We start from the raw sequence: 72089 nt of genomic DNA, 5'->3' as shown, positions 1-72089 counted from the left end.
TGATTCCTTGTAATAGGAATAATGTTTGATATCTTCTAACTATCCCTATGATAGTTAACTGAAAGGTAATTGGTTGTTCAAGTAGGTTTATACACCCTTGTTACACAAGAGTGTGGGAAACTAAATGAAGGATGAAAACTATAATCTCAAACATATATATGAAGATAAGTGTATAAGTATAGTTTTGTTCAAGAAGGTAAAAGTAATGGTTTTGTAAGATATCTAAGAGTTTTGAAAAATAATTAAGAGTGACTTGATGTCAGTTTAATAAACATTTCAGAACTAATACTTTTGTTATCAGGGTATTTTAAGATAGAAAACCCTTTCATGTATCACCTTTTGAAGTATGTGAAATCTACTGAGTGAAAACACAGTTATAAAATACATAAGATTGATTTAATAACATATTGTTTTCTACTTGTATTCCCCCCCCCCATTAAAGCATTTAAAATCATCTAAAACATTGATTAAGGGGTATGAACTCACCTGTAGATGGTGGTTTGGATGTACTGAACGGTATCGGGTTGTTAGGTGTCAAGTGAGGACTTGTACACACACTATGATCCTAACGAACATATAATCACACATATATGTAACCAATTAGTCTTAAATTACTAATTGATAATGTTAAGACATCCTAGAACACAATAAATACTTTATATAAGTGTTATAAGCCCTAAGGATTGCATCTAAGTTGTTGTGGGACAAGGCACTTAGGTTTAGGGTTCCTAAGGACCCCATACTTGAGTTTACTCTCCATATAACCCCACACAAGGATTTTATGGTCGTAAACTCCTGAGTTTACGGCCGTGAACTCCAAGGCTTAATGTCCTTTGTTGTTTTGAGGTGCTAATTGATTCCTAGAAGCATTCCAACTTGGTGGGTTAATTCATGGAAGGGTTTAGGGCATAATTACACTCCTTTGAGGATTTTACGGCCCCAAGGCCAATTCCTTTGGAGTTTACTACCGTAAACTCTCATGGAAGGGTGTTTTTGATGCTTTCAAGTCTCATACACATGTAGGATAGGTTCTAGACTTTTACCTAAAGCAAATGAAGGCCTTAGGCACACTTTCGTGCCCTTGATTGATGTTCATGGCCCAAGAACCTTATTAGGGCCGTAAAATCACTTTGGGAAGTGTTTTTGATGTTTTAAAGTCCTTCATTTATGTAGGAGTAATTCTATGTGATAGTCCAAGGCTTTAGGAGCCTTAAAAACACACTTTGGTCCATGGTTTTGGAGTTCACGGTCCAAGATCTTCTTGGGCCGTGAACACCAAAGCTTTGGTGTTTCATTGATGTTTTCTTGTCCCAATTACACCTATATACAAGCCAAAGGTAGTAACATATCACGGGGAAAGACTAGGCATTGTTTCGGGAGTTTACCGCCCAAGAACACCTTGGGGAGTAAACTCCTAAATCTAGTTGTTTAGCTATCTAATCTATGTTATAAACACATTAAGAGCTATATAACACTACTAGAGAGAGGTACTCACGATTTGGGATAAAAACCCGAAGATCCGTGAGAGAGAAAATGGCTTTTCTCAAGTTGTAAATGTAAATAATGAATGAAATTGTTTTAGAATTCTATTTATAGTCCTGAGATTTTTGGCAACAATTATTTTATTCCCGGAATGAACTCTAATGTCATAAAGTATTGGAATAATAGTTTTGCACAAAAACTTAGTGCATCCACTCTCCTGATATCTCCTTAAGTGTTAAACCTGACATACTCAAACTTATACCCAAAGTCTGGAATTTCTCTGTAAATGTTCTAACGTTTATTGGCTTGATATGGTTTGTTCAGGATGGAAATTTCGGGTTGTCACAGATATGGAGTTTACTCTTCAAGAGTAAACTCCCAAGAGAGTTTACGGCCCTAATGACCTACTCCCCATGAGTTTACGGCCGTAAACTCATGGTGGGGTGTTCTAGGGTGCTAAATGGCCTTATAACATTTAAGCGGTAATGCTAGTTCTGTTTCTAAGGCATTGGAAGTTCTTAACCCATCATATGGACCATTATAAGGAGTTTACGGCCGTAAGCTCCCTCACACAACTTCCTTTGATGTTTTGGTGGTCCTAGGTCATTTACAAGTGTTTCTAACTAAATCTACAAGCCATGGAATGAATTTAAGGTACCAATTGACTCATTTATAGGAGTTTACGACCCAGGAACCCATCCTTGGGGGATTTATGGCCGTAAGCTCCTATAGGAGTGGTTTTCATCATGTTTAAGGCTCCTAATTCGTTTGTGGTTGCTTCTAGATATTAGTTCAAGGCTTAGGAGGTGTGTAAGTGGCATTTTAACACCTTAAAAGGAGTTTACTGCCCATGATATGGAGTTTACAGACCAAGCATGTTCTTGGGCAGTAAACTGATGTTTAGTCCCTGAATGATGAGTTCAAGGTGTTTCAAGTCCATTCCAATAAGTCGTTAAGCCATATCTAAGCTCTAAAGGTGGTTTGGAAGGGTTTTAAGGCTCAAAAACCCCATTTGCATGTGTTCACGTCCTAAGGTTGTTCCAGGGCCGTAAACACATGTTTATGGTCCTATTCCATGATTTGAACACGAAATTGAAGGCTAACGATGCTAATCTATGAGTTACGGTAGGTACCTTGATGATTTGAAGCTTGATTTGGATGATTTATGGACCTAGATCTTAGATTGAGGCGAGAGAGTAAAGACAGAGTGAAAAAGGCTTCAAATGAGGCTCATTCCACTTTATATATGGTTTGGGTTTGGGACACAGTGGAATTCTACCCGATACTGACGTTAGACGGGGCTTTTGGTCTTACCCGATTAAGTTGTCGTAACCCGATATGGTTGAAACTAAAATTTTTCTAATTACTAGTTTGGGGCGTTTTCATGTGTTTCTAACATGTTTGGATACTTACGAGGTCAAAATAAAAGTCTTAAATTAACATGACACGATCTCCAACCTGGGATTCCACAGGTTTCCGACTAGGTTTCTCAGGTCTGAGCGAGTAAACGAGGTTAGATGGTCATTGTCAATGTCTTAGTCTTGCTGTTTAAGCTTTCTTTTCGGCTAAGGGCACCTCATGTTTATGTCTTTCTGATCGAAGATCTGCTGTATTTTCTTATGGCCAGTGAAATTCGTGTACTTGGTTCGATAGAGATCATGTCTCTAATTCTTTAGTGCAGGAACTGCTGCTCTTAATTCCAAGTCGTGAGTTGTGTAGTTAACTTCACGTGCCTTTTGTTTGTCTCGAAGCGTGAATGATAACTTTTCCTTCCTGCCTAAGTACATAGTCTAAACTCTGTTTGAACGCACCGTACTGCACATCGAAATCCTCTGTTTCCCTCTAGCAGGGACATGATAGGTATGATGCATAAGTCTTACTTCAATGCTTGGAATGTTGTATCTCACTTTTTACTCTAACAAAAGGGTACACCTTTCTGTGTCAGAGTGTGTTAGGTCATAATTTTGTGGTTTGAACTAGGCATTCATCTTGTATAGGTCTTGGTAGGGTCTTGGGGTTTGTTATGTTGGTTGTAGTATGTTAGTGAGTGTGTGCGGCCATACACACGTGTGCGGCTACACACTCTGTGTGCGGCCATACACGTGTGTGCGGCTACACACTCTGTGTGCGGCCATACACGCGTGTGCGGCTGTACACACGTGTGCGGCTGGTGGTCCTATAAATAGAGTGTGTCTGTGTCAGTTGGAAAGAGATGTCAGCGACGTATGTGTGTGTTTTCCCAAGGTGTACCTGACATTTATTTGATATAGATGTGTGCATGCTTGGATTAATTCTTCTTTTACTCCTTCTACACTCTGTTTGATGTTTGCCTTAATTGATCACTGATTTGCATCCATTTAGATTTGGGACTTACAATTGGTATCAGAGCCAATTCAGTGTCAATTTCGAAGAGACTTTGAAGGTGTGCCGCTGAGACTTTGAAGGTGAGCAGTTGGAAATTTGAAGGTGTGCGGTTGGAGTTTGAAGGTGTGCGGTTGGTGTGCGCAGTTGAGTGTGCGGATAGAGTGTGCGGTTGGTGTGTGCGGTTGAGTGTGCAGTTAGAGTGTGCGGTTGAGTGTGCGGTTGAGTGTGCAGTTGAGTGTGTGCGGTTGAGACCCAGGCTTGTAATGAACTGGGTCCCAAATCTAAATAATCCCGCTCATTGTGCGGGAACAACTGTGGAGGAATGTCGTCAAACTTGGTATGTCGACAGCTGTTGTTCCTGGCACATTGACAGGAGACATCTCCCAACTGCACGTAATTCAGAATTTTAATGGGGGCTATGGTTCCTTCACGGGAGGAGATGGAGGGAAGATCACTAAAAAAGGAACAATTGTAAATCGAGTACTGAGTTTTGAGAACGTCATCTACGCTCCTGAGTTAAAGTATAGCTTGTTGAGTGTCTCACAGATTAGCTTATAGACTACGGATAATGACATAAGGTTAGGATGTGAAGACCTCGATGCAATAGTGATTACAGAGTGTTCTATCGAGCTGTACCTGACGTTTTTCTAATACAAACATGTGCAAGCTCGATTTCTTTTCATCTTCTTATTCTATTGCTGCTTGATCATTGACAAAAGGAGTTAGTGGTGTTCTCAAAGTGACGTCTCCAACTTTTGATCAGATGGCCGACACCTTTCAACTGATATGGATACAATTTTAAGGATTCCTCCCCTTGCATTTGCTATTCCAACTACATTTCCATTTCACGAGTGATCAGATACTGACACAAACCTCCCAGCCTCCTGTGAAAACAAGATGACTTGATCAGAGGCAGGGAGATCTTATCCAAGAACAAGTACCACCAGTCAAACAACCCTCCAAAGCTGCTACACTAACTCAACCGACCCTAAAAGGACCAACTAATGTTAGATCTTCATTTGAAGTCGGGAGTTTTTCTGCTCCTGGGGGTTCTTCTCCTCCACAACCTGCGCATGATGTTGCCTCTTTGAGGCTTGCCAGGTTCTTGCTCAACAAGATTCAGATCCTTTACCTCGTGGCAAATGAATATCAATAGGTGAAGGAAGTTCAGGGGGAGCAGGCCCATCTATCTCAGAGCTCAAGGAGGAGATCACTGATGAAGAAGACCTAAGCCCATGCTAGCTCAAACCAAGGGGGAGATTGTTAGGTCATAATTTCGTGGTTTGAGCTAGGCATTCATCTTGTATAGGTCTTGGTAGGGTCTTGGGGTTTGTTATGTTGGTTGTAGTATGTTAGTGAGTGTGTGCGGCCATACACGCGTGTACGGCAGCACACTCTGTGTGCGGCCATACATGTGTGTGCGGCTGCACACTCTGTGTGCGGCCATACACGCATGTGCGGCTGTACACACGTGTGCGGCTGGTGGTCCTATAAATAGAGTGTGTCTGTGTCAGTTGGAAAGAGACGTCAGTGATGTATGTGTGTGTTTTCCCAAGGTGTACCTGACATTTATATGATATAGATGTGTGCATGCTTGGATTAATTCTTCTTCTACTCCTTCTACACTCTGTTTGATGTTTGCCTTAATTGATCAGTGATTTGGATCCATTAGATTTGGGACTTACAATTGGTATCAGAGCCAGTTCAGTGTCAATTTTGAAGAGACTTTGAAGGTGTGCAGCTGAGACTATGAAGGTGTGCGTCTGAGACTTCGAAGGTGAGCGATTGGTGTGTGCGGTTGAGTGTGAGGTTAGAGTGTGCGGTTGAGTGTGCGGTTGAGTGTGCAGTTGAGTGTGTGCGGATGGGACCCAGGCTTGTAATGAACTAGGTCCCTAAATCTAAATAATCCCGCTCATTGTGCAGGAACAACTGTGGAGGAATGTCGTCAAACTTGGTATGTCGACAGCGGTTGTTCCTGGCACATTGACAGGAGACATCTCCCAACTACACGTCATTCAGAATTTTAATGGGGGCTATGTTTCCTTCACGGGAGGAGATGGTGGGAAGATCACTAAAACAGGAACAGTTGTAAATGGAGTACTGAGTTTTGAGAACGTCATCTATGCTCCTGAGTTAAAGTATAGCTTGTTGAGTGTCTCACAGATTAGCTTATAGACTACAGATAATGACATAAGGTTAAGCTGTGAAGACCTCGATGCAATAGAGATTACAGAGTGTTCTATCGAGTTGTACCTGACGTTTTTCTAATATAAACTTGTGCAAGCTCGATTTCTTTTCATCTTCTTATTCTATTGCTGCTTGATCATTGACAACAGGAGTTAGTGGTGTTCTTAAAGTGACGTCTCCAACTTTTGATCAGATGGCCGGCACCTTTCAACCGATATGGATATAATTTCAAGGATTCCTCTTCTTCCATTTGCTATTCCAACTTCATTTCCATTTGATGAGTGATTAGATACTGACACAAACCTCCCAGCCTACTGTGAAAAGAAGATGACATGATCAGAGGCAGGGAGATCTTATCCAAGAACAAGTACAACCAGTCCAACAACCCTCCAAAGCTGCTACACCAACTCAACCGACCCTAAAACGACCAAGTAATGTTAGATCTTCGTTTAAAGTCGGGAGTTCTTCTGCTCCTGGGGGTTCTTCTCCTCCACAACCTGCGCATGATGTTGCCTCTTTGAGGCTTGCCAGGTTTCTTGCTCAACAAGATTCAGATCCTTTACCTCGTGGCAAATAAATATCAATAGGTGAAGCAAGTTCAGGGGGAGCAGGCCCATCTATCTCAGAGCTCAAGGAGGAGATCACTGATGAAGAAGACTTGAGTCCATGCTAGCTCAAACCAAGGGGGAGATTGTTAGGTCATAATTTTGTGGTTTGAGCTAGGCATTCATCTTGTATAGGTCTTGCTAGGGTCTTGGGGTTTGTTATGTTGGTTGTAGTATGTTAGTGAGTGTGTGCGGCCATACATGCATGTGCGGCTGCACACTCTGTGTGTGGCCCTACACGTGTGTGGGGCTCACACTCTGTGTGCGGCCATACACGTGTGTGCGGCGGTACACACGTGTGCGGCTGTACACACGTGTGCGGCTGGTGGTCCTATAAATAGATTATGTATGTGTCAGTTGGAAAGAAACGTCAGTGATGTATGTGTGTGTTTTCCCAAGGTGTACCTGACATTTATATGATATAGATGTGTGCATGCTTGGATTAATTCTTCTTCTACTCCTTCTACACTCTGTTTGATGTTTGCCTTAATTGATCACTGATTTGGATCCGTTAGATTTGGGACTTACAATTGGTATCAGAGCCAATTCAGTGTCAATTTTGAAGAGACTTTGAAGGTGTGATGCTGAGACTTTGAAGGTGTGCAGCTGAGACTTTGAAGGTGAGCGGTTGGTGTGTGCAGTTGAGTGTGTGGTTAGAGTTTGTGCTTAAAGTGTGCGGTTGGTGTGTGCGGTTGAGTGTGCGGTTAGAGTGTGTGGTTGAGTGTGCAGTTGAGTGTGTGTGGTTGGGACCCAGGCTTGTATTGAACCGGGTACCCAAATGTAAATAATCCCACTCATTGTGCAGGAACAACTGTGGAGGAATGTCGTCAAACTTGGTATGTCGACAGCGGTTGTTCCTGGCACACTGACAGGAGACATCTCCCAACTGCACGTCATTCAGAATTTTAATGGGGGCTATGTTTCCTTCACGGGAGGAGATGGAGGGAAGATCACTCAAAAAGGAACAGTTGTAAATGGAGTACTTAGTTTTGAGAACGTCATCTACGCTCCTAAGTTAAAGTATAGCTTGTTGAGTGTCTCACAGATTAGCTTATAGACTACGGATAATGACATAAGGTTAAGCTGTGAAGACCTCGATGCAATAGTGATTACAGAGTGTTCTATCGAGTTGTACCTGACGTTTTTCTGATATAAACATGTGCAAGCTCGATTTCTTTTCATCTTCTTATTCTATTGCTGCTTGATCAATGACAAAAGGAGTTAGTGGTGTTCTCAAAGTGACGTCTCCAACTTTTGATCAGATGGCCGACACCTTTCAACCGATATGGATACAATTTCAAGGATTCCTCCCCTTCCATTTGCTATTCCAACTTCATTTCCCTTTCACGAGTGATCAAATACTGACACAAACCTCCCAGCCTCCTGTGAAAACAAGATGACTTGATCAGAGGCAGGGAGATCTTATCCAAGAACAAGTACCACCAGTCAAACAACCCTCCAAAGCTGCTACACCAACTCAATTGACCCTAAAAGGACCAACTAATGCTAGATCTTCGTTTGAAGTCGGGAGTTCTTCTGCTCCTGGGGTTCTTCTCCTCCACAACCTGCGCATGATGTTGCCTCTTTGAGGCTTGCCAGGTTTCTTGCTCAACAAGATTCAGATCCTTTACCTCGTGGCAAATGAATATCAATAGGTGAAGGAAGTTCAGGGGGAGCAGGCCCATCTATCTCAGAGCTCAAGGAGGAGATCACTGATGAAGAAGACCTAAGCCCATGCTAGCTCAAACCAAGGGGGAGATTGTTAGGTCATAATTTTGTGGTTTGAGCTAGGCATTCATCTTGTATATGTCTTGGTAGGGTCTTGGGGTTTGTTATGTTGGTTGTAGTATGTTAATGAGTGTGTGCGGCCATACACGCGTGTACGGCAGCAGACTCTGTGTGCGGCCATACACGTGTGTGCGGCTGCACACTCTGTGTGCGGCCATACACGCATGTGCGGCTGTACACACGTGTGCGGCTGGTGGTCCTATAAATAGAGTGTGTCTGTGTCAGTTGGAAAGAGACGTCAGTGATGTATGTGTGTGTTTTCCCAAGGTGTACCTGACATTTATATGATATAGATGTGTGCATGCTTGGATTAATTCTTCTTCTACTCCTTCTACACTCTGTTTGATGTTTGCCTTAATTGATCAGTGATTTGGATCCATTAGATTTGGGACTTACAATTGGTATCAGAGCCAGTTCAGTGTCAATTTTGAAGAGACTTTGAAGGTGTGCGGCTGAGACTATGAAGGTGTGCGGCTGAGACTTCGAAGGTGAGCGGTTGGTGTGTGCGGTTGAGTGTGAGGTTAGAGTGTGCGGTTGAGTGTGCGGTTGAGTGTGCAGTTGAGTGTGTGCGGATGGGACCCAGGCTTGTAATGAACTGGGTCCCTAAATCTAAATAATCCCACTCATTGTGCAGGAACAACTGTGGAGGAATGTCGTCAAACTAGGTATGTCGACAACGGTTGTTCCTGGCACATTGACAGGAGACATCTCCCAACTACACGTCATTCAGAATTTTAATGGGGGCTATGTTTCCTTCACGGGAGGAGATGGAGGGAAGATCACTAAAAAAGGAACAGTTGTAAATGGAGTACTGAGTTTTGAGAACGTCATCTATGCTCCTGAGTTAAAGTATAGCTTGTTGAGTGTCTCACAGATTAGCTTATAGACTACGGATAATGACATAAGGTTAAGCTGTGACGACCTCGATGCAATAGAGATTACAGAGTGTTCTATCGAGTTGTACCTGACGTTTTTCTAATATAAACATGTGCAAGCTCGATTTCTTTTCATCTTCTTATTCTATTGCTGCTTGATCATTGACAAAAGGAGTTAGTGGTGTTCTCAAAGTGACGTCTCCAACTTTTGATCAGATGGCCGGCACCTTTCAACCGATATGGATATAATTTCAAGGATTCCTCTTCTTCCATTTGCTATTCCAACTTCATTTCCATTTGATGAGTGATTAGATACTGACACAAACCTCCCAGCCTACTGTGAAAAGAAGATGACTTGATCAGAGGCAGGGAGATCTTATCCAAGAACAAGTACAACCAGTCCAACAACCCTCCAAAGCTGCTACACCAACTCAACCGACCCTAAAACGACCAAGTAATGTTAGATCTTCGTTTAAAGTCGGGAGTTCTTCTGCTCCTGGGGGTTCTTCTCCTCCACAACCTGTGCATGATGTTGCCTCTTTGAGGCTTGCCAGGTTTCTTGCTCAACAAGATTCAGATCCTTTACCTCGTGGCAAATGAATATCAATAGGTGAAGGAAGTTCAGGGGGAGCAGGCCCATCTATCTCAGAGCTCAAGGAGGAGATCACTGATGAAGAAGACTTGAGTCCATGCTAGCTCAAACCAAGGGGGAGATTGTTAGGTCATAATTTTGTGGTTTGAGCTAGGCATTCATCTTGTATAGGTCTTGGTAGGGTCTTGGGGTTTGTTATGTTGGTTGTAGTATGTTAGTGAGTGTGTGCGGCCATACACGTGTGTGCGGCTGCACACTCTGTGTGCGGCCATACATGCATGTGCGGCTGTACACACGTGTGCGGCTGGTGGTCCTATAAATAGATTATGTATGTGTCAGTTGGAAAGAAACGTCAGTGATGTATGTGTGTGTTTTCCCAAGGTGTACCAGACATTTATATGATATAGATGTGTGCATGCTTGGATTAATTCTTCTTCTACTCCTTCTAAACTCTGTTTGATGTTTGCCTTAATTGATCAGTGATTTGGATCCATTAGATTTGGGACTTACAATTGGTATCAGAGCCAGTTCAGTGTCAATTTTGAAGAGACTTTGAAGGTGTGCGACTGAGACTATGAAGGTGTCGGCTGAGACTTCGAAGGTGAGCGGTTGGTGTGTGCGTTTGAGTGTGAGGTTAGAGTGTGCGGTTGAGTGTGCGGTTGAGTGTGCAGTTGAGTGTGTGCGGATGGGACCCAGGCTTGTAATGAACTGGGTCCCTAAATCTAAATAATCCCTCTCATTGTGCAGGAACAACTGTGGAGGAATGTCGTCAAACTTGGTATGTCGACAGCGGTTGTTCCTGGCACATTGACAGGAGACATCTCCCAACTACACGTCATTCAGAATTTTAATGGGGGCTATGTTTCCTTCATGGGAGGAGATGGAGGGAAGATCACTAAAAAAGGAAAAGTTGTAAATGGAGTACTGAGTTTTGAGAACGTCATCTATGCTCCTGAGTTAAAGTATAGCTTGTTGAGTGTCTCACAGATTAGCTTATAGACTACGGATAATGACATAAGGTTAAGTTGTGAAGACCTCGATGCAATAGTGATTACAGAGTGTTCTATCGAGTTGTACCTGACGTTTTTCTAATATAAACATGTGCAAGCTCGATTTCTTTTCATCTTCTTATTCTATTGCTGCTTGATCATTGACAAAAGGAGTTAGTGGTGTTCTCAAAGTGATGTCTCCAACTTTTGATCAGATGGCCGGCACCTTTCAACCGATATGGATATAATTTCAAGGATTCCTCTTCTTCCATTTGCTATTCCAACTTCATTTCCATTTGATGAGTGATTAGATACTGACACAAACCTCCCAGCCTACTGTTTAAACAAGATGACTTGATCAGAGGCAGGGAGATCTTATCCAAGAACAAGTACAACCAGTCCAACAACCATCCAAAGCTGCTACACCAACTCAACCGACCCTAAAAGGACCAAGTAATGTTAGATCTTCGTTTAAAGTCGGGAGTTCTTCTGCTCCTGGGGGTTCTTCTCCTCCACAACATGCGCATGATGTTGCCTCTTTGAGGCTTGCCAGGTTTCTTGCTCAACAAGATTCAGATCCTTTACCTCGTGGCAAATGAATATCAATAGGTGAAGCAAGTTCAGGGGGAGCAGGCCCATCTATCTCAGAGCTCAAGGAGGAGATCACTGATGAAGAAGACTTGAGTCCATGCTAGCTCAAACCAAGGGAGAGATTGTTATGTCATAATTTTGTGGTTTGAGCTAGGCATTCATCTTGTATAGGTCTTGCTAGGGTCTTGGGGTTTGTTATGTTGGTTGTAGTATGTTAGTGAGTGTGTGCGGCCATACACGCATGTGCGGCTGCACACTCTGTGTGTGGCCCTACACGTGTGTGCGGCTGCACACTCTGTGCGCGGCCATACACGTGTGTGCGGCGGTACACACGTGTGCGGCTGTATACACGTGTGCGGCTGGTGGTCCTATAAATAGATTATGTATGTGTCAGTTGGAAAGAAACGTCAGTGATGTATGTGTGTGTTTTCCCAAGGTGTACCTGACATTTATATGATATAGATGTGTGCATGCTTGGATTAATTCTTCTTCTACTCCTTCTACACTCTGTTTGATGTTTTCCTTAATTGATCACTAATTTGGATCCATTAGATTTGGGACTTACAATTGGTATCAGAGCCAATTCAGTGTCAATTTCGAAGAGACTTTGAAGGTGTGCTGCTGAGACATTGAAGGTGTGCAGCTGAGACTTTGAAGGTGAGCGGTTGGTGTGTGTGGTTGAGTGTGTGGTTAGAGTTTGTGGTTAAAGTGTGCGGTTGGTGTGTGCGGTTGAGTGTGCGGTTAGAGTGTGCGGTTGAGTGTGCGGTTGAGTGTGCAATTGAGTGTGTGCGGTTGGGACCCAGGCTTGTATTGAACTGGGTACCCAATTGTAAATAATCCCGCTCATTGTGCAGGAACAACTGTGGAGGAATGTCGTCAAACTTGGTATGTCGACAGCGGTTGTTCCTGGCACACTGACAGGAGACATCTCCCAACTGCACGTCATTCAGAATTTTAATGGGGGCTATGTTTCCTTCACGGGAGGAGATGGAGGGAAGATCACTCAAAAAGGAACAGTTGTAAATGGAGTACTTAGTTTTGAGAACGTCATCTACGCTCCTAAGTTAAAGTATAGCTTGTTGAGTGTCTCACAGATTAGCTTATAGACTACGGATAATGACATAAGGTTAAGCTTTGAAGACCTCGATGCAATAGTGATTACAGAGTGTTCTATCGAGTTCTACCTGACGTTTTTCTGATATAAACATGTGCAAGCTCGATTTCTTTTCATCTTCTTATTCTATTGTTGCTTGATCAATGACAAAAGGAGTTAGTGGTGTTCTCAAAGTGACGTCTCCAACTTTTGATCAGATGGCCGACACCTTTCAACCGATATGCATACAATTTCAAGGATTCCTCCCCTTCCATTTGCTATTCCAACTTCATTTCCCTTTCACGAGTGATCAGATACTGACACAAACCTCCCAGCCTCCTGTCAAATCAAGATGACTTGATCAGAGGCAGGGAGATCTTATCCAAAAACAAGTACCACCAGTCAAACCACCCTCCAAAGCTGCTACACCAACTCAACTGACCCTAAAAGGACCAACTAATGCTAGATCTTCGTTTGAAGTCGGGAGTTCTTCTGCTCCTGGGTTCTTCTCCTCCACAACCTGCGCATGATGTTGCCTCTGTGAGGCTTGCCAGGTTTCTTGCTCAACAAGATTCAGATCCTTTACCTCGTGGCAAATGAATATCAATAGGTGAAGGAAGTTCAGGGGGAGCAGGCCCATCTATCTCAGAGCTCAAGGAGGAGATCACTGATGAAGAAGACCTGAGTCCATGCTAGCTCAAACCAAGGGGGAGATTGTTAGGTCATAATTTTGTGGTTTGAGCTAGGCATTCATCTTGTATAGGTCTTGGTAGGGTCTTGGTGTTTGTTATGTTGGTTGTAGTATGTTAGTGAGTGTGAGCGGCCATACACGCATGTGCGGCTGCACACTCTGTGTGCGTCCATACACGAGTGTGCGGCTGCACACTCTGTGTGCGGCCATACACGCATGTGCGGCTGTACACACGTGTGCGGCTGGTGGTCCTATAAATAGAGTGTGTCTGTGTCAGTTGGAAAGAGACGTTAGTGATGTATGCGTGTGTTTTCCCAAGGTGTACCTGACATTTATATGATATAGATGTGTGCATGATCGGATTAATTCTTCTTCTACTCCTTCTACACTCTGTTTGATGTTTGCCTTAATTGATCAGTGATTTGGATCCATTAGATTTGGGACTTACAATTGGTATCAGAGCCAGTTCAGTGTCAATTTTGAGGAGACTTTGAAGGTGTGCGGCTGAGACTATGAAGGTGTGCGGCTGAGACATTGAAGGTGAGCGGTTGGTGTGTGCGGTTGAGTGTGCGGTTAGAGTGTGCGGTTAGAGTGTGCGGTTGGTGTGTGCGGTTGAGTGTGCGGTTGAGTGTGCAGTTGAGTGTGTGCGGATGGGACCCAGGCTTGTAATGAACTGGGTCCCCAAATCTAAATAATCCCGCTCATTGTGCAGGAACAACTGTGGAGGAATGTCGTCAAACTTGGTATGTCGACAGCGGTTGTTCCTGGCACACTGACAGGAGACATCTCCCAACTGCACGTCATTCAGAATTTTAATGGGGGCTATGTTTCCTTCACCGGAGGAGATGGAGGGAAGATCACTCAAAAAGGAACAGTTGTAAATGGAGTACTGAGTTTTGAGAACGTCATCTACGCTCCTAAGTTAAAGTATAGCTTGTTGAGTGTCTCACAGATTAGCTTATAGACTACGGATAATGACATAAGGTTAGGCTGTGAAGACCTCGATGCAATAGTGATTACAAAGTGTTCTATCGAGTTGTACCTGACGTTTTTCTGATATAAACATGTGCAAGCTCGATTTCTTTTCATCTTCTTATTCTATTGCTGCTTGATCAATGACAAAAGGAGTTAGTGGTGTTCTCAAAGTGACGTCTCCAACTTTTGATCAGATGGCCGACACCTTTCAACCGATATGGATACAATTTCAAGGATTCCTCCCCTTCCATTTGCTATTCCAACTTCATTTCCATTTGATGAGTGATCAGATACTGACACAAACCTCCCAGCCTCCTATGAAAACAAGATGACTTGATCAGAGGCAGGGAGATCTTATCCAAGATCAAGTACCACCAGTCCAACAAACCTCCAAAGCTGCTACACCAACTCAACCGAACCTAAAAGGACCAAGTAATGTTAGATCTTCGTTTGAAGTCGGGAGTTCTTCTGCCCCTGGGGGTTCTTCTCCTCCACAACCTGCGCATGATGTTGCCTCTTTGAGGCTTGCCAGTTTTCTTGCTCAACAAGATTCAGATCCTTTACCTTGTGGCAAATGAATATCAATATGTGAAGGAAGTTCAGGGGGAGCAGGTCCATCTATCTCAGAGCTCAAGGAGGAGATCACTGATGAAGAAGACCTGAGTCCATGCTAGCTCAAACCAAGTGGGAGATTGTTAGGTCATAATTTTATGGTTTGAGCTAGGCATTCATCTTGTATAGGTCTTGGTAGGGTCTTGGGGTTTGTTATGTTGGTTGTAGTATGTTAGTGAGTGTGTGCGGCCATACAGGCGTGTGCGGCTGCACACTTTGTGTGCGGCCATACACGTGTCTGCGGCTGCACACTCTGTGTGCGGCCATACACGCATGTGCGGCTGTACACACGTGTGCGGCTGGTGGTCCTATAAATAGAGTGTGTCTGTGTCAGTTGGAAAGAGACGTCAGTGACGTATGTGTGTGTTTTCCCAAGGTGTACCTGACATTTATATGATATAGATGTGTGCATGCTTAGATTAATTCTTCTTCTACTCCTTCTACACTCTGTTTGATGTTTGCCTTAATTGATCACTGATTTGGATCCATTAGATTTGGGACTTACAGAGTGGTTAAGGGTTTGGTGATTTTGGAAGAATTTTCTGAATGGGTCTGCGATAATAGACGGAGAAACCCAAGAATTGATAGGTTTTCTATGGGTGTCTTCAGTGCTGACCAATTCTCTATTGCTTCGACCTTAGGAGGATCCACGCGTATGTCTTCATCGCCTACTACATGACCAAGGGAAAATGGTTTGACCAAAGGGTACCACTACGTACTTATAGTGATCATATCGAGTCCTGAATACTGTATTAGAAAAATTATCCTCGTGAGCTCGTAATTGATGGTGTCTTGACCTAAGGTTTATCTTCGAGGAGTAGCTGGCTTCCTGAAATTGATTGGGGAAGTCATCTAATTGAGGAATGAGGATATCGGTTTTGACGGTCAATTCATTAAGCCGACTGGATAACTCCTGCATTTCTGCTGGAGCAAAGCGATATGGAGATATGGCTACAGGGGTTGTTCCAAGGATTAAGTTGATACGAGACTCGACTTGACGTTCAGAAGGAACTCTCGGGAGCTCTTCGGAAAAGACAGCAGGAAAAATTACAGTCTTCGGGGGCGCTCTTAGGGTCTTTAACTTCCTATTTCTCGCTGATTACATGGGCTAGGAATACATAACATTCCTTTCGGGGAAAATTTTGAGTTTTTGACGCACGAACTAATACGAAGGTTGGAACCGAATTTATTGTCGAAGATCATGAGGGTCTGACCAGAGAGGAGAATGGGACAGATGGTCTTTTCAATACAAAGGGTATTATCACGATTGGGATTCAACCGATACATGCCAAAGATAACATCAAAGTTCTTTATTGAAACTGAAATTAGTTTAATGAGGAAAGAATGATTACTCAAGGTATGGGTACAGCTTAGGAATAAATCGTTGGCGCACTCATTCTCGCTGCTAGCCATCTCGACGGTAAATGTTTCGATTATTAGACGAGGACTATGTTTACGAAGATATTTGAATGAATGACTAATAAAACTTCTTTAACACTAGGTTCGAAAAGGATACGGGCATAAGAATTGTCGAGAAGAAACGTACCCGCGACGGCGGTGGGATCAGTGGTTGCCTCTTCCTGCTTTATAGCCAGAGCCATCCCAGCGTTGTTGGTGGTTGCTGCTTTTGGGCAATTTCGCTTGAAATGCCCGATTTCACCGCACCTAAAGCGGGCCTGTTCGGTACTTGATCCGGAAGCTTGATTGACTAGTTGGGCTTGTGTTTTGCAGTTTCGAGCGGTGTGGCCCTTTTTGCTACATCTTTTGCAGATCATCTCGAGGCACGGTCCAACGGTATAATGGTGATATTTGCACTTGTTGCACTAAGGGAGGTTACCCGCATACCTAGTGGTAGGCGCTTGAGCTGTAGACGCAGCAACATGAGTAGTGGCAGCTTGAACTGACACATATTCATGCCTTTTGGAGGGTCCTTGTGAACTCTGACCCTTTCGCTTTTTCCAGATAACATTATTACTCTCATTACGCTCATTCTGATGCTCCTAAATATTTTCATGGTTTTGGGGGTAGGATTTACTTCCTGGTCCACTGAACCTGCTAGGGTACAATAGCATCATTGTAGCTGTCACTGCGGCAGTAACCGCCACCTGGAACATCACAGGGTCGAATTGAGGAGGAAGTGGTGGCGGAGGGTTGTTGTTCCTTGGGTTGGGTCCTTTCTTTGGAGACATTTCGATCTAAAATGATTAAGAAAGGGAGGATGGTAAGTCCTCTATATTGAATCAAGAGATATGAAACAAGGGATATCTCTTTATGACAGACATAGAATTCTATTAAGCGATAAAGTAGGAATGAATTATCAAGATAGATAAATTATCGCTAAAAGAATGACCGATGGGCAACGCTTGAATGTGGATTTTCTACAACGAAGTTGGATCTAGAAATACTCCCATAGTATTTCACGCTTTGTTACGACGATGGCTTGTTGTTTGGGTATTGGGTATGTTTTAGGCATGTTGAACACCACAGTCACTCCCAAGCACATGATGGCCATGTCTCGAATGAATATTGTTGATCAGGCTATATTGACCCTAAACACGACTACATAACTGCCCAGGTTTAACCGTAACATACAACACCCATTTACTTATGTGTCACACCCCAAAACCATGAACGACGGAAACGTTCTGGGGCGGAGGACGTCATGTATAGTATCACAACAATTAAAAGTAGTAAACAAGCAACAACATCATCCATTGCATTAATAATATAATTTTAATACAAGTGTGTTCTGTTAAATTATGATCAATACTAAAGAATAAATCAAAATGAAAGATGCATCTTGTACGAGCACCATCTTCTCTGAACCTTGCATCGGTACCTGTCTATGGTTGAACTGAGGATACAAGTTATTTTGAAAGAGAGTATCAGCTTTAAAGCTATTGAGATCATAAGTATTTTAATGTCTTAATTTGTATGTAAGTATTTGTATGTATATGAACTGTAAGTATTGAGAATGTATATGAACTGTAAGTATTGAAAATGTTTTGAATGATCCTAGGAAGCCCTATGTTTCCTACTAATCGTATCCTTCTACCAAGACATCTAGTGACTGTGTGTGTGTCTCTTGTAAGAGTGTGGATTTTCCCAAATCTGACTATCATTAACCAAAAATATAGTTTCTACATTACCATGCATCGTGTGAATGTTCACGAAGTGAATGTAATGGGAAAATGAAGTAGTACTATGGTGTAGTGTCGAACTACAACCGTACTAATTACCTTAAGTCTATGGTAATTTTATAAGTACTGTAGTATTTGCAACAAGTGACTACTTTTGTACTAATATTGCCTTATTTGAGGGATAAGGCATAATGTGATGGCTAGATCCCAGGCTAGACACTCCCCTGTCAAAGGGATTTTGGGACCCATACACGACCCCTGCATATCTGCAAGCCGTGAACATCCGCATTACTATGATCACTTATACCCAATATAACTATCACAATGCGTTGTGATTCATTGGTATAGATAGATCCTGAAACCGCTCCATGCTATAGCACCTAGTGATATATGTTCTATTATCATATATGTAAACACACTCATGTAAACGTATCTATGTAAATGTACTCATGCAAGCGTAATCATGTAATAGTATAGTAGTGTACTGTAATGTTCTGCATGTGCTAGCCGTACCGTGTGCTCTCTCTCTATCTAGCATGTATGTTTGTTTCTCATTATTTTGTATTATGTTTGTTTCTCATCACTATGTATTATGTTTGTTTCTCTTCACTATGTATTATGTTTGTTTCTCTTCACTATGTATTATGTTTGTTTCTCATCACTATGTATTATGTTTGTTTCTCTTCATTATGTATTATGTTTGTTTCTCTTCACTATGTATTCTGTTTGTTTCTCTTCACTATGCATTATGTTTGTTTCTCTTCACTATGTATTATGTTTGTTTCTCATCAGTATGTATTATGTTTGTTTCTCTTCATTATCTATTATGTTTGTTTTTCTTCACTATGTATTATGTTTGTTTCTCTTCACTATGTATTATGTTTGTTTCTCGTCACTATGTATTATGTTTGTTGCTCTTCACTATGTATTATGTTTGTTTCTCATCACTATGTATTATGGTTGTTTCTCATCACTATGTACTACGACTCATGTATGAACTGACTCTTTGTATGATTCATTGTTCTAGTATTAGTATTAGTATCTTCCTATACTACCCATATGGTAGCTTACTAGTAATATAACTGGTACGTATGAACATGGAAGTATACCCTTGCTACCCAAGGGTATTGAATGAACTGGGAGAATCTTTATAACTATATATGTACACATGATATATAACTAATATTTAAACGACCTTCGGACAGGTACCCGATATCCCACCAGACCACATCTCAAGCGCGAAAAGGAAATAGGGTGGATAGCGTTCCTAAGTCTTTTAAACATTTCTTATATAACTATACATATATAGGCATGCAATTGATAATATAAAAGCATAAAATAACTTTTATTATCTAAGAGAAGATCGACTTGATGTCAATCTATAGAACGGTTTGAAAGCATGGGTTTGATAAAACAGTTTAAGTATAAGGAAACATTTGTTTGAAACACAATTGTAAATGAGTTTGAATGGAAACATACAGAGTAAAATGTACAGTTTAATAAGGAGTTTTAAACATATAAGGTGTTTATGAAAACATTTGAAGGAAACTGTTTGGTAAAACAGCTAATGAGTAGCCAATCATTTGAATGCTGCTTATTAATCACATGTAACTGATATAATAAGTAGCATGATTCTACATGTATCCCCCCATAAAGCATTTAAAAACATTTAAACATTGATTAAGGGGTATGGACTCACCTGTTGCGAGTGGATCGGAAGGAAGTGTTGGATAAGTGCTTGGTGTCAAGTGAAGACTTAGACACGCACAAAGATCCTAATTACATATGAGGACATATGTATATAAGCAATTAGTCTTTAAATAACTAATAAACAAGTCAAGACACTCTAGGACATGACAAACACTTTATATAAGTGTTATAAGTTCTAAGGAGTGCATCTAAGTATTGGAGGGAAAGGCTAGTGTGTTTGGGGTTCAAGGAACACTCTTAAAGTGAGTTTACTCCCTAAGAAACAACACCCCTTGATTTTACGGTCGTAAACTCTTGAGTTTATGGTATTTGTTTATTTGAAGTCTTATAAGCTATTCTACGCATTCCTACTTCATGATTTAGCCTTAGGAAGTGTTGTGTGGCATCAAAACACTCCTAAATGGAGTTTACGGTCTAAAGACCATTTCTCCATGATTTTACTACCTTAAACTCATGATTTTACTACCTTAAACTCATGAGTTTACTACCTTAACTTACAAGTTTGGTATTTGGCGGTTTTCAAGTCCTTAGCTCAAACATGGCAATAGTCTAGGTTAGATTTACACATAAGGAACAACCGTGGGACAGTTATGGGACATTTACACTCTTTTTGGGGTGAATGGAAGGTTTTGGTGCTTTTTGTGTGATGAACTCTTCAAGGATGAATCTAGACAAGTCCCTAAGGCATTGTGAAGCATCTAGGCACCTTAACACACCATTTTGGCCCTATTCTTGGTGTTTATGGTTTTCGGACCTCCCAAAACCGTGAACACCTTTATCTTGGTGTTCTTGGGACTTTTCTTTGGTATAAACATGTATAGCAAGCTTAAAATGACTCTAGGATAGAAGTACTTACATTGTGGAAGCTTGAAATGAACTTAAAGTCCAAGAACACTAGTGTGTGTTCTTAGTGTTCTTGGTGTTTTGGAAAAAATAGTCAAAACACATAAATGAATGGATTAAAGGATGTACAAACACTAGATTAAGTATTAAACCAACTTGAAATGGTTAGAACACTTACTAGTTTGAAGATCTAGAACAAAATCTAGGATGATACTTGAGAGAGTTTGGAGTTTACTCTTTTGGAGTTTACTCTTTTAGTAAATGGGGAGTAAACACAAATGACTAGTTTTTGGGGAGTAAACTCATGCTTAAGGCATGAGTTTACGTTTTTGGATGATTTTTCGACCCGAACAAATTAGTTTGGCCGGGAACTTCTAAGACGCGAGGTGTTTGCGGTTTTGAAAATTCAAAACCCGAGACGACACTTTCTTTCATCCGTTCGTTTAAAAATAATATTAAAATAATCAAACGAACTTTATTTTTCCCAAAAACAAGTAAAAGTGAACTTGACTTATAATGTGAAGTGATTGACTGCTAGGGTTTGACCGAATGAAAATTTCGAGTTGTCACATTATGTTTTGTTCTACTTATAGTTACGAATCTCGACGGTTAGGTATACATGTATACTTTTGAAAGTACTTATATTTTAAAGTATACGTTTAGTTCAGAGCACTTAGGCCCCTTTAATGTTTATAGTCTTATACCATGTAAGGTTTGGTATACTTAGTTCACTATAAATAAGGGCTCTGATACCAATCTGTCACACCCCGAAACCGAAGGCGGAAACGTTCCGGGGCGGAGGTGACTTCATGTTGAGTATCATAACCAATGTACATAGTAAGAAAAGTAAACAACCATTATATTACATATGAAGTTTACAATTGTTTGGAAACAAAGTGTTACAAGTATTATACATATGTATATATGAACAAAAGTAAAGACGAGTCTAATGCGGACCTGAGAATACAAGCAGTTTGAAAATCAGCATAAAGCTGGTGAGTTCATAAGTGGTTTATTTTCTGAAAATGAACGAGATTCCTTTAGTTTTCTGAAAAAGTTTTTATCCAAGAAAATCCCATATTTTCTTAAAAGTAATGTTTAGTTATCTGTTTTGTTACACAATTATGGTTATGAATAGTTGTTACCCCAGGAAAATCCTATATGTTCCTAAAAAGTTTGTGATTAGTTACCGAGTCTGAATGTAATGTATAAGTATCTACGATACTTAAAATGTTTGTGTGAAGTTTCCTAAAAGCCTGGTTATCCTTGGAATATATGTTAGTTTTCACGCGTATATAAAACTATTGTTTGGAAAGTAAACTAATTCTTAAGGTTATTAGCTTACTAAATTCATTGTTACCAACAAGTAAATCTCCGTTATCTAAATTGCGAGTTCCATAACCATACGATAGACTAAAAATGGCAATAGCTAGTCCATCATCAATTTATGACTTTCGTCACCCTTCAACCTTTCGGTTCGGCTGTAACTAGCAGCCAGGTGCAGGGTAGTCAGCCCCATATAGATCTATACACTCAAGTCACGCTCTCCCTCCAAGAGATCCTGGTTACGGAGGCGGTCCTCCACTCGCGTATCTCTGTGGAGTGTTACAGAGGACGTTTCTCCAATTATTAAGATTAACGAATTTACAAGTAAAAATACGAAAAATCTTGTTTTAGATTTTAATTACAAAGGGCGGTCCTCCACTCGCGTATCTCTGTGGAGTGTTACAGAGGACAAATCAAGAGTACTAAACTAATGCTTTTATCAATAATGAAGTGGAAAAATCATGTGAGAAACATATATTATCACAATATATAATATGATTTGAAAACTAACTCTGCAAGTCAAACTGTTGGTTAATACGGTTTTGATTGTTAAAAGCATGTGGAATATGAAACATTCCCCCCTGAAAACATTGAAAAACACGGAGAAAGTGTAGGGGTATGAACTCACCGGACAAGGAATGTATCGAGTAGGATGCTAAACATCGGTTCGAAGCTTGAAAACATGCGAGGTTCCTATGTAATATGAAAAGATACACATTTGTATCTAATTAGGCTTTGTACTACTAATTAGATATTATTATACACTCCAAGATGCGAAAACACTTCAAATCAAGTGTTTGGAGTGAGCCGGGTGACATCTATGGACGTGTATAGCTTGGATATGGAGTTTACTCTCCCAAGAGACTTTACGGCCCTAATGACCCACTCCCCATGAGTTTACGACCGTAAACTGATGGTGGGGTGTTCTAGGGTGCTAAATGGCCTTATAACATTTAAAGGGTGATGCTAGTTTTGGTTCTAAGGCATTGGAGGTGTTTAAACCATCATATGGACCATTATAAGGAGTTTACGGCAGTTAAATAAGAATTTACGGCAGTATGCTCCCCCACACAACTTCCTTTGATGTTTTGGTGGTCCTAGGTCATTTACAAGTGTTTCTAGCTAAATCTACAAGCCATGGAACGAATTTAAGGTACCAATTGACTCATTTATAGGAGTTTACGACCCAGGAACCCATCCTAGGGGGTTTATTGCCGTAAGCTGCTATAGGAGTGGTTTTCATCATGTTTAAGGCTCCTAATTCGTTTTTGGTTGTTTCTAGATATTAGTTCAAGGCTTAGGAGGTGTGTAAGTGGCATTTTAACACCATAAAAGGAGTTTACTACCCATTATATGGATTTTACGGCCCAAGCATGTTCTTGGGTAGTAAACTCATGTTTAATCCTTAAATGATGAGTTCAAGGTGTTCCAAGTCCATTCCAATAAGTCCTTAAGCCATATCTAAGCTCTAAAGGTGGTTTAGAAGGGTTTTAAGGCTCAAAAACCCCATTTGCATGTGTTGACGGCCTAAGGCTACTCTAGGGCTGTAAACATGTGTTTATGGTCCTATTCCATGATTTGAACACAAAATTGAAGGATAAGGATGCTAATCTATGAGTTAGGGTAGTTACCTTGATGATTTGAAGCTTGATTTGGATGATTTTTGGACCTAGATCTTAGATTGAGGAGAGAGTGTAGAGAGAGAGTGAAAAAGGATTCAAATGAGGCTTATTCCACTTTATATATGGTTCGGGTTTGGGACACGGTGGAATTCTACCCGATACTGACGTTAGACAGGGCTTTTGGTCTTACCCGATTAAGTTTTCGTAACCCGATATGGTAGAAACTAAATTTTTTCTAATTACTAGTTTAGGGCGTTTTCATGTGTTTCTAACATGTTTGGATACTTACGAGGTCAAAATAAAATTCTTAAATTAATTGACTTCATCCAAAAACGAAATCGGAACAATTTGCTAAAGATGAGTTTTACGGACGGAACGGGTTACGGCGATGGAACGACTTCGGGTTGTCACACATCGACAAGGCCATCTTATAGTTATCAACTCAAAGACTATTGAACTGTTGGAACTTCTACACATTGACTTGTGTGTACTTTGACTATTGAGTCTTTCAATGGGAAGAAGTGCGTACTTGTTATAGTATATGATTTCTCATGTTTTATTGGGTTCGTTTTCTTATACATAAATTTGAGTCTGCTCAAGTGATGACCAATTTCATCAAAAACATTAAGCTGGGTATAAAGAAGAAAGTTTTTCATATAAAAAGGGATAATGGAACTAAATTCGCAAATCATGCTCTCGGTTCACTTTTTACAAAATTTGGAATTTCTCATAATTTTTTGTCTCCTTTCACGTCACAAGAAAATGGTGTTGTCGAAAAGAGAAATTGATTTTGTGTGAACCTGCAAGAACTATGCTTACTTAAGCCAATCTATGTCAATATTTTTGGGCAAAAGCAATTTATATACCTTGTTTCACTCAAAAACACTCTTTTATTCATCAAGTATTTAACATCACACCTTATGAAATCTTTAACAAAACGAATCCTAATGTAAAAATTTTCCATGTTTTTTGTTTGCAGATGCTTTATCATGAATCTAAAAGATAATATTTAAAAGTTTCAGACAAAATTTTATGAATGAATCTTTCTTCGATATTCACATAATTCAGTAGCATATAAGGTGATGAAAAACAAATGTGAAGAGTTGAAGAAAATTTCAACATACCATTCGATGATTACTATGTTAAAAGAGTTGAGCATGAGTTTTCTTGGAAAGCAATTCTCTATGATTTTAATGAGGAATCTGGGCAACTACTTACTTTCAATGTTGATTTTGATTCGCTTTTTGGTATTACCGACAGAGCAATTGATGTTGTGGTCAACATTGAAGACAATCAAGTACCTAAAGAATCGAGGCATTCTAGTGACTCAATAATAACTAATGAACGAACGGATGAATATTCATCATTTACACCAAGAGTTAATGTCGAGGAGGGATAAATTTCGACATATGGTATAGTTGAGGGGGAATACATGACTACACAACCTGAAGTCGTGGGGGAGTCATTACCTTCGAATACTAGTGTTGAGAGGGAGAAACACATAACAAATTCATTTGTTCAAAGGGAGCAAGATCGAAAATATATTGAAGATGATAGCGACGCTCCAAGTAATGAAAATGATGATATTAATGATAATCTTTTTGTTACAGAATAATTTTCAGAAGCTGAAGAAATATTTGAAGATGATTATTCGGATTTTCATCCATTATTTTCCTCCTATGGAGAAATGGACTTGTCATCATCCCAAAGAATAAATTTTTGGTAATCCTAATTCTGGAGTGTTAACACGAGCACATGTTAGATCTAGGAACGAACTTCTTAATATTCGCCAAAAGTTTTGCATGTTCAATGTTTTATTTCGAAAATTGAACCAAAAAAAACTAAGTTTGGAGGTTAATTCCTAAACCATGAAATGTTTTTGTGGATGGCTTAAAATGGATTTTCAAAAACAAAATTGATAAAGAAGCTAATGTTGTTCGTAATAACACAATATTATTTGTAAAAGGTTATTCTCAACAAGAAGGAATTGATTATGATGAAACCTTTGCTCTAGTCACAAGACTCGAAGTAGAGCATATTTTTCTTGCTAATGCAGCTCACATGAACTTCGATGTTTAAGAAATGGACATAAAATGTGCATTCCTTAATGGTGTACTTGACAAAACTGTTTAAGTTGAGCAACTACCAAGATTTCTGAATTATAAGTTTCCTGATCATTGTTATATCCTTGACAAAGTTGTTTATGGATTAAAACAAGCACCACGTTCTCAGTATGCCACTTTATCCAATTTTTTGAAAATCGCTAAATTTATGCATGGATTAGTTAATCCCACATTATTTCGAAAGAATGTTGGGTATCATCTCATTCTTGTTCAAATTTATGTCGATGATATAATTGTTGGTTCTAATGACCCTTCGTTGTGAAAGGAATTTGAAGACCTAATTAAAGCTCAATTCCAGATGAGTATGATGGGTAAGATCAATTACTTTTGGGTACTTAACATTCACCAAAGCAAAGAAGGAATCATTATAAATCATGAGAACTATATGATAAACTTTCTTGAGTGCTTTGCAATGACAAATTATTCAGATGTGAAGGTTCCTATGGCAGTCGACACTAGCTTATGTCCATCATTGGATAATCCAACTGTTGATTTGATGACATATCCTATTATATATAACTGTAATTCTACCTAATATTAATATTTTGGTTTGTAATTGTGCTAGGTACTAAGTGAATCCTAAAGAACCACATCTCACACCTGTTAAGAATATCTTTCGATATTTACATCAAACTGTAACTTTAGGATTGTGGTATCCAACAAATACAAGATTCTTCATTCAAAATTTTTTTGATGCGGATCTAGTCAGTTACCAAATGGATTTAAAGATTACCACTATAGGATGTCAATTTCTTGATGGAAAACTTGTGAGTTGGTACGCGAAGAAGTAGAAAAGTGCATCGACATCTACAACGGAGCTTTAGTATATTGTTATTGTTGTTTGTATTTTGTAAGTGATCTGGATTCAAAGTCAATTGTGTGCCTTTGCAATTAAGATGAATAAAATTCCTTTGTTTTGTGATTCTCAAAGTGCAATTCACATTTTTTGTAATCCAGTTTAGCATTCTAAAACGAATTTTATTGCACTTCGATACCATTTCATCGACGATCATGTTGAGGATGCCAATATCGAAGTTGATTTTGTTAAAACCACAGACCAATTGGCACATATTTTCACTAAACCACTTGATAGAAAATCTTTTCTGAGAATGTTATATGTATTAGGAGTGATGGAAGATTGTTATGTTCAAATCTGAAACTAATTTTTATTGTATTTGAATAAGGAAGGTTTGGCCTAAACTTTCCTATTAATACAATTTTCATTCGGAGGTTACTGTTCATGTTCAGAGCTTTGATATGCTTCATTTTCGACATTTGCTCTAAGCCGTTAAGTGATTTTTGCCAACAAGCGAAGGTGCTAAGAAGACTTGATTGAGGTTATAGCGAATATATAGCGAAGGTCTCATTGAGAACTATTCGCTATCATTAGCAAAGAAGTAGCGAATGTCTACTTGTGATTTTAGTAACTGGGTAAAGATGGTTTAATCATAGATCCTTTGCAGAACTTTTCGATATCATTAGCGAAGGACTAACAAAGGTATTATTTACCTTGTTGTTGTAGAAAACTTCAAAAATATCAAAAATATTTTCGTTATTTTGGTCTTTTATTTCTATAATTCAATAAGATTTTCTTTATTTTTGACTTTGATTTCTAAACCATAAAATGTTTTTGTGGTTGGCTTAAAATAAATTTTCAAAAAAATAAAATTCATAAAGAAGGTAATGTCGTTCGTAATAACACAATATTATTTGTAAAAGGTTATTCTCAACAAGAAGGAATTGAATATGATGAAACCTTTGCTCCAGTCACAAGACTCTAAGTAGTACATATTTTTCTTGCTAATGCAGCTGACATGAACTTCGATGTTTACGAAATGGACATAAAGTGTGCATTCCTCAATGGTGTACTTGACAAAACTATTTAGGTTGAGCAACTACCAAGATTTCTATATTATAAGTTTCCTTATCATTGTTATATCCTTGACAAAGTTGTTTATGGATTAAAACAAGCACCACGTTCTTAGTATGCCACTTTATCCAATTTTTTGAAAATCGCTAAATTTATGCATGGATTAGTTAATCCCACATTATTTTGAAAGAACGTTTGGTATCATCTCGTTCTTGTTCAAATTTATGTCGATGATATAATTGTTGGTTCTAATGACCCTTCGTTGTGAAAGGAATTTGAAGAACTAGTTAAAACTCAATTCCAGATGAGTACGATGGGTAAGATCAATTACGTTTTGGGACTAAACATTCGCCAAAGCAAAGAAGGAATCTTTATAAATCAAGGGAACTATTTGATAAACTTTCTTGAGTTCTTTGCAATGACAAATTGTTCAAATGCGAAGGTTCCTATGGGAGTCGAACTAGCTTATGTTCATCATTGGATAGTCCAACTGTTGATTTGATGACATATCCTATTATATTTAACTGTAATTCTACCTAATATTAAGTTTTTTGTTTGTAATTGTGCTAGGTACTAAGTGAATCCTAAAGAACCACATCTCACAACTATTAAGAATATCTTTCGATATTTACATCAAACTATTACTTTAGGACTATGGTATCTAACAAATACAGGATTCTTTATTCAAGACATTTTTTATGCGGATCTAGCAGGTTACGAAATGGATTGAAAGATTACCACTATAGGATGACAATTTCTTGATGGAAAACTTGTGAGTTGGTATACAAAGAACTAGAAAAGTGTATCGACATCTACTTATTATATAAGGCAATCCATGGCTCAATTGCAATTATCTTATAATTACAATTCCAGTCCCTTAAGTTTAATTATTCTCTTTTAGCCTCAAACTTAATTCTTATTAATTCTTGACTAATATTAATTAAACAATATGATTTCTCCTTTAATATATTATTCTCATAATATATTAATAAATCATATTTAATCCTTTCTCTCCATAATTCATCCTATCAAGTTGCTTTGGTGAAGGCAACTCAAAAGGACCATGCACCATCGGGTCAAGTACATACCAAAATAGTTATGGACTTAGACACTAATCCAACAGTCTCCCACTTGGATAAGTCTAATAACTATTATGCGTATGCTTCAGATCCTGATCTGCAATCGTAGATTTCCAAAGCCGCTGTCAACTCTGATCCTATCAGATATGCGTGTCCTTTAGATAAGGGATCATATATTCCTCCATTCTAGATATCGTAAGACATGATTTCTAATTATTCTCTCTGTACTATCTCTCGAATTCCGATTTATGACGACTGACTAATTGAACAAATCAAATTAGCCCTAGCCCGGCCGAGCATTTACGTGGGTCATCACTAAATCATCGAGGGTCCCAAAGATATCACTTTTATCCTAAGTTGGATAAAAGGAAAGGATAAACTTTGATTTAATGCTCGCTTGCACCCACTCACCGAATCACACACAACAATATGTTTTATAGCACCAAGTTACTGATGCGTTTACATATTATCAATGTGCAACCGATCTGCAAGATACAACTCACACATCTCGGTTTTAAGAATATAAGATGTTATCGTCTCACCAATCACTTATGATACAATTCATGGAGTGATCCAAGTGAGTGTGGGTTTAATCCAATGCTCAAATTATATTCATAAGCACTCATGAACGTTGCAGCAAACATTTTCTTATGTCTAATACTCTTTAGACAATCCACACACCAATTCATGACAGTCTTCATTCATACCTACTTCTAACATATGAACGACTGTGGCCTGTTCGAATAATTTGACTGTTCTAAACCAATTAAATTATTCAGGAAGTCAAAACATGCAAAGTGAAACACAAGGATAATACTAATCCCATATGGCCTCAAACCATTGAGTATAAATAAAACACCTTTTATTTATCACCATATCGATTACTCATTATTTGCTGTTTCGGGTAATCAACTTCTTACTTGAATTAATACTAAACTTGTCCCATGCTCCTAGCATGCACACAATGTTTACCTATGGTTCTTACTTTGTGAAATAGATCAAACGAACACATTTCCAATCATACTCATTTCACAACTCCCAATCCTTTTCACAAGTGAAAGAATATCAAATTCTTGCCACTTATGGTATATGCTAGATTCTAACATTTTATGCAATGATCCTTTCGTAATGTCATAGCACAAAAGTCACAATGACTATTGCCAATGACATTACAAAGTCCTCTATCGGAGATTGTTACTATACAATTCCTTAGATATTATGTCTCTCACTCAAAGTATATTCCTTTGAACATCCTTTTGCATAAAAGTTTCTAATCTAGACATAGATTTTCAATATTCAATTCCCAATATGGACACGTTTCCATATTTTCCATATGACAACTCATTCTTAATAGAATCTTACCAATTCATAATAATGTCGATATGATCCATCCAATACTATACTTCCAACTACTCACAAGAGACCAATCCTTTGCGAACTTTGGATTGTCCTTTGATAGTTGTTTAATTTTCTTAGTCAAAACCGATTCTTGTCCTTTTTCCCTCTAAATGCGCTAGACATTTGGAAAATTTTAGAATGGTCAAATATTATAGCATTTGCAATTAATCCTATGCCCGAAGCGTATGGGACACGACACATAATGTCTTACACGAAGATTCGATACTTTATAAATCTTCTGCCATAATATTTTATGTGCTACGTTCTCAAAATTCGAACTATGAAGAGGAATGTCGTAATCATAATCGGATTTTTAAGAACGCATAATGTTTCCTTGACTAAATTATTAACATTCCACAACCTAAGCCTTTATATTTGAAATGAAGCATAATATTCTCTCCCTTAATTATAGCAAAACAACTTTACAACCCTTTACGACTTTGCAAGGTGTAACTCTTGTTTTTCTATAATTAATATTGCTAACTTGCAATACTTGCCTTAATAATCATACAATCATAACATTTATGTTTCCACTATCATGATGATTATTATAAACATAACACTTATGCTCCCACTAGCTTTGACATGTATTCAGAAACCAACCTAACTTCGAGAAAAACAATACTTATTGAATTTCTTAAGTTCATGTTCTTAATGCTTTGATAATCCTTTATCTAAGCTTATACACTTTTCCTTTAGATAGCTCATATGTGTGTCTAAACAATTTATACTAATCGCCAAATCTCACAATTCGAATCATGGAAAGGGATATCGTAACCATAATCGAATTTGAGAATACAATTTCACAATCACTATCTTCTTAAAATCTCTATTAGTGAAAGCATTTCCTCAGTCATTTTCATGAAGGAGGGAATCTTATGACACTTAGATTTTAGTGGTGTATGTATTCCTATCCATGTGAATTTGTCAAAACCAAAGTTTACGACAAATTCAAACTCATATGGACCGGACTTTCTTAATATTGACTTCTTGCCTTATGGTAACACAGCTGCCCACCATGTCTTCCAAGTAGTTAAGCAGCTCACCCTTTCCTATCAATGTACTTTCCATTGATCAAGGTCCTTGCCTTTTATGCATTCAAATGAGAACTCATAGAACTCACATGCATAATTAACTCAATTGGAATGGCACAGAAACAAAATAGTGTCAACACGATAGGTTGTAAACCTCAACTCGTGTGCTAGTGATGATCGATAAGGTTTATTTTGATTTGTTCTTGAAACCTTTCAAGACCATTAAGACTCCCACTGACTCCTTGACATATAATATTCTCTTGTCAATAAACATTTCTTGACAAACAAATATTCAAGAGTTAGTGTAGTTTTTATCAAAACACTTCATAAATCGGTCCTTCTTAATACTTTTCACTCAATGTCACAGTCTTAACTCTAAGACTTGTTTTGGAACGAAGTATGATTGACTACTTGATTTAACCATTTCATCAATTCTTGATTCCTCTTCTTAGACATACAATTCCACTAAGACTCACTTAGAGGATCAATTGAGATATGGTTCTTAATCATTAAGACTTATCATAAAGCATAAAAGGTACTCTCACTTCTTCTTACAATGGAGAAACTTTTTTTTCCGCCTACTTGATTCTTCCTATTCGTTCTACTATTGATATAAACTTTTCAATCAATTCAGAATTACACTTAATCTTATAAGTATAATCATATTTACTAAACCTTTAGTAAATCATGACGAATATCTTTGTTACTCTTATGGTGGACTTGATCAACACGCAACTTTGTGTACTCGATCTTCTAGTCCTTCACTTGACACTTTGTCAATGAATTAGTCTAATTTCCAAATATGAAATTTCTCATTCATCGTGCAACCAAGTTGCATGATTCCAATTTTTTGTCCAATTGAAACTTGGGCGATGAGAAACTCTCCCTATTTGGTAAATTCTCGACATTTCCATAAACAACATAATTAAGAATCAAATCCATTATTTCTAATATTAGAAACCCTCAGCCATCAATTTTCATGCATGCCATTGCAAGGATAAATAAATAATATAAAATCAAATTTTATTTTATTGTGGAAAAAATCATCCTTACAATGCAATTCATTGAAAAACTATGCTAATACATATTTCTAATTCTAACTCTAAGTAGTAGCTTAAGAATCTAATCTTCAAGTAATGCGATCGAAATCCATTCCTTCACGGTTAGATTCTGCTCACTTATTCCCTTAAGCTTCCTTTCGTTTCTTCGATCCTACAAAACATCAATTGTAATCTTATCACATTATGTGTTAAGAATCTAGAATAGAGGCTTAAAAGGGTTAGTCAATGGATTTTACCTAAAGCAGAGCCATACGTTTTGACTCTCCCATCTCTTAGATCTCTTAGGTAAATAGGGCAGCTTCGTCTCCAATTCCCCTTCTCTTGGCAATAAAAGCAAATTCACTCTTTTGGAACAGGACATGGAACTACTTCAGACATTGCCTTTCTCTTATGATCAAACTTTTCGATCATAGCATGTATTTCGTTGCCATTGTCTATATCCATAGAGGTCTTGAAGGCAGATTCACCAATCAACTTTGCTTTTCCATTGCGCCAAACCATTGCTGATTCAGCAGCAATAAGCATATAAGTGAGATCTATAAGGTTCACGTCGTGGTTCATCATATAGTACTCTCTTACGAACTCACTATACGAGTTAGGAAGTGACTGAAGAACCCAGTGAATAGCCATCTCCTCACAGACAACAGATCCCAACATTCTTGACTTATCAATGTGTGACTTCATCCCTAGGACGTGTGCACACACCGACTTTCCTTCTTTATGTTTACTTGCCAAAAGGGCTTGAGTGAGCTTGAACCTTTTAAGCCTTCGAACTTGTGGGTTAGGGAGAATAATTGGAGGAGGTGGAGGAAGTAAAGTATGATTTCTTGTTCCTCGATCGAATCGTGGAATATCATCTTCATACAGAATGCTTGTTCCACGGGATTTGGGAAGACCATAGTTGTCGTACTTTGACAACTACAGAACGGGAGAAAACGAATGCATGTTAGTTGATTGATTGAATCCTTAGTAAATCACCCAAATGACATACTAAGGCTAGGACCCAACACAATATGCTACAACCTAGAAAAGGGATGTCGTAATCTAGTTGCAGAATATTTGAAGGTAAGTGAATGACGATTCACTAATTTCCACCATTAAAAACGAAAAAGAAATTTAAGTTTTAAATCTACGAAAACTCCTAAATCCTTTGAGATTCATTGAACATTTCAATGGCATGTTTAAATCTCGATATGCACCTCTAGTTTATGACTGGGATGCTGAGGATCACAAAGCGGGTGTGAATAACCATGCAAATCACATGGTACCCCCACATGTTACAGTCACCTATTTGATGTGCCGGTAAACCACACACACTCCACCGAACTATGACAAACATTGAGTCACCCTTTGCTACCTTTGCTTATAACCATTTAGTGTGTCGGTTAACCACACACGCTCCAGTAACGTCTTCGCAAGGGTACAAAGTGTAATTTCATGGAATTGCATCAATTCACTTTTGCCTAAAGTAACTAAGATTAGGAATTTTTAAAACATTTAGTTACTTTTGTACTTCATTATACTTATAATGGAAAGTCTCTGTCCTATCCTACCCGTTCGGCTAACGACCCTCCATTAGTCAAGAGTGTGGTGGGTAAGAGTGGATACCCATTCAATCGCCATTTTATAGAGAATTTCCTTAAACACCCCTTATAGACTAGCTTTGTGAATGAGGCCTACTAACGGTAAGACTGACTTTTACTCATACATATATATAATGTTAGACTTTTAATGTTATATATAGTGTAGGGTGTATTTTACACTTTTAAAAATACTAGGTGGTCAAATTTAACAATTATACTTTTAATTCAATTAAATTGTAAACCAAAACTTTATGGATTTATTAAACCTCTTTTAATTATACACCTTAATTAATTAATAAACCCATAAGGGTGTGATTTGAACTTTTCAAAACAATACTAGGGTTTTAGAATTTAACATTCCTAAATTAAACTTTTAATCAACTTTTAAATTCTAAAAATTGAGGGCAAGTTTTGAAACATTTCAAAACATTAGGGTTTAGAATTTAAATATTTCAAAATCGAACCTTTTAATCAAAAATTTAAATTCCAAAACTTGATGGAAAATTTTGAAACTTTTCAAAACATTAGGGTTTTAACTATTTAAATTTCAAAACAAAACTATTAAGTTCAAATTTAAACTATAATACCTAAAGGGGAAAAATTAAAACTTTTCATAACACAAGGATCAAATAACAAATAATATAAATCAAACAATTAATTTCATCATTATCTATATTTGACCTAATTTCAATTTCTTGCAAAATAAGTTACCCACTTAATACAAATAATCCAATCTTTATCATATAAGGAAGTTATTATCAAATCAATTGGTAATTATCTAGTGTTTTGGAAAGGATATTGTTTAAGAAACAATAAAATTCGTATTTTATAGGTTTAAAACGAATAGGGTAATAATCCTTAAGCAAAACAGCAACAAAATCCGAAGTTTCCTCTGTCTGATGCTCCGACTCGCCGAGTCACACTCTGGAACTCGCCGAGTAGGGCTGACTCGCCGAGTCCAGGTAGTGACTCGCCGAGTCAGGTCAAACAGTAAGCCATATTTCGTTTTCAGCAACATAATACATCAATATAATAGAAACCAATCAAGGCTCTGATACCACTGATGGGTTTTAGCTATAAGAACATCCTATGTGCTTATACAAACCCTAATGCTTGGATCTAGGTTTCTCTATTATACATGCAATTTATCCAAGACTATAAACCCTAGATCTAGCATATGATAATCAATATAACATATAAATAAGGGTTTAGATCATGCCTTGATTGTTATGTAGCAATAACAATCTCAAGTCCTTCTTGTATTGACTTTAGAAAGCTTAGAGTCACAAATGTCACTCCTCTAATCGTTCCCAAACACCAAGAGCAAGAGGATGAAGAAGAGAAGAGAAGGAGGTTGCCCAAAACATGTGGAAACCCTAGAAGGAAGCTTGTTCTCGTTTTTGGAGCATAAGGGCTCTTTAAATAGTGAGGCTATTATGGTTATCTAACAAGGAAACCCTAATTTGGACGCTTAAGCCCTAAGCAACCCATGGACTCCTTTCCTTAAAGGCCTTGGACGATTTCTAATGGGTTTCCCCATAGAATTCGTCCAGCCTTATTATATAAGGCAATCCATGGCTCAATTGTAATTATCTTATAATTACAATTCCAGTCCTTTAAGTTTAATTAATTTCTTTTAGCCACAAACTTAATTCTTATTAATTCTTAACTAATATTAATTAAACAATATGATTTCTCATTTAATATATTATTCTCATAATATATTAATAAATCATATTTAATCCTTTCTCTCCATAATTCATCCTATCAAGTTGCTTTGGTGAAGGCAACCCAAAAGGACCATGCACCATCGGGTCAAGTACATACCAAAATAGTTATGGACTTAGACCCTAATCCAACAATTCCGACTAAGGAAAAGTTCCTCACTGCCATCAACCTGCTAGTTCATCCTTCAATCAAGGTTTTCACTACAAGTATGGCGGACGTCCTCTCTGCACTATACAATATGGGTTACCAAAAGAAGATCAAAGGCATAGGCGAATTCAAAAAAAATCAGCTGCATGCGGTATGGCAATTTGTTTGCCACATCTTGATCCGCAACCTGTTAGGCAGAACCGGAGGCACTGATAATATGGGTCTCAAGCTCCTGGAGTTGGTATGGAGCATCTTCACTGGCCATGATGTTAACTATGGTCAATTCTTGTGGGATGAGTTCTTGCAATACATTCCCAAGGAAAGTCCAAGAGATAACCCTACTGAACTCACGTTTGCCAGGTTCTAGTATCTATGCATCTCAGACCTTCATATGGCTGTAGGACTTAGCATGGGCAACAACATCAATCTCTTCATCACTAAAGATCTCAAAAGGTACAATCCCTATACTGATCAATCTGCTTTTGGACCTATCAGACGGCTACCAGTCCACATTCTCTTTACTCTTGGTCTTGAAACTGCTGATGTCTCAGACCATATAGGGGCTACGGAAGGTATTACCCCATACATTTCTAGCCCGCCTCTACAAACCACATTTGTAATCACTATCCTTGGTAGTACCGTAGTCGCGTCCTCCACCACTCTATCAAACTTGTCTTTATCACAAAGACGCGAGTAGTTAGCCTCAGCTTATCAAGGTCCCACCACACGAAGAAACATGGAACTCCTAAGAAAAAGGATGATCCCAAGCAAGATGACCCTTCGAAGAAAAAAAATCATCCCAACTGTGCCCATAGATGACGAACCAAAGGAACATCGATCTCACTCTCCCTCTATGAGTGATTCTGATGAGGTCGATCAACCCATCTCGATCCTCAAGAAAAGAAAACCCAATCCCACAGACCAAATGCATGACCGGACTGATGTCGCAACCTCTCAAAAGGCTCTGGTAGTCCTTGGGGTGGCCGCAAACCCATTCAATACCACTATCGAATACCACTCAGACACAGAAAGTGTGTCTGTTTCACCACAACGTGGAGACTCACCGCCAGTTCACTCCCAAGAGGATGGAACTAGTTCCCAACCTAAGGTCTCCAGGGCTTCCTGTCTACACTTCTTTTCCCCTGAGTAGTTGAAATCCATCCTTTTTGTCTGTTACCGAAACACATCAAACACCTTCCCAACCGTGAGGCGATTCTTCAGCCTTTTCCAGAACTAAGCCGAGGCTAGACTTAACCCCAGGTCAATGAGACCAAGGAAGCTCAAGAAATCCTACTCTGCTTACATCTGTTATAGGTGGTTTAGGCACGGTGAGCACAAACGTGCAAGGGTCCGTGAACCCGAGGGACACCTCGGTGCGTTTTGAAGGAATTGACGAAATTGATCTCAACGAATCATGGGGTAAGTATCAACCTACCAATGAAGTTGAAGGACAGAAATATGCCGCTTTTCCATATGGCATTTCAGGCAAGAAAGTCTCGTCAAACAAAGCAGCTTCAATAGAAACAACAAGAGATACAATCCATAATGGAGTATTGGGCAGACGCAATCAATAATGCTAATACCGTATCTACAATCTGCAAAATTCAAGCCTTGATGGACGAAAAGGCCGACACAATCCGCAAGGCTCAAGCTGCGACTGCTGATCAAACTCCCTCAAAGCCCCCTCCAACTACAACTGCTAGAGATTCTCAAGAGGAAGGCACTGCAATAGAAGTCAGCTTCGCTCCTAACATTGGATTTGATGATATTAATCTGAATGAGGTAAATCAGCCTAACGTTTCTAATGATGATCTGATGATGTTTGATGAGGAAGAGGAATCGAGTGTTTCTCAAAACTCAACCTCCAAGCCCAAGGAGAAAAAGAAGAAGAAGAAGGTGGCTGTGTCTAGAAAAGAATTTTTCATTCTACATTCAAAAGTAGATCAAATTCTTGTTGCGGTCAAGTCCACTCAACTACAATCTGAAGACCATCCAGGACCGCAGTCCTTAATCGAAAGGATTGAAAGATTGGAAACTTGGGAATGTTTAGCTGCTGAGAGGATTTCTCTCAAAGTGGATATGGGGATTCGGTCTCTCGACAACAGTCGACAGGCTGATCAAAAGCAATTCATGGCTGCTACGGAGCGCCTCATCTCTGAGGTACCCGCAATGAAGGAAAATTTGCAAATAGCCATTGCAGACCAGTACACTCTCTCACAGAAGCTGAGAGCTGAGACTCACACTGCCTATGAGTCTACTATCTCAGTCCTTCATTCAACCATCAACAAACTTCAATGATCCTTATCGTCGAATTTTCATGGCCCTAAAATTCTTCAACTCACAAAGGAAATTCATCAGCTACTCTTCAACACTCCCATCCTAGACAATCAGCAACTGGCTGATGTTCTTAAAGCTCACTTTCAGAAGGTGTGTGCCAAGGTCGATGGTCTAAAAGAATGTGACAACCCGAAATTTCCATTCTGAACAAACCATTTGAAGCCAATGGAAGTAGAACAGTTACAGTGAAAACTCAGATTTCGAGTATAAGTTTGGCAGTTTTCAGGATTTTACACTTAAGGAGAAATTAGGAGAGTGGATGCACTAGGGTTTTGTGCAACATTGTTATTCCAATACTCTAGGATACTAGAGTTCATTCCGAGAATAGAAATATTTTTTGCCAATAATCCCATGACTATATATAGAAAACTGAACCAAATAGTTCATTAGTTGAATTCCAATTAGAGAAAAGCCAAAATTCTCTCTCACGGATCTTCGGGTTTTTACCCCAAATTGTGAGTAACTCTTTCTAGTAGTGTTAGAAAGCTTTAAATGTGTTCATAACATAGATTACATAGCTAAATCATCCGATTTAGGAGTTTACTCCCCAAGGTGTTCTTGGGCGGTAAACTCCCGAAACCAAGCCTAGATTGTCCCCCGTGATTTGTAACTACCTTGGACTTGTATAGGAGTGTGTTAGGGACATGAAATCAACCAATAATCACCCAATTTTGGGATTTCACGGCCTAAGAATATCTTAGGCCGTAAACTCCAAAAAGAATGCTCAAAATGTTGCTTTTAAGGCACCTAAGGCTTAGACTTTATTTTAGACATGTACCCTAAAGTGTTTAAAGCCTAGAAAACATAAGGAATCACAAGTGTTGAGGAGTTTAAGGCCAAGACAAGTTCTTGGTCCGTAAACCCCTATAAAGGGGTCAAATGACACCCTAACTCCTTCCTTATGACTAGAACCCAACATAGATCTTAACCTTGAAATGTTAGAGATTTGAAAACACCATAAACACCCTCCCAAGGGAATTTACGGCCGTAAACTCAAGGGAATATGGTCCCAGGGTCGTAAACTCCTTAAAAGAGTTAATAGGAAGCCCAAACACTTGTTTTAGCCTTGAAACAATTCACCACTTGAGTTGTATTAATTCTAAGCTTCAATTAGAGACTTTGTTGAGTGATTACGGCCATGAGTTTACTCCCCTGGGCCGTAAACTCCAAAACATATGGTCATTAGACCTTAAACTCCCATTAGGGGCATTGCACTCCTTTGTTGCAACCCATTAGCCTCCTAGCACTTGACCAAAAGTGTTTTCCTCGCGTTAAAATGTTTATACTTGTATAATTAGTGTTTTAATCACTAATTATTTATATACATATGTCTTCATATGTAATTAGGATCATTGTGTGTGTCTAAAGTCTTCACTTGACACCAAGCACTTGTCCGATCCTTCCTTACGATACCAGTCCGTTCAATTCCAACCACTTACTGCAGGTGAGTTCATACCCCTTAAATAATGTTTTAAACTATTTTTAAATGTTTTATGGGGGGGGATACAAGTAGAATTATGCTAGTTATTATATCAATCACATGTGATTAATAAGTAGAATTACGCTAGTTATTATATCAATCACATGTGATTAATATGCAGCATTCAAATGATTTACTACACATTAGCCGTTTTACCAAACAGTTTCCTTCCAATGATTTTTATAAACATTTTATATGTTTTAAACTCCTTATAACACTGTATGTTTTACTCTATATATCACATTTGAAACTTATTTACAATTATGTTCCAAACAAATGTTTCCTTATACTTAAACTGTTTTATCAAACCTATGCCTTCAAACTTTTTTATTGGTTGACATCAAGTCGATCTTTTCTGAAAATAATAATTATGTTCAAATGTTTTACAAAACTTATTTATGCTTTTATATTATAAATTGCATGCCTCTATATGTATAGTTATATAAGAAATGTTTAAAAGACTTAGGAAGGCTATCAACCCTATTTCCTTTTCGCGCTTGCGATGTGGTCTGCTGGGATATCGGGTACTCGTCCGAAGGTCGTTTAAATATTAGTTATAAATCATGTGTACATATATAGTCATAAAAGGTCCTTCCAGTTCATCCCATGCCCTTGGGTAGCAAGGGTATACATCCATGTCCATACGTACCAGTTAGATTACTAGTAAACTACCATATGGGTAGTTTAGGAAGATACTAGAACAATTACTAGAACATGATATCATACAATGAGTCAGTTCATTCATGTGTCAATGCTTTCTAGAACATTACAGTACACTACATATACTACGATACTAGGAACAGAACATATACGACGATACTAGAATGATTACATTATTATACTTGCTAGATAGAGAAAGAACACACATTACAGCTAGCACACGTAGAACATTTTTCGTACATTACACTTAAATGAATACGTTAATAAAATTGTGATCCACTGTATCGGAGCATGCCTTAAATGTCATGGCCCGAGTTGTAGCCAGAGTCTCTTGAAGGGAGAGCGTGAGTTTGCGTATAGATCTATACTGGATTGACTATCCTACACCTTGCTGCTAGCTACAGCGGGACCTGCAGTTCTGCGGGTGCCAAACGTCATACCTTTTTACGACTATACCTTGTCGTTGTTACCAGTCGATAGTATGGTGCAATTAATCACATGATGCCTTAATATAAATCCAGTTTAAGGTAATTAGTACAACAGTAGTTCTTATAGCGCTACGTTTTAGTACTACATTAATTTTCCCTGTACATATATTTAGTAATCTTTTCACTTAAACTATAAATGTAAAAACTATATTTTGTTAATAATAGTTACACTTGGGAAAATTACACACTTTTACATAACACGAATAGTTAGAACAGTTAAGTCTTGGTAGAAGACTACATTGAGAACAGTTAGGTCTTGGTAGAAGACACCCTTATATAATAGTAGGAATCATGGGGATTTCTAGAGTTTTTCAAACGTTTACAGTTGTTTTACAAACATTTTTATACTTACAGTTCATTTACATTTTCCATACTTACAGTTCATAAACTTAGAAATTCTTACATACAAATTAAGCCACTAAAATACTTATGATCTCACCAGCTTCAAAGCTGATACTCGCTTTCAAAATTAGTTGTATCCTCAGGTCATCATAGACAGGTACCGATGCAAGGAGAAGGGAAGATGGAGCTTGTTCAAGACTCATCTTTCATTTTGATTTATGCTTTAGTGTTTATCAAAATTTGACAGAACACTTGTATAATAATTATATTATTAATGCAATGGATGATGTTGTTGCTTGTTTACTACTTTTCATTGTTGTGATACTGTACATGACGTCCTCGGCCCCAGAACGTTTCCGCCGTTCTTGTTTTTGGGGTGTGATAGATTGGTATCAGAGCATTGTTTATAGTGAATTAAGTATATCAACCCATAAAAGATATACTAACTATAAATACATAAGGGATTAAAAATACTCTAACCAAGAGTTTATACTTTAAATAATAAAATATTTAATAAAGTATACGTGCCTGCATTCATACTAAAATCAGTGTCACTAGGACAATACAAAAGAATTACGATTGTTGGGCAACACAAGTGGGCTTAGAGACATATGGTCAAAACTGGGAAGATATAGCCTGATCACCTATATTATCTGAGGGTTGACTAGCATGTGCCTAAGTTTAATTGTATGGTTGCATCAATGCTAAAATCTTACCAACCCTACCACAATGAGAACAATAGAACATAACGTTAAAATTAAAATACTATAGGAGTATTTGGTGTTACTATAAGTGCTTTATACTTGAGAACTAAAACAGGATCTTCATAACTAAGTTGATAGTTGCTAACTGGATACACTAAGGCTATATGTAATTAGGATGTTATAGACTTAGAATCTGTGGAAATTTTACTTCACCCCTATTCTGTGTGAATACGGAGTTAAGGTCACTTATTCGAAGGTCTATCCTGTTTAGATTACACATAGCTGGTATGCACTTCACAAATAGCGATGTAACTAATGAAGGTTTTCTAAATAATTATCTAGATAGTTCGTCTAATAATTATTCTCTTACCCTAAATTCTCACATAGAAAACATAGCTGGACTCCATCCCCACGGCAACCAATATCTTCCGAATGAAGTCATAGCTGGTTGGTTTGGAAAAGAACCATAGAATGATCATCCTATCCCCTTGAATGATCACCATGATGAAGGCCTTTCGTATGATGCTAACTCCGAACCAGAGGTTGAGAACCTACCCCAAGCAGCTCCCTTTCTAATTCCTAACCCTCGTCCGGCTTTTCATGGCCCGACCCTGAGTGAGTGGAATGCTTGGAAACATGGAGCCAAGGACAAGATCAGCCCATGCCATTTAATGGCGACCGAAGCTTTTACAATTTGAGCAATGGGGGCTCAGCAGATAGAGTCTTGCCAATCTTGGTCCGTAGAGTGGCCCGAAATGAGATTCAAGGCAGGACAGCCTTACATCAGATTACCGAAGTTGTCGCCGATGCGAGAATGCATACCCTCTGCACCATTCGTCTAGAAGATGCTCACGAGAGATCAGAGAGAAACCATGAAACCCTGCTGTAAACACTAGCTGAAACTCGAGCCGAAGTCATAGAGCTCCGAGTACGCCAAAGGGTGTACGAAAGACACCTACTTGACGTGGAACGTCAACTGGCTGAACTGAGAGTTCACCAGAGGGGTGACCGTCGTTAGTAGTAGGCACTTTACTTTGCTTCCCTTGTTAGAAAGTAATCGTTTTATGTCTTTGCCTGATGTGGCATTTTCTATGAAATTATCTTGTACTGTAAGTACTTTTAGTTAGGTCTTTATGCTGTCAGGAACTATCTTCTGTGGATATGATGTAAGACCTTTACAAGGTCATTTTCCCGTATCTTTACGTCGTGAATATCCAAGATATTGACAGTCGGCCAACTTCTGTGTCATTCTTCATTCAATTACTTTTATCATACCTTCATTGGAGTCTATCTGAATCATGCTTTAGTCAACTCATTGGACTATAGTAATTTAGCTCCAGAGACATTTCCAAGTCTTTTTCAGTGGTTGGATCTTGTTATTCACCAATCCACGGTACCTCGGCTTAAACGAAAAACGTTTTGAGACCATTCTGTGAACTTACTTCTACTCATTACTAGGACTGCATCATAGGGATGTAGGTCAAACCTTCACAAACATACTTCCATTCCGTACTAGGACTGCATCATAGGGATGTAGGTCAAACTTTCGAGAACATAGTCGTACTCTTTACATGAACAATCTAAGTACACCTAGGGTCAACCAGAACCACTCACAAAATCATTATCTTTCGTATTACAGAATCATGCCGTCATCCGGAAACAATCTGTCGAGCAACGAAACCCCTATCCTCCATATCGACACCGCTACTTTACAAGCCGCAGTAGCAGCTGCTGTGACAACTTTCCTTACACACATCAACTCAGGCAACACAAGCAAGACCGACAAAGGGATCGAGAGTTTAGATAGTAGTACCAAACCGGGAAACCAACAAACAGTAACAGTCACAAGCTCGAAAAGCCGAAAAGCAGAGAACAAGAAACGAAAGCGTCAAGCCCGGAAAGAACGCAAGAGATCCCAAAAGCTAGCGATACAACAACAGCAAGTGGAATTGCCTAAACATAGGGCACCATGCTCGTGGCTGTGGAGCACCGGCACGACCCATCACTCAAGTCCCTTTCATCGGGACTGACCCTACACACAAGATTAGTTATAACGTCGAACGATTTAAGAAGCAATTTTCAAAGTGGAGTAATGAGGAAGGCACTCGTGTCCACATAACACTGGCTAAACACCGAAATCCCGTCACCAAAGTTAGTACTAGCTAGTCAGTCCACCAATGCGGGGAGATAGGGCACTTCAAGAAAGATTGCCCGATAGCAAAGAACTTTGGCACAGATGGGACAATTCTCAGGATCACAGCTGCAGGAGAGCCTACTCCAGAACCCCTCGTTAATGTAATTTAGGAGTGTTGTTGTAGCAGGCTTATAAACTATCCAGAACTAGTGCAACTAGAGTCTTACCTTTTGCGAGATCCTGTCTGTATAAGGATTCTCGTGCTGCGTATACTTGTCTTTTGTAGTATATCTTATTCGCAGCAATAGTCTTGTGGTAAATCTGAAGTACTGTAACTTTGTTCAGGGTTGCACGGTTGTGTTTTATCTGTAAACGTCTTATGTTCGAATCTAATGTCTTTAAGTTTCAGTATGATTCCGACATTATCATACGACTCGATTCAATTTGTTCTTCACGAAAACAGCTTCATACATACATCTCTTTCTTCTAAGATCGCTTTTCCAGTGAAGCCGTTATATCAGAACACCGAAGTACTAATTCCAGGAGTACCTCTTAGTTATTTTCTTTCCGAAGAAATCCTCGAAGTACCACTCGTGCAGTACATCAAGTTCAATCCAAGGATTTTTACGATTGATCTATCACTGAGGAATGTATGCATAGGAGTGATATATAATCAAGGTTCTACAGGTTTAGAATTGATGATTCCACTTTAACTTCTTTTCCTCCAGGGGATGTGAGCTTAAACAAGAATCAGTTACTCGACTACCTTTTCAATCTTAATTATATACGACTCGTATACACGAAAAAGTGATTGTGAAACGAGGTATGAATTCTAATATGAACTTCAGGACGGAGAACTGCCTAAGCCTACGAGAAATCGCATTGTCATGTGAACAAACTTAGAACCCAGTACGACTCATGTAAACAGATCGCCCTATAGTTTAAACACCTACGGAGATACCAGAACAGTACAAACAACTTAACGAAATGCACAACGATAGAATAAGAAGACTAGGCTTCTCACCCTGGAGAAACCCCAGTCTTATTCTCCCAGAGATCGACGAATTGCATCGTATGTGCGTCGGATTTCGAGGACTCCATCAAGATTTTTCATTAGAAATCATTATCTCTGCCCCACATAGATAAAATGGTTGAGCAAACGCAAGGAAATAATCATTTTAAGAAATGGTTCTAAGATCTGAATATCACCAGTTCGAGTGTTAGGAAAGGATGTCCGGAAGACTATCTTCCGAACTCGATGCGGACACTTCGAGTCCGTAGTGATACCCTTCGGATAAGACCAAGACGCCCATAGCTTTCAGGAGTTAAACGAATAGGGTACGTCTTTCTTACTTGGATCAGTTCGTCATTTCTCCATGTAATGACTTACTTATCTACCCTCGTAGTAAGAAGAAAACCCATGGAAACATTTCCTACATAGGAACTTTTAGCGAAGTTATCTAGGCACGAGTTTTGAGTACTTTTTCAATTTGTCAAAACTGTTGAGAATTAGTCGACACCGGAGATGCCGACAGTCATTTGCCAAGTTCTAGGTCTTACCAACCTACCGTCATAATTCATTCAGAACTCCTCGCAAAATACAGAAACCCGTACGACTCTGACCCAACAAGGGGTGGCCTTTGACTGGGAAGTTAAGCAAGAAAAGGAACCTTTGGAATTCCAAGTGAGTGACCAAATTCTTTAGGAAGTCTCACTCGGGAACGGCTTAATATGCTTCGTAAAGCATGGAAAGCTAAATCCAAGATAGACAGGACCTCCGAGATTCTTACCAGAATCGGTCTTGTGCCTCGCAAACTAGACCTACTCCGCGAACTCAGTAACGTACATTATACACTTAGAGTCTCAATCGTGAAACCATACCTTTCCATTAGGACTCTTGTAAGTCCACTCGTCGAGATCCTCGCCTTCGTATTAGAACCGTAGTGACCGTCGACCGAGAGGTCAAGCGGACGAAGCAACGCCGATGCCAGTTAGTGAAGGTTCGTTGGATTGCCTACCGAGAACCCAATTTCACTTAAGTGCGCTAGAACCAATCGATTAGGAAGTTTCCTCCTCACGACACGATCATTCGTACATACTTCCTTGCCTAAATTCTAATTTAGGGACGAAATTCCCTTCAACAGGGGGATGATGTGGCAACCCGAAATTTCCATTCTGAACAAACCATTTGAAGCCAATGGAAGTAGAACAGTTACAGTGAAAACTCAGATTTCGAGTATAAGTTTGGCAGTTTTCAGGATTTTACACTTAAGGAGAAATTAGGAGAGTGGATGCACCATGGTTTTGTGCAACACTGTTATTCCAATACTCTAGGATATTAGAGTTCATTCCGAGAATAGAAATATTTTCTGCCAAAAATCCTAGGACTATATATAGAAAACTGAACCAAATAGTTCATTAGTTGAATTCCAATTAGAGAAAAGCTAAAATTCTCTCTCACAGATCTTCGGGCTTTTATCCCAAATTGTGAGTAAGTCTTTCTAGTAGTGTTAGAAAGCTTTAAATGTGTTCAAAACATAGATTACATAGCTAAATCATCCGATTTAGGAGTTTACTCCCCAAGGTGTTCTTGGGCGGTAAACTCCCGAAACCAAGCCTAGATTTTCCCCCCGTGATTTGTAACTACCTTGGACTTGTGTAGGAGTGTGTTAGGGACATGAAATCAACCAAGAATCACCCAATTTTGGGAGTTCACGGCCCAAGAATATCTTAGGTCGTAAACTCCAAAAAGAATGCTCAAAATAGTGCTTTTAAGGCACCCAAGGCTTAGACTTTATTTTAGACATGTAACCTAAAGTGTTTCAAGCCTACAAAACATAAGGAATCACAAGTGTTGAGGAGTTTACGGCCAAGACAAGTTCTTGGGCCGTAAACACCTATAAAGGGGTCAAATGACACCCTAACTCCTTCCTTATGCCTAGAACCGAACATAGATCTTAACCTTGAAATGTTAGAGACTTGAAAACACCATAAACACCCTCCCAAGGGAATTTACGGCCGTAAACTCCAAGGGAATATGGTCCCAGGGCCGTAAACTCCTTAAAAGAGTTAATAGGAAGCCCAAACACTTGTTTTAGCCTTGAAACAATTCACCACTTGAGTTGTATTAATTCTAAGCTTCAATTAGAGACTTTGTTGAGAGTTTACGGCCAGGAGTTTACTCCCCTGGGCCGTAAACTCCAAAACATATGGTCATTAGACTTTAAACTCCCATTAGGGGCATTGCACTCCTTTGTTGCAACCCATTAGCCTCCTAGCACTTGACCAAAAGTGTTTTCCTCGCGTTAAAATGTTTATACTTGTATAATTAGTGTTTTAATCACTAATTATTTATATACATATGTCTTCATATGTAATTAGGATCATTGTGTGTGTCTAAAGTCTTCACTTGACACCAAGCACTTGTCCGATCCTTCCTTACGATACCAGTCCGTTCAATTCCAGTCACTTACTGTAGGTGAGTTCATACCCCTTAAATAATGTTTTAAACTATTTTTAAATGTTTTATGGGGGGATACAAGTAGAATTATGCTAGTTATTATATCAATCACATGTGATTAATAAGTAGAATTACGCTAGTTATTATATCAATCACATGTGATTAATATGCAGCATTCAAATGATTTACTACACATTAGCCGTTTTACCAAACAGTTTCCTTCCAATGATTTTTATAAACATTTTATATGTTTTAAACTCCTTATTACACAGTACGTTTTACTCTGTATATCACATTTCAAACTTATTTACAATTATGTTCCAAACAAATGGTTCCTTATACTTAAACTGTTTTATCAAACCTATGCCTTCAAACTGTTTTATTGGTTGACATCAAGTCGATCTTTTCTGAAAATAATAATTATGTTCAAATGTTTTACAAAAGTTATTTATGCTTTTATATTATAAATTGCATGCCTCTATATGTATAGTTATATAAGAAATGTTTAAAAGACATAGGAAGGCTATCCAGCCTATTTCCTTTTCGCGCTTGAGATGTGGTCTGGTGGGATATCGGGTACTCGTCCGAAGGTCGTTTAAATATTAGTTATATATCATGTGTACATATATAGTCATAAAAGGTCCTTCCAGTTCATCCCATGCCCTTGGGTAGCAAGGGTACACATCCATGTCCATACGTACCAGTTAGATTACTAGTAAACTACCATAAGGGTAGTTTAGGAAGATACTAGAACAATTACTAGAACGCGATATCATACAATGAGTCAGTTCATTCATGAGTCAATACTTTCTAGAACATTACAGTACATTACATATACTACGATACTAGGAACAGAACATATACGACGATACTAGAACGATTACATTACTATACTTGCTAGATAGAGAAAGAACACACATTACAGCTAGCACACGTAGAACATTTTCCGTACATTACACTTACATGAATATGTTAATAAAATTGTAATCCACTGTATCGGAGCATGCCTTAAATGTCATGGCCCGAGTTGTAGCCAGAGTCTCTTGAAGGGAGAGCGTGAGTTTGCGTATAGTTCTATACTAGATTGACTATCCTACACCTTGCTGCTAGCTACAGCGGGACCTGCAGGTCTGCGGGTGCCAAACATCATACCTTTTTACGATTATACCTTGTCGTTGTTACCAGTCGATAGTATGGTGCAATTAATCACATGATGCCTTAATATAAATCCGGTTTAAGGTAATTAGTACAACAGTAGTTCTTATAGCGCTACGTTTTAGTACTACATTAATTTTCCCTATACATATATTTAGTGATCTTTTCACTTAAACTATAAATGTAAAAACTATATTTTGTTAATAATAGTTACACTTGGGAAAATTACACACTTTTACATAACACGAACAGTTAGAACAGTTATGTCTTGGTAGAAGACTACATTGTGAACAGTTAGGTCTTGGTAAAAGACACCCTTATATAATAGTAGGAATCATAGGGATTTCTAGATTTTTTCAAACGTTTACAGTTGTTTTACATACATTTTTATACTTACAGTTCATTTACATTTTCCATACTTACAGTTCATAAACTTACAAATTCTTACATACAAATTAAGCCACTAAAATACTTATGATCTCACCAGCTTCAAAGCTGATACTCGCTTTCAAAATTACTTGTATCCTCAGGTCATCATAGACAGGTACCGATGCAAGGAGAAGGGAAGATGGAGCTTGTTCAAGACTCATCTTTCATTTTGATTAATGCTTTAGTGTTTATCAAAATTTGACAGAACACTTGTATAATAATTATATTATTAATGCAATGGATGATGTTGTTGCTTGTTTACTACTTTTCATTGTTGTGATACTGTACATGATGTCCTCCACCCAGAACGTTTCCGCCGTTCTTGGTTTTGGGGTGTGACAGGCTTGAGGAAGCTCCGGGTCTGAATTCCTCAAGAGGTGGATGTGAAGAAGACCATCGTGAAGAAGACCATCACTCAAATAGTGCTTCTCATCATAGAAGCCCTCCCATCATAACTGAAAAAATTCCCTCACCCCAACCATCTACTCACCAGACACCACCGCAACATCCCTCTACCTCCCAACAAAAAATTTCTCCTGAACGACCTGAGACTCCTCCTCACTTCAAGAATCTAGCTCCCGACATGTCATCAGCAAGCTCCAATGACTATCCCGTCACAAAATAGAAGCTAACTGGAAAGCAGCTAAGTTTGTTGAACTTATATGCAGAGAACTCGGTTTTGACACCAGCATAGATGAATCCTTTATCAATTGTTGGATCAATCCCGACCGCATACTACTGGATGCTAACTACAAACCTTACCTTACCTATGTTGAATCTCCCTCAGACGGCTACTGGGATGTTTCAATCTCCCAAAATGCTAAATATTTCACGGTATTTGAGCAGTTTGACCGTAGCCTACCAGATCACAGAAGACTGCAAATGGTATTCGAGAGACTCAATCATTTACATGCCAAACATGCCTCTTCCATAGAGAAAATCTAGTCTAATGATAGACCATCCACAGTCAAGAACATCAAGCCTCGGAAATTCATGAAAGCTGACTTCATTCAATACACACTTACAAGAAGGAATCAGTACTATGTCCACACCCAAGCTGACTTCCCATGTATGAATCCAGAATAAGTCTTTCTAATATGAAAGGTGTTCCAAAACAAATGCGAAAAGTATTCAAAAATGAAGATAGCACTTGAAAGGGCAAGCATTTGTCTGAAGGAAATCATCTGCGAATTTGCAAAGATTGATGCAGACATCTACCCTACAAATGCCAAGAAGTTCGATCTACCACCACTTGATCCTGCACCAATGCGTACCGAAGGTTATCAAGAGAGATCCCTATGTGTAACAAACTTCCCTGAACTTGGAGTCATTTTCAAAAGGAAGGTCGATCAGATCAAATACTTCATTCCCATGACCTCCATGAATCGTCTTACAAGGAAGCAACTTGAAATCTGTTAAACCGCAGTAGAAAAATCAAAACACACGACTACCGCATTCAAGTTTGAGATTTTAAGAAGGATCACCTCGTTGGAAAATAACATAAATTTTTAGTGGATTCTAATCAAGTTCCTAAAACTTGATAAGTGCAGAAAAAGTTAAAGAGGTCACTCAAGGGAAATTGTTGAATCATGGAAGTGACCCTCTTATACTTCGTCTACCACAACCCTCAAAGATCCGCAGTCAAAACCTCCTCAGCAACGTCATCCGAAGTCATCATCTAATCGCAGTCTGACTTACTGTTTACTTAGTTTAACTTTATCTACTTTTCTGTAATACTCTCTATTGTCCAGTATGCCTTGCATGGCTACTCTTAGAGATTTGATCCAATGTAATTCTTGAGTCTATATATATAGAGCTCATTCTTTCTCAGTTATAAAAATCTTCAAGTCTATCAATTACATGTCTCTATTACACATATCATATCTCTCCTTACTCTCAAAATCCTCTAGAACATAACTGAATATTATTTCTCTTCGGAGCAAGTCATTTGTGACTTTATCACTAAACTTCATCTCACTCACTAACTTGGTCAGAATGCATTCCTTGTTATGAATCAAATTATGTGTATACTTGATATATCACCTGCTGTCATTTATATTTCATTACATTTCTGCAACTAACTCTCTAATTATCTCACTTGTTAACTTATTATTGTTGAGCTTTTAAATCCTTTGAGATTAACTATTCCGAAACTATACTTGTCTTAACATTTCTTCAAGTGTGTCTTAAGTTTTTCCCTCAACATTATCAAAAACAACCAACATGTTTTCAACGCAATTATTCAAATTCAGGATCCACAATCATAGCTTAATATCAAGAGTGTGTGTACAATCACGGGGGTTCCTTCCCGCGATCCTCGGAAGTACCTGAAACACGTAGCACATAACACGGTAACCACGAATGCTTAGTGAGATCCCCAAAATACCACATACAACAATTCGCCACTCGAGGCTATACTCTGTACGACCCTCTGGTCAATGTGTCTCAGCGGGACCCTCCAGTCATGTAGCTCGTTGGACCCTCTGGTCCGATCTAGCTCGTTGGACCCTCCGGTCTGTTCTGGTTGAGGAGCCTCTGGCCTCGTAAATCATTGGAACCTCTTGTCCGGTCAGAATAGCACATAGCATACATAATCACAAAACACATAATCTCAAGCAAACATGTATGACCTTCCGGACCATACATACATACCACCCTAGGTAATGTATAGTGAGAAGACTCACCTCGGGTAAACTTGAATGATCTCGAACTCGAAACACTGATGTAGCCTCCGCCTAATCAAATACAGAAAATATCTCTAATTAATAATGACTCTCAAAGGCTAGACTAATCCATTCCTATGCTCTCTCAGAAAGGTAAAAGACCATTCTACCCCTCCAATGGTCCAATAGTTCACTTATTGACCGAACCCTAAAAGTCAATAAAATTCAACGCCTGTGAGTACGCTACGCATACCAGATCCTTATGTCCCACACCAAAACCATGAACGGCGGAAACGTTCTGGGGCGGAAGACGTCATGTACAGTATCACAACAATGAAAAGTAGTAAACAAGAAACAACATCATCCATTGCATTAATAATATAATTTTAATACAAGTGTATTCTGTCAAATTATGATAAACACTAAAGCATAAATCAAAACGAAAGATGAGTCTTGAACGAGCACCATCTTCTCTAAACCTTGCATCGGTACCTGTCTATGGTTGACCTGAGAATACAAGTTATTTTGATAGAGTGTATCAGCTTTAAAGCTGGTGAGATCATAAGTATTTTAGTGTTTTAATTGGTATGTAAGTATTTGTATGTATATGAACGGTAAGTATGTGTATGTATATGAACATCCTAGAAAACCCTATGTTTCCTACTAAAAGTATCCTACTACCAAGGCATCTAGTATCTGTGTGTGTGTCTCTCGTAAGAGTGTGTATTTTCCCAAATCTGGCTATCATTAACCAAAAATATAGCTACTACATTACTGTGCATCGTGTGAATGTTCATGAAGTGAATGTAATGGGAAAAGGAAATAGTACTATGGCGTAGTATCAAAACTACAACTGTACTAACTACCTTAAATCTATTGAATCTAGTAAGTATTGTAGTATTTGCAATAAGTGACTACTTATGTACTAATTTTGCCTTATTTGAGGGATAAGGCCTAATGTGATGGCTAGATCCAACGCTAAACGCTCCTCTGTCAAAGAGATTTTGGTACCTACACACGACCCCTGCATGTATGCAAGCTATGAACATCCACATAACTATGATCATGTATACCCAATATAACTATCACAATACGTTCTGATTCATTGGTATAGTTAGATCCTGAACTTGTTCCATGCTATAGCACCTAGTGATGTCCATCATGTTATCGTATATGTTAACGCACTCATGTAAACGTATCTATGTAAACGTACTCATGTAAGCGTAATCATGTAAACATATCTATGTAATAATATAGTAATGTACTGTAATGTTCTGTGTGTGCTAGCTGTAATGTGTGTTCTCTCTATGTCTAGCATGTATGGTAATGTACTGTGTGTACTAGCATGTGTAGTAATGTACTGTGTGTACTAGCATGTATAGTAATGTATTGTGTGTACTAGCATATATAGTAATGTACTGTGTGTACTAGCATGTCTAGTAATGTATTGTAATGTTCTGCGTGTGCTAGCTGTAATGTGTGTTCTCTCTCTGTCTAGCATGTATAGACTCATGAATGAACTGAGTCGTGGTATGATTCTACATTCTAGTAAACGTAATAGTATCTTCCTAAACTACCCATATGGTAGCTTACTAGTAATATAACTGGTACGTATGAACATGGAAGTATACCCTTGCTACCCAAGGGTATTGAATGAACTGGAAGAACATTATGAATATATATGTACACATGATATATAACTAATATTTAAAAGACCTTCGGACGGATACCCGATACCCCTCCAGACCACATCTCAACGGCGAAAAGGAAATAAGGTGGGCAAGCCTTCCTAAGCCTTTTAAACATTGCTTATATAACTATACATACATAGGCATGCAATTTATAATATCAAAGCATAAAATAAGTTTTGTAAAACCTTTGAGCATGATTACTACCTAAGAAAAGATCGACTTGATGTCAATCTATCAAACGGGTTGAAAGTAATTGTTTGATAAAACAGTTTAAGTATAAAGAAACATTTGTTTGAAAACACAATTGTAAATTAATTTGAAATGAAACATACAGTGTATAAGGAACAGTTTAATAAGGAGTTTTAAACATATAACACTTTCATGAAAATCATTTGAAGAAAACTGTTTCTTAAACGTCTAATAAGTAGTAAATCATTTGAATGTTGCTTATTAATAACATGTGATTGATATAATAACTAGCATGATTCTACATGTATCCCCCATAAAGCATTTAAAAACATTTAAATCATTGATTAAGGGGTATGAACTCACCTGTAGTGAGTGGTACGGATGAACTGAAGAGGTAGGATTGCTAGGTGTCAAGTCAAGACACTCTAGGACATGTTAAACACCTTTAACAAGTGTTTTAAGCCTCAATGATTGCATCTAAGTGTTGTAGGGATGAGCTAGTGTGTGTAGGGTTCAAGGAAAACTCCCTAATGGAGTTCACGGCCTTAAGGTCATCAACAAAGGAGTTTACGGTCGTAAACTCATGGGTTTACGGCCGTAAGCTCCTACTTACTTGACCATTTGTTGTTTTGAGGTTTTTGAAGACCCTAAGAAGCATTTCTACTTAATGGCAAGGTCTTTGGAAGAGATTAGTGCATCCTTTAACTCCTTTGAGGAGTTCACGGCCCTGGGACCAAACCCCTTGGAGATTACGGCTGTAATCTCCCATGGAAAGGGTGTTTTTCGTGTTTTCAAGCCCCTAACTTAACTTGGAATGAATCTAGGCTAGTGTCCAAGGCTTAAAGAGAGTTTAAAGCACACTTTGGCCCTTTTTTTTGGAGTTCACGGCCCTGGAACTTCTTGGGCTGTGAACATATTACTCTTGGTGTTTTCGAGTCCAAAACACATTAGGGTACAAGTCTAAACTAGTTCCATTGCAAGAGGAAGGGACTAGGCACTCATTTGTGCCTTAAAGGAGGGTTTACAGTCCAAGATGTTCTTGGGTCGTAAACTCTTAAATCTTGATGGTTTCCTATGATTTCTAGTGTATTAGACACATATCAAGCCTTATAACACACTTAGATAGAAGTACTCACGTTTTGGGACTAAAATCCAAAGATCCTTGAGAGAGAATTCGGCTTTTCTGTAGTTGTAAATGTAACAAATGAATAATTTAGCTCAGAATCCTATATATACTCCTGGGGTTTTTGGAAGAAAATATTTTATTCAGGCATTGAACTCTAATATCATAGAGTTTTGGAGTAACAGATTTGCACAATACCCTAGTGCATCCTTTCTCCTGATATCCCTTAAAGTGTAAATCCTGATATACCCAAACTTATACCAAACGTCTAAAAATTTACTGCAACTTTTCTAACTTCTATTGACTTGATATGTTATACAGAATGGAAATTTTGGGTTGCCACACCTTATGTTGGGTGTACTCCACCGCTACACTGATATAGGGTTGCTTGAACCCTACACCCCACGTATTGGGATTTACGCTCAGCGTACGTCCCAGTTTCACTCTTATCTCACTTATGGTCTTAATCAGTTAAGACCTTGGCTCAAAATACAGATCTGGACCCCCTACATTTTCCTAATCCATAATGTCGAAGACTTTATGCCTTTTCATGGATGTAAAGGTCATCATCATCCAAATCACACCACTTCCTTCATTAAGGAGCTCATATCTCATGCATGGCTCACTCTTAATGTCCAAGATTGGATTTTTATGGATCTATATTATACACTGAATATGGGTAGATCAAGGTCTAGAGAGCTCCTTTACTCATAAAGTCACCACCTTTGGGACAAAAACCCTAGAAATGGTCCATTTTGCATAAATCAAAAAGGTTGAGAAAGCTCTGAGCTTTATACTTCCAACTGATGCTCCAACCTCAAAAAGTTCAGATCCAACGCTTGCCTTCCAACTCTATCTCCTTCAATAGCACCTTCTTCTCTTCAAAAGCACACAAGAACACTTTCAAGCTCAACCACTCTCACACAAGCTCTAGAACAAGGGTTAAGGCCACTTAGGGTTTTGCTCTCTAGAAATGGTGGCTCAAAAGTGAGGCCATAACGTTCCTTATATAGGGCTCACCCCCATAATTAGTGTTTCAATCTGAACCTAGTACGCTTAGCGTACACTATGGTAAGCCCAACGTACTGGGTTGTCTCCGCGTCAATAACACGCTTATGAGTACGTGCAACGTACTCTCCTTTAGGCCCAGCGTACTCAAAAGCCATACATTCTTTTCAAGGAAGAATTTTGACAACTTGAGGAAAGAAAATGATCAGAGAGATATACCTGCTTTTTGGGATGTTACATATATGAATTTTATGTTGAAAAGATTCGACATAAGGAAATTTTACATATGGAAATATTATAGCAAGAGACTAGTAAAGTATCACATCTTTATGGATCATATCCCATATGCTATAGGTAATGGGTCGATTGCAAATGCTATAATATTTATGTGTTATGAATTTTTCAAATGCCTAGGGCATTAAGAGGAAAAACTGAACAAAACTGGATATGACTAAAATGGTTAAGCAATTGTCGAGGACAATCTGAGGTTTACCAAAGATTGGTTGCTTATGGACAGTTGGAAGTATAGTGTAAATTTTGGAAGCACTGTATTGGCATACTCTGAGAAGAGGTAACTCTTTTTCAGAAGTGATAGTCTAAATGGGAATACGAAAATGTTTCCATAAGTGGAAGTTATTCTTTAAATCTGTGTAAGATTAGAAAACTTAATTCAAGAAGGATGTTCAAAAGAATGTACTTTGAATGTGAGACTTTGTTTCCATGGAATTGCTCCCCATTGGAATACTTTGTAATGTATGTATCCAATTCTCTATGGATTTTGTGCATAGCCATTACAAGAGGATCATTGGATATAAGTTTAGAATCTAACATATTACAATCAATGGCAAGAATTTGGTATTTTACATTTATGATAAGGATTTGGAATTGTGAAATGACTGTCATTGGAAATGTTTAAAATTGATCTATTTCACAAAGTAACGACCATAGGTAAAACATATTGTGCATGTTTGGCGCATGGGATGACTATTGTTTTAATTCAAGTATTAAGTTGATCAATCGAATCGTTATACAATGAATAATGTGTAATCAATATGGTGAAGAAGTAAAAGGTGTTTTTGTAGCACCTGGTTCTTGGTATGTATTTTGTTATTAAATCTTCATTTATTTTTGCATTTTTAGCCTTGGACTCAGCGAGTCGAAGGACTAACTCGCCGAGTAGTAGCGGGATGAGGCGCGGGGTTTAATTTGCGGACTCGGCGAGTCGAGTCCCGGACTCGGCGAGTAGCCGCTATTTGGACAAAAACCCTAACCTAGGGGTTTTCACCCTATTTAAATGACCGTATGCAGCCTCCTTTCCCCCTTTATGCTCCCAAACACTCCTCATAGCAACCCTAGCCATTTTTGTGAAGATCTAAGGCTTTTTGAGTGATTCTTGTGAGTTTTGATCTCAAGGAAGAAGGAAGAGCATAGAAGGATCAAGAGGGGACTGAAGGATTCGAGTTTGGTTCATCATTTTGTAGTCTTTGGAAGGTATAAAGTCTGAACCTTGCTCATTCATTTGTTAGATCCCTCTTTGGGGTGATTTAGGGCTTTTATAAGCCATTTTTGGTGGCCAACCATGTTTGCAAACATGGTTGGGGGTTTGGGCTTCTGTATCATGTCATTCTATGAACCACAAGTCAGATCTAGGTTGCTTTTTGCACCAAGGAAGGCCCCATGCAACAAAAGAACCATTTTGAAGCCTTTTAAGCTCTAATGTCCCATGTATGCACGTAAAGTTTGTAACTTTACGTGCTAGATCGAGTTTAGGGGCCTAGATCTATCATTTGGTTAAGTGTTGTACATCACAAATCGAAGTTCTTAGTAACGAACTTGATAGACTCGGCGAGTCTATTTCCTGGACTTGGCGAGTCCAAGGGTTTTGGTCCCATATCAGTGAGGTTCATAAGGACCAGTTGAGTGTAGAAGGGTTTTAGGAGTCCTGGGGAGTGACCCAACGTTCTAGACTAAGCAAAGTGTTCTGGGAATTCATTGTACTCGGCGAGTGCATGAACGGACTCGACGAGTCCAAGACAATCTTCATGGAACTCGCCAAGTTGTTCATCAACTCGGTGAGTTGAGGACAGAACGTGTTCATGGGATGAAGAGTACCTCGACGAGTTGTTCATACAACTTGGCGAGTCAAGACAGGACATGAGTATCAGTTGATGATGAACTCGACGAGTTGTTCATACAACTCGGGGAGTCGGATGTGGATTCAGTCGGTGTTCATTTAGAAGGAAAACTCATCGAGTCATCGCCTAACTCGACGAGTAGAGACGGGTATGAGGTCTGGTGGAAGGAAAGGGACTCGGCGAGTTGACGAGTCAACTCGGCGAGTCAGGTCAACTGGAAGTTGACTTTGACTTTGAATTTGACTTGGTCAAGGGGTAACATGGTAATTTTACCCTAAGGGTAGATGTCAGTTTCTGACTAAGTGTTTTGTGGGAATTATAGCCGGAGAATTTCAGGAGCAGCAGCGGCAGCAGTCAGAGGATTCCCGCATAGTTCAGCAGCTACGAGGTGAGTTACCTTCCAGTAGGGGTGGGTCTAAGGCCACAATGCCGGCCCACCATTGAGGAGTATTTAGAAGATAATTGTCTTTGTGATAATTTATCTTGGTCTGGCATGCATTTTGTTTATGATTTATATATGTATGATATGTTGCATGATAGGGATAGTTTCCCTAATAGTGGTCCTTAGGAGCAAGGGGTAGGTCAATACCCGGATATGTCTGAATGTGTGCTTATATCTTGCTATTGTGTGCTAGTGGTAGGGGTGGAATAGTCCCTATTTACCGGTTGAAAGATATCGATGACGATTACCAATTGAAAGATACCGATGACGATTACCGGTTGAAAGATACCGATAACAATTATCGGTTTAAAGATACCAATGATGATTATCGGTTGAAAGATACCGATGAAGGTTACCGGTTGAAAGATACCGATGGTATTGTATGGTATGTGGTATGATGGGGGAACTCACTAAGCTTTGTGATTACGGTTTTAGTTTTTGGTTTCAGGTACCTCTTCGTCTAAGGGGAAGGAGCCGGCGGCATAGCATGGCACCACACACACATATGATTTTTCCGCATGGTGTTTTCTGGGATTGTACTCTGATATGACATTTGTTCATGGTTGTGGGTTTCAAATATGATACTTGGTTTTGAGATGTCGTGTTTATACAATACTTTCTAATGAATTTTTTATGAATTAATTAATAAAAAATGAAATTTTTGGGCTTGAATTTTGGGATGTTACAAGTTGGTATCATAGCCCTGGTTTGAGGGATTCGGACACGCCCTCGGGGGTGTCTGGACTCAAACTAAGGGGCTAAAAGATTTTTACAATAAAATGGTTTTCTAAAAATCTAAACAAAATGATTTTACGAAAGACAAGGTGTGTGATGCATGCGACTGGCCGAGCTCAAGTAAGTTTTCCCCAAGATACCCATACATGTTATGTTATGCTGTATGGCTTGATTCAAAATTGCATGCTTGAATAGGACTAAGGATCTAGGAAGATGCCTTGTGTGCCTGATATATGATTTTGATAATCACATGCTAGTTAGGGCTAAGGATCTAGGAGGATGCCTTATATGCCTATTGTATGAGCTGTATGCTAGGGATGTTTAGTCAGCAGTAGGATGGCATGTATAGGTTATGCCTGATTTGGTTACTCAATGCACGAATGCCGCTTGCTTTGTGCTATGGGGGTTCTGGCTATTCCCAACTAAATAAGGAGCGGATATGTAACAGTACCTGCAAGTTAGTTAGGGGGAAATGGTAGGGGCTCATGTGCAGCTGATGGGAGAGAGTAGGTCGGAGAGTGCCCTAGGGAAGCCTAGGATGAGGTTAATGGAAAGGGGTATCGGTAAAGGGACCTGGTGAAGTCGAAGCAATCCTTGAGGAAAGCACGGGTAGATGTGGAAGGTAGTATGGGCCCGTACTACTGAAAGCAGAGGACCCGTACTCGAATCAAGGAGGGCCTAGATGAAATCTGGAACCTTGGAGAGTGTGTTAGGTCTCTCGAGTATATATATGATCCTGACTTTTATGTGTGTGTTTTCAGTATGGTGACCACACGACTTGGAGCAGGAGGTTCCCGATCCGGATCAGGATCAGGCTCGGGTTCGGGATCCTAGCAGGTTGATGATGGGCTACACAAGTTCATCGCGTCTGAGATCACAAGTGGTATCCTTGAGTCGACCCCTATCATCTTCGGGTCGATCAAGGAAGAGATTGTTGAGTTGATGGAGGATCGTCTCCGATCATTCTGGAGTGATATGGCAACTAGCCAGATGAGTGCGCGCACACTGTCTTTTAAGGATTTTCGGGGAAGTGGTGCACCGGATTTCCATGGGGTGACAGACCCCATTGCTGCTAGGAGATGGATCGCAGACATTGAGTATGCGCAGCTGACGAGCTTCTGCACAGAGGGGTCGAAGGTGCGATATGCAGTAGGATGCTTGCGAGACAGGGCTAGGGATTGGTGGGAATCTGTTGGTGACTCATTGGGAGCCTCGATTTTTATAAAACATATTGTTGTGAGACGATAATATCTTATATTCTTGAAACCAAGACATATAAGTTGTAGTTTGCAAGTCGGTTGCACATTGACAAATGTAAACGCACCAGTAACTTGGTTTTATAAAACATATTGATGTGTGAGATTTGATGAGTAAGTACAAGCAAGCATTTGAGTCGAATTTTATCCATTCATTTTACCTAAAGTGGGATAAAAGCGATATTTGTAGGCCCCTCGATGATTTAGTGATGACAACCCTAAGTGCTTGGCCAAGCTTGGACTAATTTGATTTGTTCAATTAGTCTGTCGTCATAAATCGGAAATCAGGAAACAACAAATAGACTGAGAGAATGATTATAATCCATGTCTCATGTCCATATTATATCTATAATGGAGGAAGATATGATCCCTTATATAATGGATGCGTCATTGACTAGGTCAGAGTTCGACAGCGGCTTTTAAGAGCTATGATTTCTAGTCGAGATTTTGGAGTCGTACTTGCAGTAATAGTTATTAGACTTATCCAAGTGGGAGACTATTGGATTAGGTGTCTAATCTCATAACTGTAATTTGTATGTACTTGAACCGAGAGTAGCATGGTCCATTTCGTGATGCATATCACCAGGACAATTTGCTAGGATGGATACTTGAGTAAGAGGTTAATTATGATTTATTAATATATTATAAGTTCTAATATATTAATATGAAATCATATTATTTAATTAGTATTGATCAAGAAATAATTTGGAATTAATTATGTGATCAAAAGAGACTAATTAAATATATGGGGATTGATTTTGTAAATCAATGATTCTTATAATGTAGGCCAATTGTTATTTAGGATAGGCTAAACCAGTATGGTAGCTCATGGATAGTCCATGGAGGTTTAACCCATGGATCCTAGGTAATATGAAAAGTCATGGGCATTAGGGTTTGCATGGATGTAACCCTAGACTTTGCCACACTATAAAAGGACTACCTTAGCACCCAAAATCGGACTATTAGAGTTCTTGGAGTTAATTAGAGCCGATTTTAGAGCTAGCAACATCTCTATCAAGTTCTCCTTTGTCCTAGGCGTGTTGTGAACCGTTTGAGGCATCACGCTTGGGGTACTAAGTTCTTAAATGCCAAATACAACCGTATGAGGCATCTCTCTCAAGTTATCATTTGTCCTAGGTGTGCTGTGAACCGTTTGAGGCATCACGCTTGGGGTACTAAGTTCGTAACTAGTGTTTTATGTTGTTTATGTCAATTGTATGCTAGTTGTAGGTTTAATGCTTTGGAAACAATATTGCATGTATAATTAGAGAAAACATAGATCCAAATCATTTAGGGTTGTATGGGCACCATAGGATGTTGTATTACACTAAAACCCAACAATATCTACTTAAATATAATTATATATTATTTATAATTATATACTAAAGCATTTAGACCCTATTCATGTCATAAGTATATAGTTATATAAGAAAAGGTTGGATTGTGTCCAGCTAACCTACATTGAGTTCATTCTCAATTAGCCTACTCTTAAAAGCACTCATTTCCTTAAGTATACCCTAAGATATGGATACACTAGTACTATATAATATGAATGGGAATTACGGAAACCCTAATACATAGGAATAATAGAACACTATTTTAAAAGAATCATAATACTTTTACAAGATAGCAAAGTTATATACAAAAAGCATTTCGAAGAGTAATATACAAAACCTGTGAATTCACCAACATTATGTTGACTTCTCAAAATCACATATATTCCTAGGAAACCTAGTGACGGAAGATTGCATCTCTGGAACTAGTGGTTGACCGATAAAGCTACCGAATACCTACTATCGTTATAGATACGCCTAGCTCTTAGGACACCTTTTGTAGTAGAAACATTAGTACTTCCAAAACATTTTACAATGTAATGTTTTACCTATAAATGGAAGTAATATTTATGTTTTACATTGTTTTATACTATTCAATGTATGTTCAATGGTTTATGGTCTAATATCCAAACATCGTTCTGCCCGGTGTTTCCACCGCTGGCCGGGGGTGTGATATCAATGCTCCACGTCCGTCTAAGAATGTGTCACAGGGGGAGATAAGTGGTTGGCTCATTGAAAGATGGTGGAAAGGACAAAGGAAAAGTAGTTGGGAAGTTGTTTCCTACTCAAATCCCAATTTCATTATCAATGAAATCCAATATGACATCTTCAACAACAGCTTTTGTTCCAAATGTTGAAGTGGATATATCAAAGATATAATCAAAGAAAGGATTGAAGATAAATGAATGAGTTTCTTGTTTGAAATTCCAACCTATAGCAACTTCTTATGATCTAAAAGATAAAGGAAAAAGTGTTCATCTGGAACCTACAGCTGAAGAAAAGAAGACGCTTCAAGAACTTGAATTTTAAAGAATGAAGCAACTTAATAGCATCATGAGGATGAGATCGAATGATCCACCATATCTAAAAAAGGGAGATCCTAACAAGGTTTGGGATTATGAAACTATCGAAAGTGTGACTTATGGCGAAGTAAATGATTTTGATAAAAGTCCAAGAAAAAACCATGTCATTGAAGACTATGACTTCAATCAACTGGATTTTCCAGTCAATCATTCGATGTTCATTTTTTTTCTCCGTTCAATCTTGTTGAGAATTATAAAGATCCTGATGTATTTAAGAAGTTGAAAATTCATTTTTGTGTAGTTCTATGAAAGAATGAAGAAGATGTGTGGTCTTTGGCGAAGATTGTCAAAATTATATCAATAACTACTTATACTTTGTTCGAAGGAGTCTTGCAAAACTATCAATATAGTGTTGTACGGGAAAACAATGTTATATTTGAATTCACCATTGCTTACTTTCCATTGATGAATCTGAATGATCTGATCACAATTACAAAGATCTTGGGTGCTTGAGTAAATCCCAAATTCAAGACAAAGCATCATACATCATTGAATATTGTCACATCAAAAGCATTTTGGACGGTTATTTTGCTCATCTAGCATTAACAGATATTGATCTCTCTACTACCTTGAATGAGAAGTTGAAAGTTCCGAAGGCTTTGCTGTAAGGAGAACTAAAAATTGATGATTATGAAGATGGAGAAATCGTCAATCAACCACTAGGAGTTGTTTTCCAAGGCAAGAATAAAAATGGAGAGAAAAGGGAATTCTTATTATGTATTGATGATGTAGAAAGATATTCTAATCAAAATCTTTCTCATATCCTTCTTCGTATCAACAATTGCATGAAGAATTCAAATAAAGATAGAGTGGAGATAAGGAAGATTATTTTTTTAGTACATGGAGGTTAGAAGAGTTCTGCTACAAGTGATAGAGACACTACCCTCATACTGAAGATTCAAAATTTGATCACAAAGGGGGAGAATGTAGAGTCTTATTTGTTGTGATATATCGAAGCTTAGGTAGTTGTCTTAGTAGCAAATGTTATGTCAATATCGAAGGTCAACAGGATTTCCATAGTGTATGTATTTTAAAAGGCACTTTTTTAGATTCGTTATTAATGTCGAAGTCCTAGTTTAAATTTTGCATTATGTTTAGTACTCTCTCTATATATATAGTAGGTACATAAGTCAAGTGGCGGAGCTAGATCGAAAATTCATAGTTAGCACACGTAAATTTTCGAGGTAGCACACTGAAATAATTGCACTACACCAAAAATATTCGCAAAAAATTTCCATTGTGCCTGAAAATTTGAAGGCTATCATGGGCTACCGCAGGCACCTACATGGACCCTCCCCTGCATAAGTCTAAGGTAGCCTTTTGTGATAGTTTGCATTGTACTTTCTCTCTATGCTTCTGTTTGTACCAATTTGCTTATTAAGTTGAATCTAAGATCTTATTTACATCATGTGTTCAATTTGTACTCTACTTTTCATTGACGATTGATTAAACATCGTTTTCAACCCAAACTACAATTTATTATTTTCCAAACCCGTAACTTGTTACTGACTGTCACCCCCATTAGGTCCTTCTTATGTTTAGCACTAAACTGGGACCTATGGTGGGTTGTTTTAAGGGAGATGTGTAAGACCGTAAAAATTTAAACAATTTTTTTCACTTTTAAAAACAACATAAAGTATCATTCACATTCATTTTTCAAAACATTGTATCAACATCATCTCGATACAAAACCCCAAGATCAGAACACATGAACTCCAATATGCGTGTGTACGAGTCATGTCGGCGCCTTCTCGCGATCATCGTTGGTACCTGAAACACCACACATAACATTGTAAGCATAATTGCTTAGTGAGTTCCCCAAAATACCACAAAAACACATATCAGCCACTCAAGGCTGTAACTCTGTTGACCCTCTGGTCGAATATCTCTGTGCGACCCTCTTGGTCCCATAACTCTGTGGACCCACTGGTCCTAACTCTGTAAACTCTGAATCATGCATATCACATATCACAATAAATCACAACACATAATAACATGCAAATACACTGGCATATGACTCTAAAATGCTCTGTCACATAACTCTATTACCTCAGATGTCTTGATAAATCTCTGACTTGGTAGAAATATGATCTAGCCTCCGCCTAATCACATAAAGTAAATACTCTCATAAATATAACTATACTCAACCCACTCTTAGCACCCTCAGAAGGGTAAAAGACCATTTTACCCCTCTCTTGGCTTAAAGGCCTCATTGTTGACCAAACCCTAAACGTCAACAAAAATCAACTGTGGCGACTCGGCGAGTCTACATGTGTCCACTAACTCTTTAGTCCCGCTTGGCACGTCGAGTTCCTCCCCCTGCTCGAGGAGTCACACCTGGCATGAATCACGGGGCCACCCCGACTCAACTCGCCGAGTCTCAAGAACAACTCGGCTAGTTCCACCTTGAACTCCAGTCCTCTAATCCCCCTCTGACTCACTGAGTTATTTCCCCAACTCGGCAAGTCTACTCACTGTGTGATTTACGGGAAACCCTAACCCTACTCGCCGAGTCTGATCTTTGGACTCGGCGAGTTCATGCCATGCACAAACTCCATAGACCTCCTGAGGTCAGATCTTTTCCTTTAATCCATAAATCTGACTTTCCCAAGCATGATAATCACGTAAAGTTCAGACCTTGACACTCATATAACATCTAGATGGTCTTACTTGGTGATTTAGCCCCAAAAATAACATACTAAGTTCATGGCTCCCAAAACAACTCATAAAGCTCCAAGGGTTAAGGTCTCTGGACCTCTTTGAGTCCAGATCCAAAACATTAACTCGAGAAGGGACCAATTGCTTCACATATCCATCCTCTAAAGGGGTTAGAAAACCCTACCTCTAAGAATCAACACCAAATCTAAAGAAGGTCTGAATAAATACCTCAAAATGAAGTCTATGAGCTCTGAAATCACCAGAATCGCACCTCCTTCAGCCTCTTCTTGCCCTGGTCACCTTCTCCTTGCAATTACACCAACAATATGATCAAAATGGCCTCTCCTTCCTCACAAACGCTCTAGATCTCTTAGGGTTTCACTCTGGGGTTTGGTTGCCGCAAATGACGGCCCTAAGGGCCTTTAAATTGGTCACAAACCCAAGAAATTAGGGTTTCATTAAACAACGTGGACTCGCCGAGTCCACTCATGAACTCGCCGAGTCCAGCTGTAAACCCGGATACGAATCCACGACCATACTCGGCGAGTCTAAACACCAACTCGCCGAGTGCCCTCTCAACTTCGAAAAATAATGGAATAAAATATTATACCTAGGAATCCAGATGTTACAAGATGAAATTGATAAAGAAGAGGATGTGGATGTTGCAAGGGAAATGTTCGTCAAAACAAATCCACCCATTACAAAGGTAAGGAGTTAAAAGGTGAGTTAAGAGTTGTTTTAACGTTTTTTGGAAGTGACGAATGGTATATTAATAATAAAAAGAAACCACGTAGGAAGTTGCTAACAGGGCTAGGTTCCTGGGGTGTGAGCCATTGGTTCTACCCTTCTCATACTTAGGAGTTCTGGTGGAAGCAAACATGTGGCTTAAGAAACATTGGAAACTAGTCGTCACGGTTTCAATCAAAGTAATCGCCGTGGAAGTCAAAATCGCTCCGTTTCAGGGGGAGATTGACACTTGTAAAATCTATACTTGGTTATCTTCCAACTTACATTCTTTCACTTTTTTTGCACCAACAGGTGTGTTAGACATGTTAGAAAAGATCATACATCGATTCTTGTGGGTCGGATCGGAAGAAAAATCGAAAATTCAATGGATATCATGGGCCAAAGTGATAGCAGGGAAAGAATTAGAAGTTTGGGGGTTAGCTTTATCAATGCTCTTAACATTTTAACATATCACTGATTGTTAAATACTGGTGGTGGCGGCTTAGATGAGATCCACTCATACTATGGCCTATGGCGATCAAGAGTTGCTTTGGTCTCATATCCGTTTGTGTGTTTATTGAATTAATTCGATAAAGATGATTGATTAGTCGTGCATATCTAAAGAATAATTAATTTTTTATTTTATCTCGGATAAAGTTTTTTGGTTATAGGGATGAGGCAGTAGTTAGAAAATGCTAAAAGTATATGATAACATATTTGTGATTAAAGGACTGTGTTCGATACATCTTTGGATTTTATGTTTATTAAATACCTTATGTTACATTTTTCTTTGGAAACATCTTACACTTAGGCGTGTTCGATAAAAATAGCTAGTAGCGGGCAGCGGGTAGCGTTTTGTTAAACGCTACATGAAGTAACATTTGCAGTTGGAGCCTTGTGTTTAAAATAAACATTAGAAGCTCGTTGTGTCAAACAAGGCTTTTTATTTGAAAACACAAAGTTTTGTCAAATGCTAGAAACTATAAGTTTTCAAACGTTCTATGTCGAACATGCCTTTATATAGCCGTTTAACTAATAATTATTGAAACTTTACATCAAACAATTTAATGAGCTAGAATAGTATGATGTTGGCTATGAATTGTTTGATCTTAGTTATTCCTTATAAATATTTTAATTGTTGGACGTTATTCATGTAACTTGATTTCCAATTAAGCTTCCGACATGATATACATGAAAATAAAAATAAATAGAAAATAAAAATAGCTAATTGGTTTATTAGTATTTGAATTTATATATATTTTTTATCTTGGTAAAATACTATTAAAAAATATTAAAGGGTGACAACACTAAATCAACCGGTTACAATTGCCAAATTTAACAGTATGCTTAACCTATCCGTACAGTAGCGAAATCTTGATCTCCGCAATTTTACGAGGGCTCGCAAGAACATTGTTGAAGTTCCGATCGTTTCCTACCTTCCATATACAAAGCAAACAGTCGCTAGAAGGCACATTAGTGCCTCGACGAACAAGGGTAGAGAAAGTAAGGATACGCCCCAAACCGCTATCCAAATAAAAGTTGAGATTTTGAGCGAAATCATACACAGCCACTTCATAATATTAGGTGAGGCAGTGGAGAGTTGTTTATCAATACGACCTCTGAGAATGTTGACACGAAATCTCGCTAACGGGAAATTCCAAGAGTCATCGGCCTACGCAAAATTGAATTGGGCTAAGAAGGATTGCATCTGACCAAGCTCCGTAACTTCGGAAGAGTTGTTGGGAGGAGTTGCTCATTCTCTCTACAATATAAGCGCCTTTGAATTTCTCGAGAAGGTATAAATTGGGAAATTGGAACCAAAGCGGAGTTTGACCCATCTAGACTTCCTTCCAGAAGCTAGATATGATCACTAAAATAATAACGAAATCATCAAAATTTCTCTCGACGATGCAATCGAAGATCTTGAAGAAGTGTTGTCGGCTGAGGAACAAGATCATGGGTCGTGCGATTTGGAGTTTCCAATCGTAGTGTTTTTTTCATCTACTTAAATACCTAGAAATTAAATTGATGATATATTTGTCCGCGAACGTGGATGAATTAAAAAGTTAATCGGATAAATCAACCCCTTAACGGAAAGAAGATTCATTATATCTTATGTTATGAAATATCATGTTTTTCAAATTAAGACAATCTTTTATTTTAAATCAATAATTGGAAACCATAGATATTTGTTTAAATGTTTAGGAAAATTGATAATTTATCTTTAATGACGCTGTTTTACCGGTTTGCTATTTAAATTGCATTTTTATTAACAAATTATCAATGGAAACTACCATGAAAATATCACTAAAATATTCCATCAACGAATCAAAATGAAAAACCGAAACTAGCACAAGCAGGGGAGTTGCAACAGGTTAGTCGCCAGCACAATAGCGAGAAAATTTCATTAAACTTGAAAGAAAATTACAATAAACCTAAAAAAAAAAAAAAAAAAAAAAAAAAAAAAAAAAAAAAACCATAGAATTTTAATATACAAAACATAGAAATTAAAATTACGAAATCTAAAAATTATAATATGAAATATAGATAAACCTAAAGGGCATCTTTTTCAGAAAATTTGACATTCTAAATCATTGACCGGGTCAACGTTAAGATCGATATTGTCAACGGTTCAAGTATGTTCTGTCAAGTCTTTACAAATATTATGATGGATCTCAACATCAGGAATTTTTCTTCTTGTTGCCCAGTACTCCTCGCTTCCAACCTCAAATGCTTATGTCGGTAGAACAATCTTTTTTCCATTATACCCACATATAACATTTTCTTTATCTTCGAGGAACATATTATGCAATATGATACATGTATACATCATCTCATTCATTTTTTTTCTTCAAAAAAACTGCAAGGTATTACAGTATATGCAAAGTTTTTTTTAAGAGCGTCAGACGCCTATTCTATATCTTTCATCGTCTTCTATTGATCTCTCTTAAACTTCAACCTTCTTCGATCATTTGGAAATGATAATAATTGTACAAATATGGCGTTCCACGGACAACAAGCGAGGAATCTGTTGCGGCCTCGTTATACATGCCATCGAATAACGAAGACATTTTAAGAACATTTGTTTCATTCAGTACAACCAACGGAACCAAAGAATGCATGTCATATTGTGACAACCCGTAATTTATTCCGTCACGGTAACCCATTTCCGTCAGTAAAACTGTTTGTATTTCAATTTTTCCGTTAACATTTTGGATTAGGCCATTTAAATTAAGACTTTTATTTTGACCTCATGAGTGTCCAAACCCATTAGAAACGCGTGAAAATACCCTCGTTATTTATTTGGAAAAATTTAGTTATGACTAAGTCGTAATTACGACAATTAATCGGGTACGACCATAAGCCTCGTTTAACGTCAGTATCGGGTAGATTTCCACCGGGCCACAAACTCAAGCCTTATGTAAAGGATGAGTGAACTTCAATTTAGCTTTTTACCACCACCTCAAACTTTCTCTTTCTACTCTCTCTCTAAAACTCGACTTTGATCCAAAACCACCCTTTTCAAGCTCCAATTTGGTAAGTGATCTATCCTAGCTTATAGTTTAACATGTTTAGCTTTCAAATTCGTGTTTAAATCATCCAAAAGGACCAAAAACTTGTGTTTACGATCCAAGAACCTCCCCAAATCGTGAACACCTATAAATGGGGTTTTGGAGCCCCAAAACCCTTCCAAATCACTTCTAGTGCTTAGATATGACTTAGGGGCTTGCATGAATGGATTTAGAGCACCAAAATCTTACCATTTGAGGAGTAAACATGAGTTTACGGCCCAAGAACATGCTTGGACCGTAAACCCTCATTCATAGACCATAAACACCTTTTAAGGTGTTAAATTTCCCCTTAAACACCTCCAAAAGCTTCCATGAGCTTCCATGAGTGCATAAAACCTTATATTCCTTCATGAGATGCACCAAAACATACACAAATGAGTCACACTTGAGTTTACGGTTTGGGAAGGTCTCCCAAAACCGTAAACACCCCTTCTTTGACCACAAACACCTCCAAAGGGTGTTAAAGTGCCCTTATCACCTTGAATAGCTTAGAATTGGACCTACAACTTTGTATGCTTAATCTACAACCACCAAATCACATGATTCATGGACAAACATGAGTTTACTGCCATAAACTCATGTGTTTAAGGTAGTAAACTCACCAAGAACATCTTCATAAACCGTAAACTCCTTTCCAAGGTCAATTCAAGTCCCGGTCACTTCCTAATCCTTTGATTTAACTCTAGAACCTTCTCTTATGCATTGTATGACCATTTAGAATCCAAGAACACACCACCCATGAGTTTTCGGCCGTAAACTCATGGGGATATGGTCATTGGACCGTAAAATCCTCAAGGAGTTTACTCTTGAAGAGCAAACTCCATAACTAGGCCCTACACACCCTTAGATGCAACCCGAATCACTCCTAACACTTGAAATGAAGTGTTTTCACGCCTCGGAGTGTATTTTCTTATTTAATTAGTAGTTCAAAGTCTAATTAGATACAATTATGTATCTCTTCATATTACATAGGAACGTCACGTGTATTCAAGCCCCGAACTGACACTTACCATCCTAGCTGACACATTTCTCGACCGGTGAGTTCATACCCCTACATTTTTCCGTGTTTTTCAATTTTTTCAGGGGGGGGGGGGGGGATACAAGCAAAAGTACAAGAATATCTTGTACTTAAATTTATTATTTCATTTGAAAAGTTTCATAATCCGTATACTTTTAACAATCGAAACCATATTAACCAATTGTTTGACTTGCAGAGTTAGTTTTCAAACTGATTTCAAATCTTAATATATAGTGTTATATTTTATATTTCACAAATGATTGTTCACACCATTACTGTTAAAATCATAGAACTTTTGTATTGTCCTTGATAAAACTCCACCTAGATACGAGAGTGAGGACAGATATCAGTAGAACTTTTGACAGGTCCTTGATAATACTCCCCCTAGATACGAGAGTGAAGTATTATTAATTTAAATTTTAAATCCATTAATATTAAGATTGGAGACACGTCCTTTGTAACACTTCCTCTATATACGAGAGTGGAGGACTCTCCCTGTAACCAGAATTTCCTGGAGGGAGTGCGTGACTTGAGTGTATAGATCTATACAGAATTGACTACCCCGCACCTGGCTGCTAGCTACAGCCGAACCGAAAGGTTCAAGGGTGACAAAAGTCATAAAAAGATACTGGCCCCGTTCCGAGCCCTAACTAGTCTGTAGTATGGTTATGGAACTCGCAATCAAGATTATGAAAACTTTTCCACTTACTTATTAGTTTTATATACGTGTTAAAACTAATGTACTCTTTTTAGGATTACAAACTTTCAGGAAACTTCACACAAACACATTAAGTATGGTAGATACTTGTACATTACGTTCAGATTCGATAACCAACCATAAACTTTTAAGGAAAATAAGGGTTTTTCCTGGGATAACTGAACTGTTCTTAACTAGACCGTGTAACTAATGGATAACTAAAATTTACTTATAATAAAATATGGGATTTTCTTGGATTCATAACTTTTACAGAAAACCAAAGGAAACTTGTTCATTTTCAGAAAACAAACCGTTTATGAACTCACCAGCTTTATGCTGATTTTCAAACCGCTTGTATTCTCAGGTCCACATTAGACAGGTACCCTGCGATCTTTTAGAGAAGACGGAGCGTGTAGACGTCACGTCTTTCTTTTGTTCATTTTGGATTTATATATCTAGAAAACATGTATTACCTTACTTTCATACAAATGTAATGATCCTATGTAATGTATTGTTCTGTGTTTACTATGCTTACTATGTACATTGGTTGTGATACTTTACATGACATCCTCCACCCCGGAACGTTTCCGCCATCGGTTTCGGGGTGTGACACATATCCACAAATCCTATGAGGCCATAACTTCAAGTATGATTGTTTGATAACCATGATCACCACAAGTGTATTCGCCTTGATATGTATTAAGGGAATTTCCCCATTTCCAGTGGAGACAATCTAGGCTTCCTAACATTCAAGGGAAACCATGTACATTTACATGATGAGCGTATAATTGTTGGACGTCACTATAAGTAGGATTACACAAATATCTTAGACCATACAATCTCATGAAAAACATACAAAATTTTTGAAGGCTTTGTAACATTTGATTCCAGGTATGTTCTTGTTTGGTCCTTTAAGTTTTAAAATCTTGTTAAAATGGTCCCTTGTACGTTAGGTGTACGTTATGCGTGTTTTGAGTCGAGAAACTTAATGATGTACACTAAGCGTACCTGGTGTATGCGGGGTGTACAGGAGCCAAGACCAAACCTTAATTTTTATGGTATG

The sequence above is a fragment of the Lactuca serriola genome, chromosome 6 (genome assembly GCF_051521515.1).
Source record: "Lactuca serriola cultivar US96UC23 chromosome 6, Lser_US96UC23_V15, whole genome shotgun sequence".
In the NCBI taxonomy this organism is placed as follows: Eukaryota; Viridiplantae; Streptophyta; class Magnoliopsida; order Asterales; family Asteraceae; genus Lactuca; species Lactuca serriola.
This window is presented reverse-complemented; position numbering follows the sequence as displayed.